The 72,089-nt window shown below is 40.7% G+C and overlaps 3 protein-coding genes and 1 long non-coding RNA gene across 8 annotated transcripts in view; 2 read left to right on the top strand and 2 right to left on the bottom strand.

Annotated features, from left to right (window-relative positions):
* Positions 1 to 9,978, bottom strand: part of LOC139165708 (uncharacterized) — a 23,353-nt gene extending 13,375 nt beyond the window's left edge. For both annotated transcript variants that reach the window (XM_070748935.1, XM_070748936.1), the window contains exon 1: positions 9,781 to 9,978. In XM_070748935.1, the coding sequence (XP_070605036.1) occupies positions 9,781 to 9,944 (164 nt within the window). In that variant the 5' untranslated portion in view covers positions 9,945 to 9,978. The remainder of the gene's footprint in view (positions 1 to 9,780) is intronic.
* Positions 9,979 to 12,094: 2,116 nt separating this feature from the next.
* TMEM9 (transmembrane protein 9) lies at positions 12,095 to 27,231 on the top strand. Its single transcript, XM_070745696.1, has 6 exons — positions 12,095 to 12,351; positions 20,615 to 20,709; positions 22,208 to 22,299; positions 22,629 to 22,737; positions 23,353 to 23,484; positions 25,150 to 27,231. Exons 2-6 carry the CDS (start codon positions 20,644 to 20,646, stop codon positions 25,303 to 25,305), a joined length of 555 nt encoding a protein of 184 aa, XP_070601797.1. The 5' UTR covers positions 12,095 to 12,351; positions 20,615 to 20,643; the 3' UTR covers positions 25,306 to 27,231.
* On the bottom strand, positions 24,628 to 30,270 carry LOC139164073 (uncharacterized). Its single transcript, XR_011558573.1, has 2 exons — positions 30,169 to 30,270; positions 24,628 to 25,532 (listed from the first exon to the last, which is right to left on the bottom strand). It is a non-coding gene; the product is annotated as an uncharacterized lncRNA (long non-coding RNA).
* Positions 30,271 to 30,272: 2 nt separating this feature from the next.
* Positions 30,273 to 45,661, top strand: LOC139164072 (proton-transporting V-type ATPase complex assembly regulator TMEM9-like). 4 transcript variants are annotated; one of them, XM_070745697.1, is made up of 6 exons: positions 30,273 to 30,460; positions 34,704 to 34,798; positions 37,767 to 37,858; positions 38,287 to 38,395; positions 40,371 to 40,502; positions 43,977 to 45,661. In XM_070745697.1, the coding sequence occupies exons 2-6, from the start codon at positions 34,733 to 34,735 to the stop codon at positions 43,989 to 43,991; spliced, it is 414 nt and encodes a 137-aa protein (XP_070601798.1). In that variant the 5' UTR covers positions 30,273 to 30,460; positions 34,704 to 34,732; the 3' UTR covers positions 43,992 to 45,661. The 4 variants fall into 4 exon arrangements, with proteins under 4 accessions (XP_070601798.1, XP_070601799.1, XP_070601800.1 ...); XM_070745698.1 differs by having other exon boundaries at positions 30,450 to 30,635; XM_070745699.1 differs by lacking the exon at positions 30,273 to 30,460 and adding an exon at positions 30,470 to 30,751.
* Positions 45,662 to 72,089: the final 26,428 nt, after the last annotated feature.

Here is a 72,089-nt window from a genome sequence, read left to right as displayed (position 1 = left end):
ACAGCTTGATAGGACAGTCCCCAAATAGAGTTCATTTATTACAATACACAATTTTAGCAGAGAAGTGGCTTTTCTAACATTTTTCAATTCTCTACCTAATGGCTGAACTACATGCTCCAGGGACAGGAATAGCGAGTGAGTACTCAAAGCCACAGTGTCCCTGAATTGCTAGAAGTTAGAACAAAGCATACTTAAGAACAGTAATTTATAAGTTTTAAATGAGGATTAGGAATTTCCAAGGTGGCATAAAAACTGACTAACATAAATCATAGTTGATGATATGGTCAAACACAAAATAAACACGAAAAGAGAAGGTAAACATAAATGCAATCTATAAGAAGACTGATTTAAACGAAGCACTAATTTCATACCCAAGGCTGGTCATCATTTTTAAAGTCGAGAGGATATTTGTTTCAAACTATTTTTAAGTAACAGATGTTATGAGATCACCACACATCCCAAAAGGAGAGGCAGGATGGCTATCAGTCTGCTGCTCTGAAAGGTTAGGATGGTATGAAAAAGTCACAAAGAGAGGTCAGCAAACTAAGGGGGTATTTGTAGATAGCTTCATGTGCTACTACAACCACATGCAGGCACGTCCCATGACAACACTGCCACCGAGTCTACAGAATTTCTGATGCATAACTAGCCCTCTATATTGGCTCTCAGACTTCATTCCTTCTTGTAATGTCTAAGGAGAGCAGCCCACTGAGTTAACACTGTCCAGTGAGAAAAAGATATGGAAATGACAAGACTCCTTCCATAATGTCATTACTCATAGATGCATACAGATCAGTAACACAAATTGAATTGCCTAAGGTGTTTTTTAACTCTCTACATGGCATTGGACCAGAGTACCTCCGTAACCGCCTGCTACCGCACGAATCCCAGCGGCCGATAAGGTCCCACAGAGTTGGCCTTCTCCAGGTCCCGTCGACTAAACAATGTCGTCTGGTGGGCCCCAGGGAAAGAGCCTTCTCTGTGGCGGCCCTGGCCCTCTGGAATCAACTCCCCCTGGAGATTAGAACTGCTCCCACCCTCCTTGTCTTCCGCAAACTATTTAAGACCCACCCACCTATACCGCCAGGCATGGGGGATTTGAGACACCCTTCCCCCAGGCTTATTAAAATTTATGTTTGGTATGTATGTGCTGTTTGGTTTTTAATTATGATAGGGTTTTTAGTTTTTTTTTTTAATATTAGATTTGTGCCAGTATAATATTGTTTTTATCGTTGTTGTGAGCCGCCCCGAGTCTTCGGAAAGGGGCGGCATACAAATCTAATAAATTATTATTATTATTATTATTATTATTATTATTATTATTATTATTATTTGAACCAACTGGCTAGTTAGATTAAACAGTAAAATCTACAGTAGTTGGTTGTTGTCACAAATTCTACAAAATCAACAATTCTATGTGTGGTCTATGTTTATATATAAAAGTGTGTGTGTGTACAGAAATAGAGGGGGGAAGGAGGGAGGAAGCGAGGAAGAGGGAGAAAATGAGACTACAAATATCATTGTTTCTTTGCGCAGCTCCATATCATGATGTGATCTACATGGCATTCTCATTAGCAACTAGATACACTAGCAACCAAAGTGAAGAGGAGACACATGAGCTAATGACAGATCCCAATGTGTGTTTCCAAATTCACAAATCTCTCTGGTATCCTTGCCTGGCACATAAGCATAGATATGCATCTTAGAAACATGCTTCTCGGTTAGGACATCATATAAAGAGAACCTTTGGACTTTACCGATATGCAAGCCAACTGACAAGAATTTTGTATTTGGAGAGAATTACTACATGAGAAAGTCTCATTCCTTAAAGAATAAAAAGAGAAAGGAAATCAGCATCTGTGTTAACATGGTTTCCCAATAATAAAGTAGCACCCTCCCCTTGCTTGAATCCTAGCAGTTAATATAAACATAATGAGTCATGCCCATTATCTTTTTTATGGGTGATATTTGCTCTGGACCCCATGCAAAGAAGGGATACTCCCCAAAGCATTTCATAATTTTAATTTTAGTATATGAAATAACTGAATGAATAAATGCTTTTATTCAGAATGTGATCCCCATATATTCTTATTTATGCATGGAGCCACTGATTTCAATGCACAAAGATCAACGAAAGAAAAATGCTTTAGGGTAGGTTGCAGTGGGAAAGAAAGATGATGGCGTAGGTATTTCACCATCGGGGCTCCCAGAAAAGACCTGGCTTTGCCTGTGACAACTACTTCAGGAGAATAAGATTCCACTCATATTTGAATACCGAAAAAGTACTCAGAAATGGGGAGAAGAATCAGATTTCCAGAATCATTAGATTTATAAAATTGCCATCATATCTCTCTTTTAAATCTCTTTAAATTACACATTCACCAGTCAAAAGGGTGTTGGGATTGAGGAATCATTCATTTCCTTCGAAACAAGACTTATAGAAATTGGAAAGCTAGACAGCTGTGGTTTTCTAACTCTCCATGATAACACATGAATAATAAGTCAATGACCCTTGTGAAATATCTGCAAAGGGTGACAGCATATGCAATGGTTCTTTACCTTCTGCACAAAACTGCCTATGGGAAAATTACACAAAAGGCAATGATATCATGTATACATTTCTATTATTAGATCAGGAATGGATTACAGCCGAAGTGGGAACCCTATAGCTCTTTAGATATAGATGACTGATATGTTCCATCAGGTCCAGCCAACTTCATCAATGATCTGTAGAGTCATGAATCTATTTTGATGAATTAGACATTTCTAAAGAAATGCAGAGGAGTGAACTTAGCCCTTTTACACTCATTTGTTAACTCTATATCCTTTCCTTCAGGATCTCAAGGTGGCATACACAGCGTTCATGTCTCCCCACCTCCCACAATAATCTTGAGAGTTAGGTTGGACTGAGTGACCGATGCAAAATCATACCATGAGACATGGATAAAAATGGAGTTGAATCTGAACCTTCAACGTCTTAAAACATCACACAAGGGATAGGAAGCAGATGACAAATGATGCTTAAGCCTTGAAAAAAATGGGAATATTGCCTGCTATCTTTGTCTTTAGTTTTATTTATTTTATTTATTTATTAGATTTGTATGCCGCCCCTGTCCGAGGACTCGGAGCAGCTCACAACAAGAAAACAGTACAAATCCAATATTTAAAACAGTTTAAAACCCTTAACATAAAAACAATCATAGATCTCATACATAAAGTGGAAACAGCCCAAGGGAATCAATTTCCCCATGCCTGACGACCGAGGTGGGTTTTGAGGAGTTTGTGAAAGGCAAGGAGGATGGGGAGTGGATTCCAGAGAGTCGGGGCTGCCATAGAGAAGGCTCTTCCCCTGGGTCCTGCCAGACAACGTTGTTTCATCGAGGGGACCTAGAGGCCAACTCTGTGGGACCTAACCGGTTGCTGGGATTCGACCCTCTGGAATCAACTCCCCCCCGGAAATCAGGACTGCCCCCACCCTCCTTGCCTTTCGCAAACTTCTTAAAACCCACCTCTGCGGTCAAGCATGGGGAAATTGATTCCCCCGGGCCGCTCCGTTTTATCCATGGTTTGTCTGAGATGTATGACTGTTTTATACTAAGGGTTTTTAAATGTTTTTTTTTTAACTATTGGATTTGTACTGTGTTCTGTTGTTGTGAGCCGCTCCGAGTCTCCCAAAATGGGCAGCATACAAATCTAATATATAATAATAATAATAATAATAATAATAATAATAATAATAATAATAATAATTTTAAAACCCCCACAAAGGGCTGGGTTTGTAAATGTCACTGTTTACAAATTTCAGTGTCTAAGTTTATACAACTAACTCAATCTCAGGCAAAACATAGCACAGCGGAGGAAGTCAGTTTTTGACTCGCTGTACCAATTGCACACTGTGCAGTTAGAAATAGCACATTATTTTGGTTCCGAAAACTTCCCAAATGCAGTAATGGAAAGATCTTGACGCCTGTATATGAGGCACGTTCTGAGAGTTGAGCTAAGCTCTTCTGCCTCAAAGCACATTTCTCTCAAGAGCTAACATGCGAGAAATCTTCTTGTTGGCTCCAGTTCAGATCCTCAAATGCTTCTATTCCAAGTGCTGATCTACCCGCTAAACAGTAACCCTTAGTGTAATCCAATCACAGCGGGCAGTGCTGTGCTGATTCCCTGCCACCCGCATGCCACTCATCACAGACCTTGCCATCTGGCTTTCTTCTTTCCAAAGCTAATCCATGCCAATCAGCAGCAAATGAGAAACAGCAGGATAGCGGGCACATCAAGCTGATACTGCATGCCACCAACAGGAAAAGAAACTTGCTTAAAAAAAAATCCCACCAACTCTAGAGTTTTGTTTTTCTCCTGTTTTTTAGCAGACGCTACTTAAAGTATTTTTCAGAGTATAAGACGCATCTTTTTCCTCCCTAAAAGAGGCTGAAAATTCAGGTGCATCTTATATTCTGAATGTAGCTTTTTTTGAAGCTTTTTCCCCCAGCCTTAGCTAAGTGCTAACAATCTTCCCAGCTCTTACCGTGCAGGTTCTTTCATTGTTACTCTTTGTGAAAAATGCTTTCCAAACCTTTGCAGGTTTTTTTTCATTGCTCTAACTTGCTTCAAATGTTTCTTTCTAGCCCTAACTAGGTGCTAACAATGTTCCCAGTTCTAAACACTTGCAAACTCTTTCATTGTTACTCTTTGCGAACAATGTTTTCCAAGGTCTAACCCTTTGCAGGGTTTTTTTCATTGGTTGCTCCAAATGTTTCTTTCCAGCCCTAACCAGGTGCTAATAATTTTCCCAGCTTTTACTGGCCTGCAAGCTCTTTCATTATTACTCTCTCTGAATAAGTTTTTTAAAGCCCTAACCAGGGTATAAAATAATGTGCTGATGCTGACTAGACTAAGGATGCTAGCCAGATGAATATCTGGTAAGAAGATTATTTTCCCTATTTTCCTCCCCAAAAACTAAGGCGCGTCTTATATTCCGTTGTGACTTATACTCCAAAAAATATGGTATATTTGGACCATAGCTACCAGAATCCATTGCCAGTGTAGCTGGTAACGTCTAGATGCTGCAGTTCCTACATACCTTTCAAAATTTCACGTATTAAAGCACATGATTTGGGGATACAGTGATACCTCGTCTTACGAACCCCTTGTCGTACGAACTTTTCGAGATACGAACCCAGGGTTTAAGATTTTTTTGCCTCTTCTTCCGAACTATTTTCACCTTACGAACCCACCGCCGCCGCTGGGATGCCCCGCCTCTGGACTTCCGTTGCCAGCCGAAGCGCCCATTTTCGCACTGGTGGGATTCCCCTGAGGCTCCCCTCCATGGGAAACCCCACCTCCGAATTTTGCAATGCTGCAGGGGAATCCCACCAGTGCGAAAACGGGCGCTTCGGCTGGCAACGGAAGTCTCGAGGTGGGGTTTCCCAGCGAGGGAAGCTTCAGCAAAATCGCAGCATGAGGCTCCCCTCACTGGGAAACCCGACCTCCAGATTTTCGTTGTCAGCAAAGCGCCCGTTTTTGTGATGCTGGGATTCCACTGCTGGGATTCCCCTGCAGCATTGCAAAATCCAGAGGTGGGGTTTTCCATGGAGGGGAGCCTCAGGGGAATCCCACCAGCGCAAAAATGGGCGCTTCAGCTGGCAAAAGGGGTGAATTTTGGGCTTGCATGCATTAATTGCCTTTCCATTGATTCCTATGGGAAACATTGTTTCGTCTTACGAACTTTTCCCCTTACGAACCTTGTCCTGGCACCAATTAAGTTCGTAAGACAAGATATCACTGTGTTCTCCAATCTGGATCAGTCAGAGTAATGGTAAATTTCAAACCGCCTTAATACAGTATCAGGCAAATGTGAATATTCTAATTCAATAATTCCATGAGTGATGATCAGAAAACTGCCAGAATCAAAGAGGAGTAAACAGAATCTACCCAACTTTTACAAAGTTTTAATCACCATCCTATCAGACTATGCCAACACTGCTTAGGTGGTATTTTATTCATGCTTATCTGGGAATAAACCCGCTGAACTACTTCTGACGTGCAGAGGACTGCATTGTCTGTGGATTCCTTTGGGTGTTTAGCCCTATTCATGCAGCCAGAGCATAAAACACCTGAACATTTCTATTAAGCCCCAATGCCCACCAATTCTAATTGCCTTGCAAAATTTGCATGCTTAAAGCAAACATGTACAGAAGGAAAACCCTATCTAATTATATGCACGCTGAATCATGCAGAGCTCAGAAGTCTGCAATATGAGGATCCTGGGTCACATCATACAGTTTCTACCCTGGTTTTATTAGGCTGACTGATGGAAAGGGAAGCAGTAGAGAAGTTATCTGAATTTCTCACTAGCAAGTATTCTGGGTTCATAATGCCCAAGCAGGGGTTTTGATAGTTATGTACCATCAAGTCATTTTCAACTCTTAGCAACCATTTATTTTTCCTTGCTGATCTATCCTTAACTTGGTCCTTCAGCTTTTCCAATGCTGCTTTCACCACTACTCTTTCCGAATCTATCCACTAGCTTATCTTCCATTTCTGCTAAAATAACAGCAATGTATTTTATCAAATATGACAACTGCTGCCACCTGCTGGAAATAAAACTTCACTCTTATGAAAACAAATGAAGTATCTTTAAGTCAGGGGTCGCCAACCTTAAACATGCAAAGAGCCATTTGGACTCATTTCCCACAGAAAAGAAAACACCGGGAGCCACAAAACCCTTTTGACATCTAAAATGAAGATAACCCTGCAGATATCCTTTTAAAAAAACTTTTATGATATGTATAAAAAGCTATAGTGTGTTGCATTTATGAACTCAATGACCTGCTATAGAGAAAATAATTTTTTATTTCTGCATGCAACAAAAACATTTTGAACTAAAAAAAAAAAAAGATGGGTCGAAAAGCTTAATAAATCACGTGCCAGCGGATTTTGCATATTGGTGGCTGTGATGGATATTTTGAGCGACAGGGAGCCGCAGCAGAGGGATGAAAGAGCCAAATGCGGCTCCAGAGCCACAGGTTGCAGACCTCTGCTTTAAATCAATACTCAATGATGGAGGCTAGCTATAAAAGGTCATGCCCTAATATAGAAGAAAAAGCTGGCTATTGCATAACTAACAAACATAATGATTTCTCTGGGAAATCTTATCCATATGCCCATTCTTTAAATTAGCAAAGGTGCATTCCAGAAAATTCAAGATTTTAAACTAGCAATTTCATACTTTACAATTATATTTCACCCTATTAAAAATATTTATAAATTTACCTAAGACTTTATCGGTCAATATCTCCATTTCACTTAAGTTTCAATTTATTGTCCCAAGTTCTGATCTAAACCTGCCTAAACTCCTGTAGTTTCAGATCTAACTGAGGAATGGAGTTGAATGTCATCAAAATCCTTGTTATGATCCTACCCAACTCAAGCTTGGAATGGCTACTTCAATTTGACATCATGACCTCCTCTTCTCACTTTCTATGTCAATTGATTCTGGGATTACAGGGCATAATTTGCAGTCTTCAATTTCTATAAAGGTCTCAAGTTAATTCTTTCTTTTATTTCAGAAGCTTTGCTGCTATTAATTCTGTGCCATAAAACAAGGAACAGAATGCAAGATAATCCATCACTTTGTATGGTTTATTCAAGAAGTAAATTTCAATAGGACGAAACTCAAGGTCAGTAAACAAACAGATCATGTGCTAAATATAAATTAAAATACCTGAAGCATCCATTTATTTCATTTAGTTGTGGAACCACACAATAACAAGCAGACTGCACTTATCATTTGATAGGATTATACATTTTAAAAATGTTAATTAACATTTTAAAAAATATTTTCACTACCACAGCCCGATAAAAAGACAAGAAGACATCATTTTTAATTTTAATGACTCAGAAAAAAAATTAGTTTGGGACATATCAGAGAAAAAAAACAATTCTGCAAAGGAACATTTTAAAAGAAAGTTGCTAAACTATAGTTGAAAACGTATATTAGGGAATCTTAAATTTCTGGCACAGAGGGGGCCCTCTGTCATCTTTTGCAGCCCATGTGTAACCAACAGGAGAATGAGACATAGATGTTGGTCAGCCCCTCTCCAGTAATCATGAAAACACATTATGAACCTTGGGTTAGTCAATAACATGAAGCTCTTGCATTGCAGCTTAAAAGTCAACTACATTCCTAGCCTTGCATCAAGGTGCAATCACAGCCACCACCACTGGAAAAAGAAACAATGATTTGTGGACTCCAAACTTGGACAGTGAAAACACCTTAGACGAGTGATGGCAAACCTATGGCACGGGTGCCACAGGTGGCACGCGAAGCCATATCTGCTGGCATCAAGCTGTTGCCCTGGCTCAGCTCCAATATGCATGTGTGTGCTGGCCAGCTGATTTTTGGCTTGCAGAGGCTCTGGGAGGGCACTTTTGGCTTCCAGAGAACCTCTGAGGGGGTGGAGAGAGTATTTTTACCCTCCCCTAGCTCCAGGGATGCCTTTAGGGTGAAACACAAGCCTACTGGGCCCACCAGAAGTTGGGAAACAGGCCGTTTCCTTACTCCAGGAGGCAGGGGAAGCTGTTTTTGCCCTCCCCAGGCATTGAATTATGGGTGTGGGCACTCGTGCATGCATGATAGCACATGCCAACAGTCTTTCAGCACCCAAGGGAAAAAGTTTCGCCATCACTGCCTTAGACCTTTGCCTGTTCTGTACAGGTTTATAGCTATACTCTGACCCTAAATCCATAGCAAGAACATGACACAGCCACTGATTCAGGTAGATACATATGTGACATCTTAATGGATGGTGAGGAGTGTAATTATCTGGGCATGGAGCTGTTGCCTCTGGGCCTTGGATCCATTATGCCTGACAAAATCTTTATGCTGTTGCCTAATTTCCAGCAGTCTTTCTCTTGCTGTCTCAGTAATACCAAAGTGACTTTCCTCTTCTTTTCTGGTTGCCCAGATTTGTAGAACTCTGAAAGTGAAGCTGACATGCCAAAGAACAAGATGGCAATGAAGAAGCATCTCAATTCTCTTTATGCAACTGCATCCTAAAGAAATATTTATCTCTTAGGAAATATCCACAAAATACTCCACTATGAGGTAACTGAAAGACCAAAACCAAAGTGCTTTCACTAAATTGTTCGCCATGATAAATATTTCCTTTCACTTCAATGGGTAAATGGGTTTATTAAATAAATAGGGTATCAGTCATTAGGAAGATGTGAAGCAAATATTGCATGTTTATTGCATATGATTATATATTGCATATGATCCACGTCATTAGGAAGATGTAGATCAAATATTGCATATGTTTATTTATAAAATATACCTTATTTCATATATATTAAATTAGAACTGGTGAGTTTAGTCGCAGGAAGTAGTTCATGGCTGTTGCAGCAATTTGACAAGAAAACAAAACTTCCAGCTACACAGTCACATAATTGTATTATTGAATGCTTGGATCTTGATTACGGTTGATAAGACTGGGCCAATTCAAAAATAAAATCTTCAGTTTTATTAATTTTAAATGATCAAACATTGGTATATTAATCTTCCCCATTAATTGTAATGATAAACTATTCAACAGCAATTGTTTTTTCCTCATATGACAATATTGGATATATCAATACAAGCTGACTAGGTAATTGTTTGTTTGGTAATTTGATTGTTTGGTTTGACATGCTCCACCCTGTGGGAATTGAGGTCCAATTTATCCCTTGGCACCCCGGCTCAAGGGCAGAAGCCTTCCGCTCCTTGGCCTGCGTTCCTACCCCGCGCCGTGCACGACGATGCACCGTCTCTCTCCGACCTTCCAGAGCTTGGAGACAAGAGCGGCCGCCCTCCGCAAGGACTCCATTTTCAGCGTCTCCAACTGGTTCTTCTGCGTCAAGGCGCTGCCTCCTAATTTCAGAATGCAATCCACCGCGGCAGCCATTCCGCCCAGATTTGCCGGCTCGCATTTTCCCGGGCTGCCTTTGCCGACGTCACATCCGGCCCAATTTCACCCATAGCGATTTTAGGAATGGGGCGTCGGTTGCAGCGGCTGGCGGCGGCGTGAAATTGAGGAGAATTTGGAAGAATAGCTGCCGGTTGCAGCTTCGAACAATTTATTGTTTTTGGGTTTTTTTGGTGGTGGGGGATATGCGAATATTTTTGTTTCAACTTTTCTTCCCCAATACTCCTTTAAGGGAGTATTGCATAAATCAGTGTTTCCCAACCTTGGCTACTTGAAGCTATTTGGACTTCAATTCCCAGAATTCCCTAGCCAGCGAATGCTGGCTGGGGAATTCTGGGAGTTGAAGTCCAGATAGCTTCAAGTTGCCAAGGTTGGGAAACACTGGCATAAGTGCATCGGAGTGCCTTCCGTCCCCTGTCCTAGTGTTTCTCTTTTACTAGTGTCATGTATATAAATATTAGTTTTAAAGTTTTGTTTATTGAGTTTTACAAAATAAAAAAGTGTATGCATCACAATATCTTTCTTTTTTACAAACCTTACCCATTTCATCATATTTCTTATCTTTCCATTTTTACACACTATATACAGTATTTACTATATTTCTTTATCAGTTTATATCAGAGGTCCTCAAACATGGCCACTTGAAGACTTGTGGACTTCAATTCCCAGAATTATCCAGCCAGCATAGCTGGCTGGAGAATTTTGGGAGTTGAAGTCCAAAAGTCTTCAGGTGACCAAGTTTGGGGATCCTGGCTTATATTTACCTTTACAAATTGTTTATTGCATTGTATGTGTTTATTGCACTGTATGTGCATGTATGTATGTATATAAATATTACATCTCTATACCACCAACACGTACTTGACAAAACAAAATTTAAAAAATTGGAATGCTGCTTTTTCTACCTTTTAATAATCAAAACTCACAAGACAGGTTAAGGCAAGTTGACTCCGGTTGAAGTAGAACTGCAGATGTTTCAAAGGCGCTCTTTGATGAGTTTTGTTTTTCGCAACTGGAACCAGGTTTATATATGCGTTTAGAAGATGAATCGACAAGAGGAAAAAAATTGCCCTAGGCAATGCAAATGCAATTGCAAACATTTCGTTTCCTTTTAGAATATAATTTTTTATGGGCGAAGTGTGATTGGACACACAAGGAATTTCTCTTGGTGCATATGCTCTCAGCGTACATAAAAGAAAAAGATACATTTGTCAAGAATCACGAGGTACAACACTTAATGATTGTCATAGGGGTCAAATATGCAATGAAGAAACAATCAAATTTTATTCTCCTGCCCCCCACACCCAAAAAAATTGCTGTACAATGTACTGTAAATCAGATGTAGGTCAGAAAATCCAGGAACGCTGATTATGTGCCAACATAGCGGCCTCATAGGTAGGAAGGATGGCTCCATGCTCAATGAAAAGGCCTATCTATCTATCTATCTATCTATCTATCTATCTATCTATCTATCTATCTATCTATCTATCTATCTATCTATCTATCTTAGTCCAATACAAAATGAAGGTTGGAGAGAATGAACATGTAGTAATATATATCAAGGAAAGGATAGAAGATATGAAAATAAAATATGTCAATGAAGAGGAGAAGATACATGAATGGAAGAAAAGATATAAAATACAGTATATAGGAGAGACAATTGGCTTATAGTGGGAAGTGCTGCACATATTCATTGGCACTGCTAAGAATGTCTCCTTTTTGCTGTGGCGATGGTCCTCAAAGATAGCAAGGCAAGGATGCATGTAAAGCAACCCCAAATTCTAAGCACTTCTTTTACAGGGAATGAAAGCTGGCACTGAAGTTATTTTCCAAATTGTTTGAGCCAAATGCACAGGATATATGAAATAAATGTATAGAATTAATCGGTAAACATTGCGTCTTAATAACTCCACATCCTATGGAACAGCTGCGCAAGCCTTTTCGCCTCTCCGACTTTTAATATTTTGCAGTCTACCCTGATACCCACAGAGCGCGGTCATATGACTTTCTTTTTTTCCTTCTTGTTAACCAAAGGCTTGAAAGTTATTAATAGTCCCTTAAATCGCGGCAGCGGCTTTTGGTTGGTTTCTAGCAACGTCCACCAGGGTGATGTCAGCAGGAAAATCACCGCGAAAGGCGGGCCCGGCCGTTTCTAGGAGCCTGTGCCGCTTAGGTGAGTCTCCCGTTCCGTCGCCCATATAGCATTAAAAACCCCGAGGTTGGTTGAGAGAAAACGGGGAGCGGTTTCCTAAGCTTGTGGTACTGCGGGTGCAGCGAAGCTTGGAAGAATCTGATCTCTGCCCGCGATCGGCGTGTTTCTCTGGTGGTTCGTGTCCTGAAAAATGAAAGGGAATTTAAAGCTGGATCAGGAGAAGCTGATCGGCAGGTAGGTAGTAGCTATGAACGGCTGCCGTTCCTTCAGGAGTTGCAACCAACGGCACCTTTATTTAATTAGGGATGGTTTTTTTATTCATACAATCTTTTCACCTTTTTATTTACATTAAAAAAATCCAAATTCTGGGTAATGAAGAAAAATTAAGTCACTGCAGAGGTATCACATGCACACTTTTGTAGGAGATGTTGGCCATCAAAATTGGACAGTCTCTGCCCATTGCGCAAGAGAGGTTCTTATTTCTTTCCCCTCTATACATCTCCCCCCCAGCAGTGGGGAATAATAACAATTATTACTAAATTATTATTATTATTATTATTATTATTATTATTATTATTATTATTATTAATTAGGTTTGTATGACGCCCTTCTCCAAAGACTCGGGGCGGCTCACAGAATACTAAAAACAGCACGACAACAAATCTAATTAATTAAAATTACTACTAAAAATCCCATATATATTAAAATCAGTCAGCCAACTCATTCACAACCTCACATTACATCTCATAGACAGAGGAAGGGGGCTTGATCTAATTGCCTCATGCCTAGCGACATAAATAAGTCTTGAGGCTCTTGTGAAAGGCGAGGAGGGTGGGGGCAATGCAAATCTCTGGGGTGAGCTGATTCCAGAGGGCCGGGGCCACCACAGAGAAGGCTCTTCCCCCAGGTCCCGCCAGATGGCATTGTCTGGCCGACAGGACCCGGAGAAGGCCAACTCTGTGGGACCTAACTGGTCTCTGGGCTTCATGCGGCAAAAAGGCGGTCCCATAAGTAATCTGGTGCCAATGCTTTATAGGTCATCACCAACTTTGAATTGTGTCTGGAAACCAATGGCAACCAATACAGAAATGCCTCCTCTTCATTTTCCTTCCCTTTAAATTTGGAATACTCTACACCAGTGGTCCCCAACGTTTTTTCCACCAGGGACCAGTTTCAGCAAGACAATTTTTCTATGGCCCAGTGGGGGCAGAAAGGGGCGTGGTTGGGGGCGGGATTAAGCATGGGGGTGCTGGTCCTCCCCGCCCCTCTTTCCCGCCATCGTCCTGTGGCCGGCAGAACCTGCCTCCCAAGCCCTCTTGCCCAGCGGGAGCTAAGCGCTGGAGAGAGGGGGTCAGGCTGGCCCTCCTGCCTCCCCCCAGCCAAAAACGCAAAAGCGCCCCGCGGCAGAAGCCAAAAGAGGCTTGAGCCTCTCGGTCCTTCCCGCCCCTCTGTCCCATCCATCGTCCTGTGGCTGGCAGAACCTGCCTCCCGAGGCCTCTTGCCCGGCGGGAGGCGAAGCGCTGGAGGGAGGGGGTGGCGGCATGAGGGCCGGCAGCTGCTGACTCCACGGACCGGTACAACATGGTCCGCGGCCCGGTACTGGTCCGCGGCCCGGTGGTTGGGGACCCCTGCTCTACACCACAAAAAGAAAAAAGACTAAACTTTAGCAGATGCTTAAGAAAATTGCTTTAGTGAAGAATGTAGGTGGAGATTTTAAGTCATCCAGGTCATGGTTGCCTCAAAGGTGCTTTTTCAAAAGGCAATTGGACCTCCTTTGTTTTTAATTTAATATAATTTATTTGATTCATAAGTCCCCCAACTCCTGGACTATGGGCGGCGCATAACATTTTAAAACAATACAATAACAATTTAAAAACCCCAAAAGTTTTTCCTTCACTATGTTTCCCTTCTCATCCAAGAAACTTCAAAACTGAAGAAGATTCTGGGTTGAGAAGCGAAATGTCTTCAGGGGAAAAAAAAAGAAAGTCCAGTTGCCTTTTGAAAAACCACCTTTGGAGTTTTAAGGAAATGTCTGTTAATGGGTACTCCATTCCCATCAGATGGTCACCCAGTTTCTCAAAACATCTCTACAGAAATGAGTGAAGTAGGTGTGTATCTCTGCACAGATCCCATCCCTCTTCAGTCTGAGTTTGACCTAAAATATATACTCAAACTGTAACTGTTTCATTTCCAAATCAATAACTGCAGATGAGATTCGGGAAAATTTTTCCAGTTAGAGGTTATGTGGCTGTACATAGTCCTTGACTTATATTCCTTGGTTTAGTGTCAGTTCAAAGTTATAACAGCATAAAAAATGTGAATTATGTCCAGTTTTCACAGTTATGATGGTTGAAGCATCCCCATAGTCAAATAATGAAAATTTAGGTGCTTGTATTTCAAGCATGTATTTCTGATAATTGCCCTGTTTCCAAGTTATGCGATCACCCTTGGTAACCTTCCCAGCCAGCTTCCAACAAATAAAGACAATGGGGAAAACCAGATTTGCTTAATGACTGTATAATTCATATAACTGTAGTGATTGGCTTTAACAACTGCTGCAAAAAGGTGGTAAAATGGGACAAAAATCATTTAACAGTTGCCTCACTTAACAATGAAAATTTTGCACTCAATTGTAGTTGTAAATCGAAAAACTATCATCTTAGACCAAAGGTAGGCAAAGTTGGCTCTTCTATGACATGTGGACTTCAACTCCCAGAATTCCTGATCTAGCATGATTGGCTCAATAATTCTGGGAGTTGAAGTCCACAGGTGATAGAAGAGCCAACCTTGCCTACCCCTGTCTTAGATCAAAGCTTTATGAATTAATGTAGATGTTTTTCACACACATTGGTAGCATTATCTTTCTTATCTTATTTTGACCCTTTATATATAATTGTATTTATATAATTCATATGTTGAGCTATAGCACATTGGAGTCAAAGACAAAAAGAATATCTGGTAGTAAAAACAGGGAATTTGTTCATAACTTTTAAAACTAAAGGGATTTTTGTCTGGGATTGTATGACCGCTGTGGAGTGACTCTGGATAATGAACAGAACATAAAATAACATAACAACAATTATCATTACAAAAATTAAAATACAAAGCACTCAAAAAGCAGGAAAGCCAAATCACTAATGCAATCATTTTACTGTATCCATTTTACTGTTGTTCGCCACCTTGAGTTTGCGAGAAGCATATAAGAGACTTCATTACCCAATAACTAATCCATTTTAGTTTTTTTCCAAGTTACAAGAGCAAATAACTTGAATAATACAGCTAGTGTCTATCTTGTATCTTCACATATCTTAAGTTGAGAGTAGCAAAGAGAGAGATGGGAGGAGGAGCTGAGAAACTCCTGAAGTCAGGCCTTTCGCATTCATGACATAGTGACCCAATTAGGTGGATGCATTCCATGCTGGTTGGGAGCACATGCTAGAAGGAGATGGCAGCAAAGTTGAGATTGGCAATGAGGACAGCAAGATTTATATTGTCATTCTATGCCAGCTCAAAAATGGCTTGGTAACATTCAATACGGTATTTAAGAAAGACAATATTACTGCGTTCTTTGGAAATGTGGACATACACGGTTTGTATAAGCATAGGTTTGTGTATCTTATTTTTGTATTGTTTTTTGCAAAAACCAACCACAAGCAGTTTATATGGCTGCATCTCAAATACATAAATGGGTAGTTACCAGTATTAAAAAGTGAATGAAATAAGTAAATTATAGTATACAAAAAAATTAAACACAGAGTAGCTAGATAAAAAAAACCCACAATATAATCAAACTTGATAATTCTTGCATCAGTTTCTATGAAATTTGATATACCTCATCTGTTCGTAATGATGTTTTCCTTTGAATTTCATTTCATTCTCATTCTGATGATCATAAGCAAAAAAACAATATGTGTCATTCCTCACTTATGCTTTTTCCAGATAGGGTAATTACAGTATGAGAGTAGAACTTTGGTTTTCATATTTACCCAATCAAATTGGGCACAAATTGCAAAGCATTCCCTGGACTGTTACAGGATAGAATGATGTCAAAATGGCTTAGCTAGAAAGTTGTGATGTCAGAATAGCTTGGTTAGACCTCATAGCGCTAGAAAGAATATAGCTGGAGACTTCTGAATTCTTCTAGACTTCTGGCAGCTTGTGCAACAAGTATTTTCCATAGCAGTGGGTTTGATAATTTGATTGCACTGACAATCAAGAGGCTACAGATTGCATAAGAAGTAGGGGTTCATTACTAGAGAGAATAGCAAAAAATATAAGAGATAAAAGAGATATAATAGATAGATGATGAATAGAAGAGATAGAAGAGAAGATATATGAGATATAGGAGAGACTATAGGACTCTGTCTTATGAAGAAGTCTAAACCAGGCATTGCATAGGAAGGGGAAGATTATTTTGGAATCTTTACATTTATTTTATTTTATTTAATCTAATTTATATGCCGCCCAACTCCCAAAGTAAAAACATCTAAAAAGCAGTTTAAAAGGACAATTTAAAACTCCTATAGCAACATTCATATTTTTGTGGCTGGATCTGAAAGGTGTTTCATTAGCTCAGCGGCTTTATATAAAATCTTATCCAAATTCTGTAGAAGGGTAATACTGTATATTGAGTATGTATGTATGCATTAGATACGCTTCAGAAGTTTGATCAAACTCAGTATGATCCCTTTTCAGAGCTTTTCAGGCATCTAGGAAAAACTTAGACATATCTACACAAGTACAATCTGCTCCAATAGGCTTTCTTAGCTTTCAAGAGCTAAGATTTATCAGATTTCCTGATAAATCTCGTGAAGTATGGTCTGGATCCCCCAGAGTATAAACTGAGAGCAATTTGAGATGTCACAAAACTGTCTGTTTTTAAACATAAGCTGGAAAACCATCTAAAACTCACAGAGCATTGGGGAGGAGCAGAGCAGCCCAATATAGTGAATAAATAAAACTACATTAACAGAACAGAGAATGAACCCACCCTTGGTGTAATCTAAGACTGAAATATTCAGTTCACATTCTTTGGAGATGACACAATTTTGTGGACTCTTTTATGTGACTGAACTGGCTTTTCTGGGTCCAGACTCCAGGTGTTTGTTTTCTGCCTAAAAGCTGGAACTTTCCAAAATATGTATGAATGTGAAGAGCCCCTAAGATAGATGTGGTAGATATGCATGTGTAAGATCAAGTGTCTTACTAAGAATGCTTTAGCTTTTCAATGTTTCAGTAAAATGGAACTTGGAAAAGGTTCATTTTTACACAACTTTTCTTAGTAAAAGATGATCTAATGCAAGGATCGACAAACCCAGGCGCCTGGTCGCCAGTGGCGCCTAGAAAATGTTGTCTGGCGCCTAGAAAATGTTGCCTGCTGTACTGTATGTATACAGCAGTGTTTTTCACGAGGTGGCTCCTGCAAGTGGGAGCTCCAGGGCTGAGGCTTCAGCCCTGGAGCTCCCACTTGCAGAAGCCGCCCCCCGGCTATTGCCCGCCGCCGCCGCTACCCGCGCACCCCAAAATACCCCCCCTGCGTGCCCTTTTCCATGGGCGCGCAGTCCCCATTCCCCTGCCTGCCTGGGGGGGGGGGGCGGGGAGGCGCCGGCAGTAGAAGGCGCAGCCCCCGCCCGCCCGATCCGCTCCCTCTCCTCCTCTTCCGCTGAAAGAAACACGCGGAAGCTGCCTGCTTGAGCCTCGCGTTGCTCCACCCCGCTTCATCCTGCTTGTCATCCTCCGTTGCCAGGAAAGCCGGGTTTGTTTTCCGTGAAAGCAGCGCGCCTTTTAACACGCTGCTTTCCTGCACCAGCGACGTTTGGCTGCCGGGGGGGCGGGGAGGAGAAAATCCTCCCCCCCCCAGGAGCAGCAAAAGCCTAAGCGGTGGGGTGCGCCGTTTGCCTTCCAGCTCAGTCGCAGAGGCTTTTGCTGCTTGTGGAGGGGGGGGTTGGCGGTGCCGATGCCAAATGCTTTCCCTCCGCGGTGGGGGGTGCAGGGCAGGCGCAGTCAGCCCCAGGAGACAAAGATGGAATGAGAGAAAGGAAAGAGAGAGAAAGGGAGGGAGAGAAAGAAAAAGTGAGAGATAGAAAGGATAGAGAGAAAGGGAATGAGAGAAAGGAAAGAGAGAGAAAGAGAGGGGGAGAAGGAAAGAGTGAGAGATAGAAAGGATAGAGAGAAAGAGGGAATGGAAAGAGAGAGAAAGGGAGGGAGAGAAGGAAAGAGTGAGAGATAGAAAGGATAGAGAGAAAGAGGGAATGAGAGAAAGGAAAGAGAGAGAGAGAGAGAAAATAAGAGAGAGAGAGCAACAGAGAGAGAAAGAACAAGAGAGAGAAAGCATGAGAGAGAGAAAGAACAAGAGAGAGAGAGAAAATAAGAGAACAAGAGAGAGAAAAAGATAGCAAGAGAGAGAGAAAGCAAGACAGATAGGGAGAGGAAAGGAGAGTGAGAGAAATGAGAACAAAAAGGGGAGAAAAAAGGAGAAATGAGAAAATGATTGAGGCAGAGAATGAGAGGAGAGTGAAACAAAAGAGAGAGAGAGGTGATTCTTGAAGCATATGGTAAAAAGCACCCAAATAATAAGAAAACCCCCCTAGCCCACACCTGTTTTTGAAAAGGATAAAAGAGAAAAAAACCCCAGCCCTCAACTGGTTTTGGAAATGGTTGGAGTGTGTATACATACACACACATAAGGGGGGGAGAGAGACAGGGATGGAAAAAGAGGAGAAGTGAGAGGGAGAAGGAATGAGGGAAAAAGGGAGGAAGAGAGAGAAATGAGAAACACGAGAGAGAAAAGGGGGAAAGACAGGAGAAGTACCCAGAAATGAGACAGTGGTATAAATTTCAGGAGGGATGATTGATGATTGACTGTATTTATAAGGGGATGTTACATGGGATTGTATATATGAGGGGGTTATTTATGTATGTATGTATGTATGTATGTATGTATGTATGTATGTATGTATGTATTTATTTATTTATTTATTATTTATTTATTTATTAGATTTGTGTCATTTTGGTTGGTGGTGTGCCCCAGGATTTTGTAAATGTAAAAAATGTGCCGCGGCTCAAAAAAGGTTGAAAATCACTGGTATACAGTATATTTTTCCCGCCTTGTGTTTACGCCCAGAAATGGTACATCTTGGCTTCCGTAGCTCCGCCCATCAACCTCGGAGCGAGCTGCTTTCCCAGCGTCCCCTGCGCTTGCGTGCGTCTCTCCCTCCCCCCCTTGCCTCCATTCCGCCTCCTACTCGAACCCCTTCACTCCCCCCCACCGCACACAGACGCTCCGATCTTGGCCGCTCACCCGCCTTCGGAGAGAAGCGGAAGCCCCTCCCCTCCCGGCGTGAGGTTTTGTTCATTCCTCCTCCGGCCGCGTGCGCGGTGACTTCCGACCAGTAACCCCTCCTCCCCCCTCCCCCCCTCACCCGCGTCCCCGGCCCGGTCTCCCTTTCCTTCTTCTCTGTTTCGGTTTCTGACTAACGGTCTCCCCTCGGATCCCGACGGGAGTACAGCAGAGCCGGCTCGGCGGAGCCAGGCCTGCGCCGGGGGGGAGGGGGTGAAAGCGATGTCAGGTGGAGACTCGGCAAAAAACCAAGTTTGCTTAAAAAAAATTCTGGCTCCTAAATTTTTTGGCTGGCTCCTAGATTCTGAACAACTTTGTCGACCCCTGATCTAATGTAACTTACCGTAATTGCTCTTTTTTATTTTTCATTTGCATATTGAGTGATGGCTGGTGGGATCTCAACCTTCAAGGCTACTACGTATTAACTTGGGTTCTACCATTCAGAGCATCTTTTTTGAAAAATAAATGCATATTTTTCCTGCTATTGTAATTTTCATTACTGTACTGTTAAAGCGATAAGATAGCTACGCTGAGAGGAGCGGCATAAAGTCCAATGAATAAATAGATAAAATAATAAATAAATAAATAAATAAATAAAGCTGCACCCAGTACAGCTGAAAAGTTTCATTCTTTGGTGAACATGGGAAATAAGTTAAACTGTGGACAGATTACTTAAAAGGATATGAAATTTTAAAGTGTGAAAATGTGATTCAAATGAATTCATCTTTCCTGTCTTTTTTTTATTACTGTTATTAGATTGTTGTGTATTCTGAAGTGAAACTGAATGTACATCTTTTGTAGAAAATGAATCTAGTTGCAGAAACGCAAAAGCTGTAAAATATGATAAAATGGTTATATGTAGTGAGCTATATTTAAAATCTAATGCAAGACTGATTCTACTGCCCAAGGAATAGGAAGGGGCTGATTTTCTTCTTCTCTTCTACATGTGTTACAAGTTCTTGTGCAACCTTCAAATCTGTTGTGAACTATTGGCTTTTGATACATGATTTTATTGCTTCAAGTTTTCAGCCCCTAAAGGGAGGAGGCACCGCCAAAATTATACATATGCTGTGAAAACCACTTGTCACATTTAGCAGATGAGATGTTTTCTCTAAATGTGTATATTGTTATTTCTGTTGTTTTCCCTCCACCCTGCAGGTAATGTTCATTTACACATCTGAGAAATTATGAAATCGGTGTCACTTGCAGCCATTTTTTGGTGTATTCTAATACCATCATTTGAGACCAGCAAGGTGAGGAAGAAAAATAGAGAAAAAATTACTTTATAATTGAATTAAATTTTTATTTATGTATTAATTTCTACACACAAACCCAAATTCATTTACTTGCTCTAATTTTTTTAAGATATCTGAATAGTCTGCAATCTTTCACTCTATTTTCTTTGATAAACACAATAATCTCAACATTCATAAATACTTTCAGATCCATTTTCTTCATTGTATCATATAGTCTATCAGCCAACAACACGATATTATTAAATACAAATGTGCATCTATGTTTGTGGCCCCAATCATCATATCTTTAATGTCACCACAAACTTTCCTTGTGCATTTATTTCCTAAATACATAAAGAGATGTCATACAAGGAGATCTCTAGTGTTATCTTATTCCGTTTGGTGTTTAACCATTCACTAAATATTCTATTTATTCTCAGACAGGTTTTAATTCCATTATATACCAATCTTATTTCCCTCAGTGATTAACATTCAACTTTATGTGATGGATGGTTCTTTGTTCCATGAAGAATTGCAGTCTCTGGTCTTGGAAGGGGTGGCACTGCCACAGATAGATCCAGTGTATAATCTGAACTCACAACTCCTACTTAAGGATCAGATAGCAGTCATGGCCAGGAAGGCCTTTATGCAGCTGTGGCTTGTGCATCAGTTATGTTCTTTCCTGGACCACACTCCATCCTCACAGTTAATCATGCCCTAGTAACCTCCTGCCTTGACTATTGTAATACCATGTACACGGGGCTGATCTTGAAAAGAATCTAGAGGCTCCAATTGTTTCCAAATTCAGTAGCCCATGTTGTTTTGTGCAGATGTAGATGTGCACAGGTGTCATCTCTCCTATGGGAACTTCATTGGCTACTGATCTGCTTCTGGGTAATTGAAGATTCTGGTTGTCACCTTCAAAACCCTCACATGGCTTGGTGATAGGTTATCAGAAGGACCGTCTCTTCCGGTTACATCCATCTCACCTACCAGAGCTGGGAGTCAGCAGTGTGGGTCTTCTCTCCTATCTGGTGGGGGTCAGAAGAATGGCCTTCTTCATTGTGGCACCCTTTTTAAAAAACACCGCTGTGGAGATTAGAGTAGCTTCCACTTTGGCATTCTTTTGCAAGGCCCTGAAGACCAGGTTTTTGCCAAAGGGTCTGGGGAACCCAGAGTAGGATGGAGCTTATCAAGTGGTTTATTTGATTGATTGTTGTTGCCGGGGGAGGATATTGTTTTTATTTTTTGTATACTGGATTTTTATTTTTGTAAGCTGCTCAGAGTCACTGAGAGTGAGTAGATAGCCATACAAATTTTCTTAAATAAATAAATGTTACTGAAGTTAACAGTTGTAACAACCAAGATGTAGTTCAAGAAAATGCAAAGGATCACAGGTTCTCCAGCACAATATGACTGAAAAGACTACTGTTAACTGCTTTACTTTGCAATGAGTCAAAACTATTGGTCACACATATTGTTTATTCTATACTGTACTTCCAATTTTCTTTTATAGACATTTGAAGATATCCGTTGCAAGTGTGTCTGCCCACCATATCGGAATATAACAGGACAGATTTATAAGAACAATGTATCGCAGAAAGACTGGTGAGACAAATTTCAGAAGAGATCCTCAAAGCTCATAGAACCTTTGCAAGATGTGATTGTTCTAAAAAGCTGGTTTAACAACTGGTCTCCAGTATGAGAAGACAGTGAAATGAACTAGTCTCATGCTTTCTGTCTGATCAATTAGATTCTTTCATCTTGTACATTTGATCTATTTATATCTGTCAAGGGAATTAACTTAGTGATGTAATAAGTCTCAAAATTATCCAGTTAAATGTAACATTAAACTCTGTATCCTTGAAAACAGGTGAACTTCCATATGATAAAAGGGTTTTGATGCCGTTGTTGTTTCTTGTTTCTCACAACTACAGTAACTGCCTGCATGTGGTGGACCCTATGCCAGTGCCAGGACATGACGTTGAGGCATATTGCCTGTTGTGTGAGTGCAAGTATGAAGAACGAAGCACCACAACCATCAAGGTAAAATACCAATCTGTCTGTTACGCCAGCTTTCTCTGTCTTCTGTCATCACCGCATAGAACTAAGATTTTTAGCTGTTGACATCCGTCAAGGAAATGAAAGAATCTGAAAATATACTCAGAAGGAAATTAGCATTGTGAGATTGAGGCAAGAGTGTCTACATTGGTAGTTGTCCTGGTTAGTGTTTCTCATATACTATAGATATTACCTTGTAGTGAAAGCTGCATTTGAGAATCATATCTTAAGATTTTTCCTTAAGAGAGCAAGGAAATAATTTTAGTCATGTTTTGGTAATGTACTATATATAAATGTTTGGTTTTGGACTGTTTTAACTTTGCTGGGAAAGATGTTATTTTCTTCATCCTTTCTTAAATCTGATGTCTTCAGACAATGCAGAATTTCAAATCTGCATAACTGCATATACTTCCAGCAGATTGAAAAGGCATCAAATTGGGGAAATCCAACCTTGGTATCTTCGTCCATATTTTGATCTTATCCTTTCTAGCACTGGTAATTTTTTTAGCTGATTTTCCCTATTACAATATAGGTGTTGATGCTTTGCTCAAAATATTCTTTTTTATCCAGGATCTTTGATGACATTTTGTGTTCATGCAGATTATCATAATCATTTATCTCTCAGTGATTGGAGCTCTTCTACTCTACATGATCTTTTTAATGGTAGTTGACCCTTTTATCCGCAAACCTGATGCCTATACTCAGCCCCTGCACAATGAAGAAGAGTCAGAGGTGAGTTTGATACTCTTTAAACAGGTTTTCTTTTTCCATTTGGACTACCTGATTCTGGTGTCTTCCATATATTGCTTCCCATATTCACATAACATTTTCTGTATGCACAGTGATGGAAGCCTTCCCACCCACAGAGGGTATCTTGTTCAGTATACAGCCCATTCCCTCTAGATACCCTTCTCCCCAGTGCAACATGCAGATGAAGCATAATGCCTGAAGAGTGTTTAAGATATGCCTCAAAATCTGTTTCTATAATCGGCACTTAGAACTAACATGTTAAAGATGAAACACTGCAGATAATACTAATAATACTACTAATAATAATAATACTAATAATACTAATAATAATAATAATATATTAGATTTGTATGCCGCCCCTCTCCGAAGACTCAGGGCGGCTCACAACAATAATAAAAACAATATTATAGCAAAACAAATTAATATTAAAAAAGAATAATATAAAACCCTATCATATTTAAAAACCAAACAACACATACATATCAAACATAAAATATAAAGAGCCTGAGGGAAAGGTGTCTCAACTCCCCCATGCCTGGCGGTATAGATGGGTCTTGAATAGTTTACGAAAGACAAGGAGGGTGGGGGCAGTTCTAATCTCCGGGGGGAGTTGATTCCAGAGGGCCGGAGCTGCCACAGAGAAGGCTCTTCCCCTGGGTCCCGCCAAACGACATTGTTTAGTCGACGGGACCCGGAGACCCTTATCGGTCACTGGGATTTGTGCGGTAGCAGGCGGTTCCAGAGGTACTCTGGTCCAATGCCATGTACTTATCAGCAGCCAATGCAGGCCACGGAGTGTTGTAGAAACATGGGCGAATCTGGGAAGCCCCACGATGGCTCTCTGCAGCTTTCTGAAGTCTGGAGGCGACTGGGTTAGAGAAGGCACCTTTAAACAATTAGTGACATAAAAGAATTGGACTTCTTTCTAGGATCTCATTTTAGATTATGGGTTGTATCTTTGAAGCTCGCGCATATTAAATACAAGCACATTTTGTTTTGAAGAAAATATTTTAACTATGTTTCCTAAGACAATACAATTCTACGGAGAGGGGCGGCATACAAATCCAATAAATTATTATTATTATTATTATTATTATTATTATTATTATTATTATTATGCCATAGTACAAAATCAAAGGATTTTATTTTGTATGTCATTCATTCATTTAAATTAGAACGCTGAAGCGGTGTCTAAAATAATGCTGTTAGATTTTTTTCTGAATTACAGCTCATTATGATCAAGAAAGGGAAAAAGCTGGGAATTGTATTTTGGAAATATCTCCTACTTTAAGAATACAGCAACATGCAATATAACATGATTGGGTTGATTATGGAAATGTATATTTTTGGTAAACAGGAAGTTACCCGGACATTTCATTGTAATTCCTTTGCATTTGTTTTTATAGAAAATAACTAACCATTCATAATAATCTGAAGCATACTGCAGTTATATTACTATCTGGGGATATTTTCTGTCGTTAGTGATGAGCAGTTAAATCTTGCTATTTTCAGTGTGCATGAATATAATATAGATATCCATTCTGCTTTAAAAACACTTTGATTTGTCTTTGTAGCCCAAGGTGGAGCGTTACTACCGCGCATCTGAAAAGCTTTTTCTTTGAGATGTTTCTCCTTCTGTTACTGCAGGATCCCTGTTCCTTGACAGCTATACGTCCCTCAGCCAATGCCTCAGCCAGAACAAATACAGTGCTGGAGAGAGTGGAAGGAGCCCAGGAAAGGTGGAAGCGTCAGGTGCAGGAACAGCGGAAGACTGTGTTTGATCGGCACAAGATGCTAAGCTAGACCTTTTATTTTAGGTGTGAGCTGCAGCTGCTGGTTAGCTAGGCAAAATTATGTTCGCCAATACAGACCCCAAATCTGTAGTTTAAATATCTTACACCTGCTGTTTCTGATTGGATTTGCTTGTTGTCCTCTTCCTACTCAGTCCACTCAAGAGAATATGCTGCATTTGAAGCAAGCTGCTGGCTGCACATTCCATCTATGAAGGCTGCCACTTGCTTTATTTGTTGCTGTAAGGAAAAAAAATAACTAGGATAACTATTTGACTTCAAAAGTGAGAAACAATTGCAACTTTGGGTTCTCTGATCTGCCAAGCATTGGTCTGGTATGGTGATTTAAAATGTGGCATGTATTTATTCGTTATTGCTTACTAGCCTGTGGCTTGGCTTTTAGTTCGAGTTGGATGTATTATTAATGGAATGATAACAGCAACATCCTTTTCAATCCATTGACTCTATGCCAATATATGATCCTTCACTGTTGCAAAATACCTACAGAGAAGTGGCTTGGATCTGTGTGTAACATGCTAGTTTATCTTTAGTTGGCACTAAAGATAGAAATGCAATAAGGGAAATTAACTCAGCAAAAAGGAGTTAGTGTATTTGGCTCATAAATTCTTACAGATTCTTCCTTCAATGATTTTTTTCGGGATAGTTAACTTTACACCAAAGAAATATGAACAGATTTTTTAAGGACCATAGTTAATGGTTTTTTTAGGACCACAGTTAATGGTAAGCCATGGCTAACCCATCACAAGCATGACTGGATGAGTCCTATGCTTCCCAGTCTCCTAACCAAGGATCAAACCAAGAAGCTTGTGAGTGCCTCTTTCACATGCAGATTTTTGAACAAGAGGTTATGCAGATTGTTGTATATCTTTTATTTATTTATTTATTTATTTATTTATTTATTTATTATTTAGATTTGTATGCCGCCCCTCTCCGAAGACTCGGGGCGGCTCACAACAAGATAGAACAGATCATCTTTGCTTTGGAGACAACTTAATTGCTGCTAGGAGACAACTTAATTGTTCAATGTACTGCTCAATTGTCACAGTACATTGAACAGATGAAGCCATTGCTGTTCATATAATTTCATATGCAAACAAAGAATGCTTTGCACATGTTAACTATTGAAATTTCTTTGCTTTCAAGAGTTATCTGCACAGGAAGGAAACTGGATTATTTAGCGCAAAGGAGATTGCCCTTGTACATGTGGCAGTTTATCCCAGTATGTAGAACTGGATTCTACTATCAAAGGACATTTATAGAAATATAGGCTTAGATTTTAATATCCGTTCAAAGAGTGACATACAACATGCAAAATAAAATTTAACTTGATTTAATGGAAACATTCCTCCATGCACTTGGATTTTTTTCCCCCTTAGCCTATGTGGCCATAATTATTTTATTGTAATTTTACAATACATCAACCAACCGCTTGCCCAGATATATGGGACATCACATTGAAATTTGTTTTTATGTTACTTGTAGAAGCCACATTTATGCCACCAGTTAATAGCATTTCAATAGCATTTAGACTTATATATCATTTCATAGTACTTTTACAGCCTCTAAGTGGTTTACAGAAACAGCATATTGTGCCCAACAAACTGGGTCCTCATTTTACCCACCTCAGAAGAATGGAAGGCTGAGTCAACCTTGAGCCAGTGGTGAAATTTGAACTGCTGAAATACAGCTAGCAGTTAGCTGAAGTAGTATTAATAATATGTAGTAGTGAAATGTAATGTTGTAATGGTTGCTCAGATGCAAAAGACACTACCAAGAAATGAAAGTTGGACAGTATTTTTTCTGCATGCAAAAATATTTATGTATTAAATTATTTACTTTATCTCTTAAAATATCTCTGACAGATTGGATCAGTCTTTGTTACTATGCAGTGTCTGTTCATTAAAGAAAGTATGTACAATATCACAGATGTCAGGCATGATTCAATAACTTTTTGGCAGAAAGAGATAATCACTCAAGGGTTAGGAGAATGCATAAAAAACAGAGGCTACATTCATAAAATAATGCTAGCCATACCATATGTGGGGGCTGCTGAAATCCAGTAAATATTGCAAGACATTAAGAGTTTTCTGTATCTCTTTGTTGTTTCTATAATCATCTATATTTTATGATCCGATTATATCGAGGATACATTATAATACATTTCAACAGCTGGTTACTAAGTACAGATCTGCAATATATATACGTACGTCTACTTAAGAACGCCTCTACTTAAGAAATTTTCTATATAAGAACTGGGTGTTCAAGATTTATTTGCCTCTATTTAAGAACCATTTTCTACTTTAGAACCCAAGCCCAGAAAAATTCCCCAGGAAATTTGAGAGCAGCACAAAGGCCCAGCCAGTTTCCTGCCATTCCCCCTGGGTTTCTCTCTCTTGCACAGTGTATGGGGGGCAGCCTCACGCCGGATGTATGGGAGGCCCATGCTCCTCCGCACCGCCTCAGACTGAATAAACAGTGTTCTAATATGTCAGAAATTATATCTGATAAAATAAGGCCTCTAAAATCATGATACTAACAATATTAATACAATAATAAGCCCTAGTGTGAACAAATAATGTGTTCTATAACATTTTTTTAAGCCTTAAAGTTTTGGATTTTTTTTATTCCCCTCACCTCACCTTCCTTCAGCAGCGACTGTCCTCCTCCTCTTCTTCCTCCTCCTCCTCCCACCCAAATTCCAAGCTTTTATTTCTTCCCTAATGGGTTTGCACACATTATTTGCTTTTACATTGATTCCTATGGGAAAAATTGCTTCTACTTAAGAACGTTTGTACTTAAGAATCTGGTCACGGAACGTATTAATTTCTTAAGTAGAGGTACCACTGTATATCCATTGTTTACATGGAAGTAGGTGGCAGGGGATTTGATGTTGTTTACTGAAAACATTTATAAGCCATTTTTATTCAAATATTCAACATGATGTACAAAATAAACCAGTAATAAAAAAGTAGACTGAATAAACAGTGTTCTAATATGTCAGAAATTATATCTGATAACATAAAACCTCTAAAATCATGTTACTAACAATACTAATACAATAATAAGCCCTACTGTGAACAAATAATGTGTTCTATAACATTTTTACATCCCATTTTAAAGGGGAGAAATTGTCTAAAGGAAATGTTGGAAAAAGAACAGAAGCTACCTTTAAAAAACTTTTCTACCTTCCTCATTTCTTTTAAGGTGTCACTTCTAAATATGACCTTGGTGTTGTATGCTTAAAGTGATTTTAAGCTAGCTAAAAAATTACTAATGGGGTTGACAAACCAAGTCAGATATTCTAAGTCAATATTACCTAAAGTTAGAAGACCTGAAAGGAAGTCTGACCCTTATTTCTTCAGTGTATGACTTAAAAATCAATAGCATCATTTAATGCTATTTGGGGATACAAGAACATAAGAAGAGTCATGCTGAACGAGGCCAAAGGCCAAACAAGTCCAGCATTCTGTGTCACACAGTGGCCCACCAATTGTCCTTGGGGATGTGGAGCAGAAAGAGAAGGCAAGGCTCTTCTGACCCCTAACAAATGGTACTCAAGATAATCCTGCCTGCCTCAATAACCACCGATACACTTGGCATCCATGAATCTGTCTAATCCTGCCTTGAAGCTATCAAGGCTGACAGCTGTCACAACTTCTTCTGGAAGTGAATTCCATAAACCAACAACCCTCTGAGTGAAGAAATATTTCCCTTGATTTGTCCTCACTTTCTTACCTATGAGCTTTAGGGAGTGCCCCCTTGTCCTAGTACTGTATTGTGTGATAGAGAAAATATATCTCTATCCATCTTTTCTATGTCAGAGCAGCGAACATAGTAATACCCCTTGGTAAGGAATATTCATATTACCCCAAATTCCAAGAAAATAAGAGTTTTTAAACAAGAATAAGAGGCTAGCACTGAAGTTAACTGCATTCACCGACTGTTTCAGTACTCTACAAAACGTTGCGCATTATTAAGCCTGCATTCGGCCAAATTGGATATAGCAATAGCATTTATACTTATATCTAAATAAGATATAATAAATCTAGGATATCGTGGCAGGAGCAGAATATCTGAAATAAGATCAGAATAACAGTTGGAATAGGATCCTATCCTATTGTCTTTTTTATCATTACTTTCTATACTGCTCAAAAAAAAGAGGAAACACTCAAATTACACATCCTAGATATGTATGAATGAAATATTCTCATTGAATACTTTGTTCTGTACGAAGTTGAATGTGCATAACAGCATGTGAAATTGATTGTCAATCAGTGTTGCTTCCTAAGTGGACAGTTTGATTTCACAGAAGTTTGATTTACTAGGAGTTATATTAGAAACATAGAAGATTGACAGCAGAAAAAGACCTCATGGTCCATCTAGTCTGCCCTTATGCTATTTCCTGTATTTTATCTTAGGATGGATATATGTTTACCCCAGGCATGTTTAAATTCAGTTACGGTAGATTTACTAACCACATCTGCTGGAAGTTTGTTCCAAGCATCTACTACTCTTTCAGTAAAATAATATTTTCTCACGTTGGTCTGATCTTTCTCCCAACTAACCTCAGATTGTGGCCCCTTGTTCTTGTGTTCACTTCCCTAATAAAAACACTTCCCTCCTGAACCTTATTTAACCCTTTAACATATTTAAATGTTTCAACCATGTCCCCCCTTTTTCTTCTGTCTTCCAGACTAATATTGTGTGGTTTGTGTTCCCTTTTTTTTTTTTTGAGCACTATATGTTATGTTTATATAAACTACTATCCTGTACTTGACTGACATACATGCATACATACATAAATAAAATAAAATAAAATAAATCCCACTGCTCGGGCAGGAGACCCATTTATTACCATTCCGTGACAAAAAAGCTATCCAATGCCTTCCTGGAAACCATCAATCAAGGCTACGCGGCCTTTTCGCCTCTTCTGCTTTAACATGTTCCGCCGTCCAACTTGGAATCCAAAGAGCGCAGCGGTTTTGACTGAACGTTGAAAATTTTGACTAAACTAAAAATTATTAACGGTCCCTTAAATCGCGGCAGCGGCTTTGGTTGGTTTCTAGCAACGTCCACCAGGGTGATGTCAGCAGAAAAATCACCGCGAAAGACGGGCCCGGCCGCTTCTAGGATCCTGCGCCGCTTAGGTGAGTCTCCCGTTCCGTCGCCCATATAGCATTAAAACCCCCGAGGTTGGTTGGGGGAAAACGGGGAGCGGTTTCCTAAGCTTGTGGTACTGTGGGTGAAGGGAAGTTTAGAAGAATCCGATCTCTGCCCGAGATCGGCGTGTTTCTCAGGTGGTTGTTCGTGTCTTGCAAAATGGTACGGTTTGAAACGGAATGTAAATCGCTAGGAGAAGCTAATGGGCAGGTAGGTGGTGGCTACGGACCGCTGCCGTTCCTTCAGGAGTTGCAACTACAGTACCCTTATTTAATTAGGTAATTTAATTTTTATCATGACGTCTGTACAACCTCTTCATCTTTTCATTTATATTTCAAAAAAACCACATTCTGCATAATAAAGAAAAGTTAAGAGGTATCACATGCACACGTTTATGGGAGATGGAAAGGAGGGGGGGACAAACTATACTGGCCATCAAAATTGGAAAGTCCTGGCCATTGCGCAAGAGAGCTTCCTGCCTCTTTCCCCTCTCTTTATACTTTTTAAAATACTTTCATATTTTATAGATTTTTTAAAATACTTGTTTTGTACTTTCTCTCTCTCTCTCTCTTCATCTTCCTCTCCCTTTAAATTCGGAGTACTCTACATCACAAAGAGGAAAAAATAATGTAAACTTTAGCAAATGATTCTGTAGTTTCTTCCCCAAACCCCAAAAACTTTAAACGGTAGATTGTCTAGTTTAAGACCTCTTCCCATTAGACCTCTCTCCATTTCTAAGAGGTGTGTAAATGGTGTGCATAAGCACACCACTGTGTCTATCATCCCTGTCCTATTGTCCTCTTTTATCCTTACTTTTTACTTATGTTTATACAAACTACTATTATCCTATACATGATTGACAAATGAAATAGGGAGGGAGGGAGAGAAGGAAGGAAAGAAAGAAAGAAAGAAAGAAAGAAAGAAAGAAAGAAAGAAAGAAAGAAAGATGCTTTAGTGGAGAAGTAATCCAGGAATAAGAATTGGGAAGAACACATAGAGAATGCATAGTCTTTCTTTACATTACAATTTTTTGGGATGGACGGTGGAAGAAATCATAACAGTGGCAAGAGATCTGTTCATGGATGGTACTGTTCATGGGTTCCACTGAAGTTCCATCACATGGTCACCCAGTTTCTCTTTAGCATCTCTAAGAAATGATAAAAATAGTTGTATCTCTTCAGTCTCTACACTGACCCATCTCTCCTCTTCAATCCAAGCTTGACCTCAAACAAATTCATGTTTTGGATGATGATGATGATGTCATTTCCAAATCAATAACTCCATGTAAAATTCAGGAAAGTTTTTGCAGCTTATGTTGTGTGGTTATTACATTATTAATTTCCAATTTGCTGGGTTGTTGAGTAGAAGTAGAAATTGAAATGCAATTAATATTATCTGCTTAAACTAAAGATCCATGGAATAACATGCTATCTATCCCACCAGCATTCCTTGAATCCCAAGAAAGTTTCCTTTTAAATCTATGGATGTTTGCCTTGGACCTCTAGAGCAGTGTTTCCCAACCTTGGCAACTTGAAGATATCTGGACTTCAACTCCCAGAATTCCCCAGCCTGGGGAATTCTGGGAGTTAAAGTCCAAATAACTTCAAGTTGCCAAGGTTGGGAAACACTGCTCTAGAGCAGGGGTCACCAACCTTTTGGATCTCAGGGGACACTAAATTCATAATTTTAGATTCTGTGGACCACTAATATGAAGGTTTTAAAAAAAAAAACAAAATATTTAGTGCAATATAAAAGTGGAAATAATTTTTCTGTGGACCACCAAAAATTTTCTTACAAATCACCAGTGGTTCATGGAGCACCAGTTGGAGACTGCTACTCTAGAGCAGTGTTTCCCAACCAGTGTGCCACGGCACACTAATGTGCCGCGAGACATGGTCAGGTGTGCCGCGAAGAAGGAAGCTCAGCTTCTGGTCTCGCAACTTTTTGCTGGGAGTGCGAAGAGCAAAAAGTTGTGAGACCGGAAACTGAGCTTCCTTCTTTGCGCCTTCCAAGTTTTCCAGCAGCTGCAGCACCCCGCCTGGCTGGAGCATCCCTGGCGGCGGCAGCAGGTGAGCTTTGGGGCCCGGCGGGAGGGCGGCACTAGTGGGAGGGTGGCGGCAGCAGTGGCACCGGGCAGTAGCCGCTGGGCGGTGGCAGAGTGGTCGGCTGCGAGCCAGAACTCCAGGACAGAGGCACCGACGGTAGCGGCTGGACATGTTGCTGTACACCGTACATGCTGGCATTGCATAGCTGGCACTTGACTGCTGACTGGGCCGGGACGGAGGCTCCAGCCCCACGCCCATGCCCAGCGCAACGCCAACATGTACGGCGTCTAGCAACACGCCCAGCCGCCGCCGTCGGTGCCTCCATTCCGGAGCTCCACCTCACAGCTGACCACCCTGCCGCCACCCCACGGTTACTGCCCAATGCCGCTGCTGCAGCGTGGTGTACGAGAGAGAAAGAGAGAGAGAGATAGCAAGAGAGAAAGAGATAGCAAGAGAGGGAGAGAGAGGGGGGAGGAAGAGAGAGAAAGCAAACACGAGAGAAAGAGAGAGATAGCAAGAGAAAGATAGCAAGAGAGGGAGAGAGAGAAAGAGAGAGGGAGAGAGGGGGGGAGAGAGAAAGAGAGAGAAAGCAAAAGAGAGAGAGAGAACGAAAGAGAGATAGCAAGAAAGAGAGAGAAAGAGAGAGGGGGAGAGAGAAAGACAGCAAGAGAGAGAGAGAGAAAGAGGGGGGAAGGAGGGTGAGGGAAAGACATAGATGGAGGGAAGGAGGGAGAGAGAAAGAGAGCAAAAAAGAGAGGAAGGAAGGGAGAAACAAAGAGGGATGGAGAGAGAGAGGGAAAGAAAGAGGAAGGAAGGGAGAGAAAGAGGGAGAGAGAGAGAAAAATAGAGCAAAAGGGAGGAAGAGAGAGATTTTTTTGGTTCAAACGTTTTTTAGGCCCCCCCCTCCCCCCCGTTCCCCAGGATTTCGTAAATGTGAATAATGTGCCGCGGCTCAAAAAAGGTTGGGAAACACTGCTCTAGAGCATAAACAGCAAGCAACCTGATATGTCACAAAACTGTTTGTTTTTAAACATACTGAGAAAACATCTAAAGCCCAAAGAGGATTGAAAGGTTGTACAGCAGTCCCCCAAAAGTAAAGAAATTAGGCTTCATTAATAGAGCAGGCAAAGAACCCATGCTTGGAGTGGTCTAATAGTTGAAATATTCAATTCACATTCCTTTCAGATGACGGAAGAGTGTCATGGTCTTTTTTATGTGACTTAACTGACATTTCTATGTCCAGCTGTTTGATTATTTGCTGCCTAAAAGCTGAAATTTTCCAAAATATATGTACTGTAAAAGTGAAGAGCATCTAAGATAGAAGTGGTAGATAGCATATGTAAGATTGAGTATCTTACTAAGAATACTTTTGTTTTCAATGTTTCCATAAAATGGAACTTGAAGGCTCATTTTTATACAAACTTCTTCATAAATGATGATGTAATCGGATTAATAGCTCTTTTATTTACATTCAGCTAGACAGCTGCAGGGATTTTGAACTTGCTTTTTAATTAAAATGGACCACTAATTAACTTTAATTCTACCAATAAAAGCAGCTATGTTGAAGAACAAATGCATATTTTGTTTCCTATAATTGTTATTTGCATTGTTACACAGTTCATAGTGCTATTCAAGTCATAAGATAAAGAGTCATTTTAACCAGTGTAGTTGTAATGTTTTGTAAACATGGAGAAGTAAGTTACAAAGTGGCTTCCATTTTAATTAAAAGAACATGAAATTTGAAATAATAAAATTGTGATCTTTCCTGATTTTTTCTTAATGTTATTACCATAGATTATTTGCTGTATCTGAAAGCCACTGTAGATCTTTTGCAGACAAACCCAAAATTTAATCTAGTTGAAGAATAGTACAAGGTGTAATATCTGGTAAGATGACAATATTCAATGAGCTATAAAATCGAACTCAAGATTGTTTCTAGTCAAACTGTCTCCTCTGCCAAAGGAATTAGAAAAGACTGATTTTGTCTTTTCTTCCAAGCATACTGCAAGTTCTTAGCTTTTGATCCATGTTGCTTTCAGGCCCTAAAAGGGGGAGATATTGTCAAAATTACACTTATGCGGAGGAAACCAGCTTATCATATTATAGCAGATGAGTTGTGATCTCTAAATGTCTATAATATTATAAAGAATTGGCTGATTTCTGTTGTTTTCCCTTCACCCTCCAGGTAATATTCATTTACACATCTAAGAAATCATGAAATCGGTGTCACTTGCAGCCATTTTTTGGTGCATCCTAATACCATCATTTGAGGCCAGAAAGGTGAGGAAGGACAATAGGAAGAAAAACTGATTATGTTCATGTTTATTATTTGCTTTTGGATTAATGTAATGGTCATGTCTACCTATGTCTCCATAGCATTATATGAAGCCAAGCCAACATAGCTCAGTTCGAGCATTTCACTTCGCTTATTTTTAGTATAATTTGTTGATAGCAATACCATTTAGACTTCTGCTGCTACATGCAATTCAGTTATAACAGATGTGCAGAAATGCCCATTATACTGTACTATTCCTTTTTTGGGCAACAGTGTTATATAGAGTAACGAAAAAGTAACAAACAGCAAGCCAAAGAAAGTAAAGGTTAAGAAAGGGAAAAGAAGTCATAGCTAAAATTAGTTTATACTTCTTCATATATTTCTATTTTTTGCAAGCTATCCTTTGTTCCACCATATCTATGCACCATCTCATACAGCCCTTTTTTATTCCATAAACTTTTCATCTCTTTCTTTTTGAGAATGTCATCAAACCCATCCAGCATTATTTCTTTATCTCCCCTTTCTCTCAATCTGTTCAATGATCACCCCCTCTCATCATGCTTAAATTGATTTCATGTCTGTAATTCTCTTTTGTGTTTAGTTCATATTCATTTATCAGCCATTCACTTTTTCTCCCATCTCTTCTTGCTTTACCACATACACTTCTTTAGTGTTTCGCTCCCACTGTATCTAATTTACTATTATACCATTTACTAATTTACTATTATACCGAGTCTGCGGAGAGGGGCAGCATACAAATCCAATAAATAAATAAATAAATAAAATCTGGCTCAGGAGGTGTAGGGTTTCCTGCTTGAGCAAGGGTTTGGACTTGATGACCTGCAAGGTCCCTTTCAACTCAACTCAACTCAACTCAACTCAACTCAACAAATAAACAAACAAACAAACAAACAAACAGTTTCTCCCAACATATCCAATTCTCTTATAATAAAGTATGTACAAACACTGTTTTATACAGCCCTTTTTGGGTTTTTTTAAAACAACATTCCTTTCCTACCACAGACTTCAAAGCGTCACTGTATTTGATCAGCATTAATGTTTATCAGTTCATTTTGTCATCTTTAGTAAAAGTTTTACAGAGGCACCCAAATTCATTAGTTGCTCTTAATATTTTGCTACCATGTTTTCCCCAAAATAAAACCCAACCAGAAAATAAGCCCAGCATGATTTTTCAGGATGCTTGCCATATACCCCCAAAATAAATCCATGTATTTACCCCCAAAATAAGTCCATGCAATAAGTCCAAAATAAACTTGCAATATACCCCCAAAATAAGTCCAGGTTAAGATGTCAGCCCTTGGGGGGCATGGCCAGCACATGAGGCGGCATGCATGTGTGGTCTGATTATATCAGGAAGCTGCCTCAGTCAGCTGATCCCCTGGCCGGCGCACTCTGGGGCTGCACAGCCCACACAGCACAGGTGAGTCCGAGTACTGTGAACACCAGCCCAGTCCTCCAAGCAGCAGGCAGAGGCAGAGACATGGGGGAGGCATGCGATCCAGCCCACCACATGCGCCACACGGCCACCTGCCCCGTTGTGGTTGGGGGCAAGCAAACACAGACTGTGGGACAAAGTGGTTGGACCGCCCTGTGGCTGATATACTTTGGGTCTGTGCAACCTGTGCATCACACGTACGTCCAAGCATTGTGACCGCTGAACCAGTCCTCCAAGCAGTAGATAGAAGCAGAAATGCAGGAGAGGCACTCAATCCATCCCACCATCTGTCTTTCCTTGCCTGCAGCCTCAATGGGTTATGTGACCAGTGGACCAGTTTGCATGCTTTCCCCCAAGTGCCTGCTCCTTTGAGGCCAGCCTGGCAATCACAGCCTTTCATATACAGTGGTATCTCTACTTACGAACTTAATTTGTTCCGTGACCAGGTTCATAAGTAGAAAAGTTTGTAAATAGAAGCAATTTTCCCCATAAGGATCAATGTAAAAGCAAATAATGCATGAAAACCCATCCCAAAAGTCACCCCTTTTTCCATGCGCCACTGGAAATCTCCGCCTCCGGACTTCCGTTGCCATCTGAAACACCCGTTCTTGCGCTGCTGAGATTCCCCTGAGCCTCCCCTCACTGGGAATCCCCACCTCTGGACTTCGGTTGCCACCGGCTGCTGGTATTCCCCTGAGCCTCCCCCCACTGGGATTCAAAGCGGTGTCAGCAAAAACGAAGGGAATCCCAGCGAGGGGAGGCTCAGGGGAATCCCAGCAGTGCAAGGACAGGCACTTCGGCTGGCAACGGAAGTCCGGAGGTGGGGCATCCCAGCAGCGGCGGCTCGGATTTGTAAGTGGAAAGTGGTAAGTTTAAAAAATCTTAAACACCAGGTTCGTATTTCGAAAAGTTTGTCAGTAGAGGCGTTCGAAGTAGAGGTACCACTGTATATCATTTCAGATATACAAGTGGAAAATGGTTAAGAAGTAAAGGTTAAAAAATCTTAAACACCAGGTTCGTATTTCAAAAAGTTTGTCAGTAGAGGCGTTCGAAGTAGAGGTACCACTGTACAGTATATCATTTCAGATTCAAGCTCTTTAGCCAACCACATCCATACAAAAGTGCACATGTATTCATGGCCCCAATCATCATTCCTCTAACAATAACAAACTTTCCTTATCCATTCTTCGATACCTATATTAAACAATTAGGAGATTTCCTTGTCCATGTATCCTTTTCTTATTATCTCTTCAGTGTTCAGTCATTCACCAAAAGCATTCTATTTATTCTCCCATAGGGTATATGTCAGTCTTATCATCCGCAGCAATTAATATTTAATTTTATATATTATTAAAGTAAAACTTGCAGCTGCAATAGCCAAAATGTTGATCAATAAGACCTTAAGATTTACAGGTTCTCCAGCAGAGTGTGAAGTGATTGGGGAGAATTTTGTTAATTACTTTGCAATGGGGCAAAAAAATGGGTCACATACTGCGTCTCTTATTTTTTTTCAATAGCAATTTGTGCCCAATGGCTGCTACTGTGTCTGCCCACCATATCAGAATCTAAGTGAAATAATTTACTGGAAACAACAATTTCAGGATGACTGGTGAGACAAATTTCAAATGTCATAGAATGTCATATTCACCACATGCAACAATTAAATGCAGAATTTTTCAATTAACTATGTTTTATGTTTTATTGAAACTTAGAAGCTAGTTATAATTTGGAACAAATTAGTCTCTTAAATCAACTTGAGACCATGCGTTAAGACCATAATTTGATATGAGCCGATTAATAAAAATTTTCCAGATTTGATCAAGTATGTTTAATTGATGTTAATGAGTGGAGAAAATAAAGGTGAATGCTTGGATAAAGGGTTCATGTGTGTCTTGGCATATTAAACCAATACATGATTATCCATAGTCAATATATCCAGTTAAATGTTACATTAAACACAATACCCTCTGGAATGGGTGGACCTCCTTGGGATAGATTTTTGATTCTTGTTGTTGCTTCTGGTTCTCACAATTGCAGTAATTGCCTATATACAGTGGATCCAAAGCCAGTGCCACAACATGAAGTTGAAGCATATTGTTTACAGTGTGACTGCAAGTTTGTGGAAAGAAATAAGACCACCACTAAGGTAATACATCAGACTATCTCTTACACCAGCTTTCTCTGTCTTCTTTCCTCGTTGTATAGAACTAGGAATTTTTGATTCCAACTATCAAGGAAACTAAGAGACTCTGAAAATATAGTCACATGGAAATTAGCACTATGACATCAAGACGAGAGTGTCTACTGTGGTATTTCTCGTGTAGATCTTGTAGTTAAAACTACAGATGTTGGTGCGTGAGAGTTAATTTCTCTAGAGAAGCAAGTACAGTAGCACCTCGTCTTACGAACTTAATTCGTTCCGTGATGAGGTTTGTAAATAGAAAAGTTCATAAGATGAAACAATGTTTCCTATAGGAATCAACGTAAAAGCGAATAATGCGTGCAATCCCAAAACTCACCCCTTTTGCCCTGCGCCGCTAGGAATCCCCGCCTCCGGACTTCCATTGCCAGCCAAAACGCCCATTTTTGCGCTGCTGGGGTTCCCCTGAGGCTTCCCACGCTGGGATTCAAAGCAGTGCCAGCAAAAATGAAGGGAATCGCAGCAAGGGGAGCCTCAGGGAAATCCCAGCAGCGCAAGAACGGGCGCTTTGGTTGGCAATGGAAGTCCGGAGCTGGGGTTTCCCAGCAAGGGGAGCCTCAGGGGAATCCCAGCAGCGCAAGTACGGGCACTTCAGCTTGCAATGGAAGTCCGGAGGCAGGGATTCCCAACGAAAGGAGGCCCAGGGGAATCCCAGCACTTTGGCTGGCAACGGAAGTCCAGAGGCGGGGCATCCCAGGGGCGGCGGGTTGGATTCATAAGGTGAAAATAGTTTGGAAGAAGAGGCAAAAAAATCTTAAACACCGGATTCGTATCTCAAAAAGTTCGTTAGAAGAGGCGTTCGTAAGACGAGGTCCCACTGTATATGCATTTTCATGTTTTGAATTGTTTAACTCTGCTAGGAAAACTCATTTTCTTCATCCTTTCCTAATCTGATGCCCTTGAACAGTGCAGAATGTTGAGCCTGCAGATTGTTCCAAAGTTTGCAAAGGCATCAAATTGGGGAAATCCAGCCTGATACTTTTGTCCATACCTTGATCTTCCCTTTCTAGCAGTGCTGATTTCCGTTTTTGCAATGTACCATATTTTTTGCACTGTAAGATGCTCTGGACGATAAGATTAGCTTTTGGGGAGGAAAACAAGAAAAAAAATCTGCCTCTGCCTCCCAGCAATTTGCCTCCTTACAGCAAACAGCCTGGTAAACTTCAGCACAACCTCATTTAGCATGAACAGTCGACTGACAGTTGAATCAGCCTCATGGAATACTACGATTAGCAGTTCTAGGCTGCAGGGATCGGCACCACCCGTCACCAATGATTGCTGCTGCCTATTGCCACCTCCGTACATCGCATTTGTGGCCTCTGCATGCCCCATTTTTGCCCCCCCCCCCCACACACACACACATGTCCTGGTTTTGGCCACTCCAAGGGGCACATAGAGGCCAAAAACAGGCCATGTGGAGGCCAAAAATGGGACACATGCAGGCAGCAATAGATGGCGGCGGCAGTGGCTGTGGCAATCCTCATAGACTGGAACATTGATTCAACTGCCAATAAGCTACTGGTGCTAAATCAGGCTCTTTGCTCTTTGCTGCAAGGAGGCAAATTGCTGAGAGGCAGAGGCCAAAGAGTGGGGACTGGCAGGTGGGCGGGGCTTTGGCAGCATTTGCTCTATAACAGTGTTTCCCAACCTTGACCACTTGAAGATATCTGGACTTCAACTCCCAGAATTCCCCAGTCAGCATTCACTGGCTGGAGAATTCTGGGAGTTGAAGTCCAGATATCTTCAAGTGGCCAAGGTTGGGAAACACTGCTCTATAAGACACACAGATATTTCCATCCACTTTGGGAGTGGGAAAGTACATCTTATAGACTGAGAAATAAAGTAGATGTTGACGCCTTGCTTAAAACATGTTTTTTTTATCCAGTATGTTTGATGATACTTTGCTTCTCTATTCATGCAGATCATCCTCATCGTTTTCTTCTCAGTGTTTGGAGCTATTTTACTATTCACAGTCTTTTCAATGATAGTTAAGCATTTCATCCATAAACCTGATGCCTATACCAAGCCCCTGCATAATGAAAAAGAGTCGGAAGTGAGTTTGATGCTTTTAAAACAGGTTTTGTTTTCATTCAGATTGTCTGAATCTGGTGTCCTTCATACGTTTATTCCTATACACCTCATTCAATTGATTGTGGAATTAAAAGACAGTAAATTTGAAAAACCTCAGAAATCTGTAGAGGGTTCATATTGTCAGCAATCAGGCCGTTAAATGTATGCATTCAGGAAAGGAATTGGTATTTAGAAATCTGCATGTATCCTTATTCACATAAAGTTTTCTGTATGCATAAAAACCTTCCCACCAACGGTGGGTCTTACTTATCTTCCTTGCTGATTCACATCGCGATGGAAGTGCACATTTTGTGCACTTCCCTCTCTGGAAAATGACCCTCTGTATATGCACAGGCCTTTGTGCATGTACAGAGGGGTTTTTGGAAATCTGTGGCGAACGGAGGATCAGTTCGGAAGCGTGGACCGTCGGTCATCGTTGCCAGTTCAGTGAGCAGTGCGAAATTTCTGCTACCGCAGCAACTCACCTCTGCTTCTCACCCATAGAGGACGTCTTGTTCAGTGTGCAACTCTTTTCCTCTAGATACTCTTCAACCCAATGCATGCACAAATTCATCCTTTCCAGACAGGATGAATGTCTAAAGACGATTTAGAATAGAATAGAATAGAATTTTATTGGCCAAGTGTGATTGGACACACAAGGAATTTGTCTTGGTGCATATGCTCTCAGCTTACATAAAATAAAATATACATTTGTCAAGAATCATATGGTACGACACTTAATGATTGTCATAGGGGTCAAATAAGCAATGAAGAAGCAATATTAATAAAAATCTTAGGATATAAGCAACAAGTTACAGTCATACAGTCAAAATGGGAGGAAATGGGTGATAGGAATGATGAGAAAAACTAGTAGAATAGAAGTGCAGACTTAGTAGAAAGTCTGACAGTGTTGAGGGAATTATTTGTTTAGTAGAGTGATGGCGTTCGGGGAAAAAACTGTTCTTGTGTCTAGTTGTCTTGGTGTGCAGTGCTCTGTAGCGATGTTTTGAGGGTAGGAGTTGAAACAGTTTGTGTCCAGGATGTGAGGGGTCAGTAGATATTTTCCCCACCATCTTTTTGATTCGTGCAGTATACAGGTCCTCAATGGAAGGCAGGTTGGCAGCAATTGCTTTTTCTGCAGTTGTGATTATCCTCTGAAGTCTGTGTCGGTCCTGTTGGGTTGCAGCACCAAACCAGACAGTTATAGAGGTGCAGATGACAGACTTTACCTTACCTTACTTTACTTTACTGTCATTGCACCTTGTACAATGAAATTAAATGCCATTTTCAGTGTACATTATAACTATAAAAATAAAACACAAACATCTTTCACATTCTATACAGTTGAATTGAAAACCTGACATTGCATTAATATTGCACAATACAGTAGAATTCAATAGAATTGCTGTCCTGGGATAGAAGAAGTTGTCCTTGTTTTTAATATCCAGTACTGTCCGCCAGATGGTAATAGTTCAAAAAAAGAGTGCCCAGGATGAGATGGATATTTAAGAATGTTTTGAACTTTCCTATGGCTCTTCAAAAAAGGTGAGAGGTAGGGGCTGGCTCCTCTTACTTGCTACCGGTGCGCTGGTGCACGCATCGATATGTTTCCCCACGTTTGCACACCCTCTCGTGATTTTGCTTCCTGTGCATGCATGAAAGCAGAATCTCCCAAGGGGACGCTCACGTGCATGAGATTTCGGCAATTTTTTGCTTCTGCCGATGCACAGGAAGCAAAAAAAAAAGGAAAAATATCAGAAAAAAAGATGGTGTGCGCAACGGCCCAGCAAAGATGGGGCTTGAACTGTCGTGTGCAAATTACACAATCGGTGGGCTGCTACCAGAACCCCAGAATAGGAACCCAACACAAGTGAGAAAGCAATCAATGATCCTCTGGACAATGAGTGGAATGCTGTCCTATCTGCCACTATGCAATTGGGAAACCACACACAGGTGCAGTAAGTTAAAATACTTTTTATGGTGCAGTGTTAGAAAGTTACCAGCAGTTTTTCATTCATTTGTTGTTTCCTAAGAAGTCTCATGTAATATAATCTCTGCTGGGCCCTTTTGACCAGTGCTGCAATGTGAGTACCCCAGGTCAGGTCCTCACCTATAAACCTAAAACTGGTCACTTGCTCCAGTTGGTCTCCATTGATAAGTAAGAGCTGGATGTCTGATCTATTCCTTCTATAGTCCACTATTAACCTCCTTGGTCTTATTGGTATTGAAGGACCAAGTTATTGTCTCTACACCACGAAAACAACTGGTCCACCTCATCTCAACAGGCAGACTCACATACACACACCGAGATGAGTCCCACTAATGTTGTATCATGTTTAAGATATGCCTTAAAATTTGTGTCTCTAATCAGCACTCCAAACCAATATTTTCAAGCTGAAACACTGCAGATAAGTTGGGACTGCAGTTTTGTGAAGTTTGGAGGTGACTAGGTTAGAGAAGACAGTTTTAAACAATTAGTGAATGCAAGATTTCATTTTAGATTGTGGATTACATCTTTGAAATTCACACATACCCTGTTTCCCCGATAGTAAGACACCCCCGATTGTAAGACGTATCGGGGGTTTCAGGGGGGTCGGCTAATATAAGCCGTACCCCGAAAGTAAGACATATGTCTTACTTTCGGGGAAAGACGGGGGTATTGCCGGGGGGGAGCCCGATGACGTCGCTTCCAAGCTCCCTGCGCGCCCCTCACCTTCGCCGCGGCGCCACCGCCTCTTCCCCGGCTTGGCAAAGCGAAGGACGGCGCTGGTCCGAAGCGAGCCGAGCGAAGGCGGCTTGCAGCGAAGGCGCTCGTCCCAGCAACCAAGTCCTGCGAGGCTCGGCTGCAAGCGGCCAGCGAGGCCGACCAGCTCCGAGGCGAGCGGCCGGAGCTGCGCCCTCCTTCGCCCGCCTCCTTTCCAGCAGGCAGGTGGGGCTGCCCAACTGCGCAGAGCGGCTCCTCCCCTCCAGACACACGCTTCCCCGACACGCGTCTGTGGCTCCACGCGTGCACGCCGCTTGGAGCCCTGAGGTTGAACTTGGAAAAGAGCTCATGAGGCTCCTGTCCCGCGGCTGCCCTTCTGGACTCTGGGGAGATGCCTTCGGGAACGCGACCCTTTCAATTTTTTTCCAATGTAAGACATACCCCGAAAGTAAGACGTAGTGGGGCTTTTGGGGGTAAAAAGAAAGTAAGACACTGTCTTACTTTCGGGGAAACACGGTATTAAATATGAGCACCTTTTGCTTGTGAAGAATGCTGCACTATTATGACTGCTTAAAAATGTTTTGTTTTGTTAATGATCAGTAACTTAATTTAATCTTTGTATCCATAGTGTGCATATGCTGTTCCTTCTGTTTTATGAGTAATTGACGTGTCTCTGTATTCCAATGTGGAGCATTATTACTATGCATGTGAAATGTGCTTTTTTAGTGATGTTTCTTCTTCTATTTACTTCAGGATTCTAACCCTTGATCTCTTCCCCAATCCACCTAAGAGGACATGCTACATTTGAAGCAAGCTACTAGTTGCACATTCCATTGATGAGGACTGCCGTTTGCTTTATTTATTGCTGTCAGGCAAATAATAACTGTCAGGATAATTGTTTGATTTCCAAAGTGGGAAACAATTGCAACTTAATTTGGGCTCTATAATCTGCCAAGCATTGGTCTGGTTTGGTGATAAAAATGTGGCATGCATTTAGTCATTATTGTTTACAAACCTGTGGCTTTGCTTTTAGCTTGAGCCGGATGTCTTATTAATGGAATAAAAACACTAATATCCTTTTCATTTTATTGACTGCCAATATAGGATGTTTCACTTTTGCAAGGTACTTAAGAGCAATGGTTTGGATTCTGTCTTTAAAACACTGGTTTGAAAAGTTGGCACCAAAGACAAAAATGTAATAAGGGAAATTAATTTAGCAAAAAGGAGTTACTGCGTTGGGCTCATAAATTCTTACAGATTCTCCCTCCAAAGACTTCTTTCAGGATAGTTAATTTTACACCAAAGAAATATGGACAGATCTTCTAGCACTGTCATAGTTAAGATGCTTAACCCCTTACAAAAATGACTCTGGATGAGCTCCATGTTTTTCAATCTCTAAGGGATCAAAACCAAGAGACTTGTGGATGTCTCTTCCATATGAAGATTTTTAAACAGTCAAGTTGTTATACAGAAAACAGATTCTTGTATTTTTTGCTGGATTCACTGGATTATTTAGTGCAAAGAAAATTGCCCTTCTACATGTGGCAGTCTATCCCAGTATGCAAAACTGAATTCCACTATCAAAGGACATTTAGAGAAATATAGCCTGATATTTTATTATCGTCCCAAGAATGCCATGCAACATACATCTTTTAAAATAAAATTTAAGTTGGCTTAATAGAAAATTTACTGTATGGTATTGGATTTTTCCCCTTTGGTCAATCAACATGTTGCAATTACTTATTTTATTCTTATTTTACAATAATCTTACCCAGATGTATGGAACCTGTAACAATCAGGTCTAGGTGAACAATTATGGGGAAGTAACATTAGCAGTTTGTAACTCTGAAATTTAATGTTGTAATGGTCTCTTAGTACCTACTGCCAAAAGATCTTGGAGGATGGACAGTATTTTTTCTGCATGTTTAAATATTTCAGTATTAAGCAAACCAGTTTATCTTTCTTGAAGTAGCTCTGGCAGAGTGGTCAATCTTTGTTGCTATGCAGCATCTTTTCATTAAACACAGAAAGCTAATATAACATAGGTATCAGGTATAATTCAATAGTTTTTGTTCAGAAGGAGATATCATGCAAAGGTTTGAAAAATATGTAGAAGTGGGAGGGTAAAATCCTAAAATATATGTGGGCTATAAAAATCCAAATGATCACTTATGCACAAATGGCCATTTATGGGCATCCATATGGTCCAGCCATGTCTAAAATACACTATGCACGTTGTATCAGCTGGTTATTAAGCATGGATCTGCAAAAAAATGTTATGTATTTTTTATATGGAAGTATGTGGTGAAGCATTTGATTTTATGTGCTGAAAATATTTACAAGCTATTTTTTCATTCAAATATTCAGTGTAATGTACAAAAAGAAGTAATCAGGGAAAAATTTCTAAGATGTCAACAATAAAATATGATAAAACAAAATCAGTAAAATGAATCATGTTGTTAATATTATTAATACAGTACTGGCAATAACTCTGCATATTTCTAGTACATTTTATAAACTATTGGGTTTTGATTAGCCATTTATATGGCAGAAATATAGGAAGCCATCAAAACATATCATTGGGGGATTAACTTAACACTGTCTGGCTAGAGCTGAAACTCAGCAATAATAATAATGGCCATGTTAGCGTGATCTGAACAAAAGTGCCATCTGGAGGAAAGCAGATGGGGAAAAAAATTATAACAGTGATTAGTCTTGAATTGTCAGTATTTCAGGCAAGAATTTCCACAATCTTTCCTAGACATTTGGGGGATTGAACCTGAGACATGTTTATGGATGAATAATGTTTAACACCCCATTGCTAATGAAGATAAATTAATATCTTAACATGTTTGGGAAAGATTTTCCATAAAATGCTTACTGTTTTCATTCCTAGCTTCAATTATTGACCCTTCAGTCTTGATAATTTTCTCTCTCTCTCTCTCTCTTTCTTTCTTTCTTTCTTTCTCTCTCTCTCGCCTTCCTTCCTCCTTTCCTTCCTTCCCTCCTTTCTTTCTACACACTTTTGCTGAAGAAGAATAACTGGCTTTCTAATTTTTCCATCTTTCCTGATTTTTTAAAATCATTTCTTTTAGAAGATCGTGGCCTTTTTGTGTTCTTAATTACTGTTGAGTTGTTTTAAACTGTAGCTTTCCTGACACTATCCCTGCAATTCAAGGCTACCTGTATATATTCTTCTCTGAAACCCTGTTCTCATTTTAAGTATTTACCTTCTCTTCCTAATCTCTGTGATTAAACAGTACATTATTGTAAATCAGTATACAGATACATTAAAATTCTATGCAAATTCGCCAAAAGCAAATAAAAATATAAACATTAGAGCTCTTTTTCATTTGTCCCCATTGTGTCTCATCTCACCTCATCTCGATAGGCAGACTCATTCCTCCTCCCGCAGGTGTGTGTAGCACACACTACCGGTGTGCTACATACACAGCTGCTCTTTTGAGAAAAGCACATGCATTCCAGTGTGTTTGTCAGGCCCAAAGTTATTATGTGAAGTTAGAGGTTTTGCCTGACACAGTTAGTAGCGATAGAGAAATGGGAGGAATGAGAGAGAGAGAGAGATTTATACCACCACACATTCCACCCCGAGTCCACGGAGAGGGGCGGCATATAAGTCAAATAAATAAATTCTTTTACGCAGAGTCCAAGGTTAACTGAACAAAGAAAGGAACCCTAAATCCCTGCACCGGATTGGTCCACATGATTACACTTGTGGGTGTGGGGATGTGGTATGAACTTTAACCTGGATGGAATATGAAGGGCATTTTAGAATTGGAACAACCATGCTGAATCCAGAATGGCTTTGTTAATAAATCGAACCGTGTGTGAATGCACAGGAGAGGAAATTGATTTATTTCTCAGATGCTATTTGGTTCGCTGACAGACAATTTCAACTCTAAAATTCCCTTCAGAAAAATCTCACGAGGGGATCAGTCTACGGAGAGGGGCGGCATACAAATCAAATAAATAAACAAATAAATAAATAAAATAAATCAGAGAAACTTTTGCTATCTGTGTGTCATCCTCAACCATACTGGTAACAATCCACTACTGCTGCATCCCCCCACCCTCAAGATGAGTCCCACCATTGTTGTATCATGTTTAAGATATGCCTTAAAATCTGTGTCTATAATCAGCACTCCAAATTAATATTTTCAAGCTGAAACATTGCAGATAGGTTGGGACTGCAGCTTTCTGAAGTTTGGAGGTGACTAGGTTAGAGAAGACAGCTTTAAACAATCAGTGAATACAGGAATGAAACCCTGTTCTCATCTTAAGTATTAACCTTCTCTTCCCAACCTCTGCGATTAAACAGTACATTATTGTAAATCAGTATACAGATATATTAAAATTCTATGCAAATTTCCCCAAAGCAAATAAAAATATAAACATCAGTGCTCTTTTTCATTTCTCCCTATTGTGTCTCTGTAAAGTTGTGTGTGAGAGAGAGTATTTGTGTGTGTGTGTGTCCCTAAAGTTATCCTGCATCAGCAAAATTGTCTTCACTTCTATTACAGCCTCATAATTAAAGCTTTAGATTTTAGGAATGTACAAACTTTCATTTCTTCATGGTAGATCATTTGTCATCAATTATAACCAATCATTTTAACAGGTCCAATAGAATAATAGAAATAATCCATCGGGAGATTATTCTGTAGATGTGGAACAAATCATAAAAGAACAGTTTATGTTGAACTAGTTAACTTAAGTGAATTTTAATTAAATGAGTAGTAGGGCTTTTAAAACAGCCTCTGTTATCCTCTTAGCTTTACAGCACTTAATCCAAACTCCATGTCCATACTGTGAAGTCAAGAAATTAGATTCTGCAGTTTCAGCATTCAAGACATATAAATATATAACCAATGATACATAATGTTCATATTCTCTTTGCTTTTTGTCCATGTTGCATCTGCATCTTATATATTTGATGCAACTTTCAAATCACTAGAAAGAGATGAATTGAAAAGTATACTCCTTCCGATAAACCACATCATAACATTCATATCCTTCAGTTTACCAACCTTCTGTTTAAAAGAGGATTAATAATCTTCTATTATCTAACTTTTGAGAGAAGGTATGATAGCGGAACACTATCTTGCACCTTCACAAGAATGCTGAAATAAACAGTAATGGAAATATTAAGTGGATAAGAACTGTTGGGATTCGTTGTCAAATGTAGAATGTTGAAGGCTCCAAGGAGGACTGCATTTTAGAGGGGAATTGTATCACTGCCATAGTATTTCCTCTCATCCTACTGAACTAAGATGGAGCTAGTTCCTGAAACTGGATCCAAGACCTATGAAGAACTCAATGGCATATAAAGGACCCTTCAGTTCTTGAGAATATTTGGAGACAAACTGTTTTAACAGCCTGAGACAAATTTATCATCTTGGTTGTGGTCCCAGGTTTGGCCACTGGAGGACAGTAGAACCTTAGATGGTGTCGTCATGCCCCCCCCTCCCCCCCAGGCTTTGGTAGCTCAGTTCTGAGGTATGTTGCTGTCTCCAACACCATACCATCTTGATTTTCTTCCATCTGCCTCTTTCCTAAGCTCTTCCATGTTCTCCAGTTTAGCTTCTCTTTTCACATTGCTGTTACTTGAACACTTTCAACAGCTTTGTGCTGCTGCCTTTTTTGTAGCTCTTGTCAATCAATAATAACTGGTTCTCTAGTTCTTATTCTTTCCTTTTCTCTTCGCAGTCCTTTCTTTTGCACACTTTTGTCCTTTTCCTGGTGTCTATAATCTGATCATTCTAAAAGCCGACTGCAAAAATAAATCTGTTTATTCAAAAAATTCTGCACTTACTTTGGACCCCCCCCCCTTTGTTTCCTTAGCTGTATAAATTTCTGCTCTCTCTCTCTCTCGCTCTCTCTCTCTCTCTTATTTTTATTTATTTATTTGTTTGTTTGTTTGTTTGTTTTGTCCAATACACAATGAAGGTTATAGAGGATATACTCATAGTAAAATATATCAGAGAAAGAATAGAAGAGAAGATATAGGAATAAAATATATCAATGAAAGAATAGAGAAAGGCTATAGGAATGGAAGAAAAGATATATGAAATGTAGGTGAGGCAATAGGACAGGGGACGGAAGGCACTCTTGTGCACTTATGCATGCCCCTTACTCACCTCTTAGGAATCTGGAGAGGTCAACCATGGATAGTCTAAGGGTAAAATGTTGGGCAGTGATGATACAAGGGAACCTACTGTGTAACAGAGAGACTTATGGCCATTTTTTCAGTTATGATCTTTGCAACATCCCCATGATCATGTGATTAAAATTCAGATGCTTGGTTCATATTTATAATCATGCTGTGTCTCAAAGTCATGTGATCACCTTTTGTGACCTTCTCACAAGCAAAGGGCATTTCAAAGCTGGATTTTAAACTCCCTAATAGATTTGTGAGTGGCACCTGCTTGCCTACTTTTTATTTACTTACTGACTTCATCAAGTAACTCCATTTTTCCCTTTACTGAAATTGTTTGTAATAATGGTTTTTTAGTTGTTGTTGTTGTTGTTTTGCACACATCTTGAGACCTTTTCCCATTAAGAGCTGAGCTGGTGCAGTGGTTAGAGTGCAACACCTTAGGCTACTTCAGCTAACTGCTAGCTGTAGTTCAGCAGTTCAAATCTCACCACCGGCTCAAGATTGACTCAGCCTTCCATCCTTCTGAGTGGATAAAATGAGGACCCAGATTGTTGGGGGCAATATGCTGATTCTGTAAACCACTTAGAGAGGGCTGCAAAAGTGCTATATAAGTCTAAATGCTATTGCTATTAGGTTCTTATAATTGAATCCTTTGTTTTAAGTTTATTAAAATCATAGAATTTTCAAATACTTTATATGAAGTTATGTATCTGTTATATACAAGTCTTGAAGATGTTTGATGTCTAAGAACTAAATGTCCCCCTGTGGATAGATAGTTTGGTTCACATCATCCTTTTATATGCTTTCAATCTTTTGATGATGGTAGTTGTTTTCATTTAAGAACGATTAGATTTCATTTAAGAATGAGTAGATTTCCAAATGTTACCTATAGTGAATTTGGGCCAAACCACTTTCAAGAGCATTCCTTTGGACAATGAGGTTTCTACAGCTGGATCCAGTCCTGGCAATCACCACCATTAAGAGAATACCCTAGAGGAACATAAGGCTTAACCCTTCCATAATGGAAAATCTTACGTGCATAACAGTTAAATGCAAACAATCAAGATGCTGTCCTTTATATGTAAACATATTTATGTGCATAAAGAGAAAGCCAGGGGCTGCAGTCCAGAGGCTATGGTTAGGTCTCAGTTACAGCTTAAATTGCTAAGAGTTAAACATTTTGTAGTTTGAGGCTTACCGGTGTCTTTACTTTTGGGTGGGGGAGGCGGAGTGATTTACGTTTCTAGTATTTGTCATAATGAAATAAATGTTTGTTTTACAAATGATATGATAGATTATGGAATAACTTAAAACTAGCATTAATTGAAAGCTATGGCATGGATGTGTGTCAGGGGTGGGTTCTAACTTAACTCACTCCACAAACATTTGTGTGGCTGTGCCTTCTGGGTGCAAAGATGGTTTGCACGCACGCATATACTCAATGCCAAAAAATTCACCCCAAATGAAAATAATATGGTGATGCATGCGCAGAGCCAGAAATTCAGCTTCTGCACAGGCGCAGAAGAATTTATAGTTATAGAAGTGACAGATCAGATCGAGGTCTTCAGATGGCAACTTGTGGCATGTTTTGTTTCCCTGGAACTGCACTTGGAACTTTTATATTAACTGTGAATGGGATTTAGTCACTGTAAGACTAGAGAGGCTCCAGTTGAAGCCCCTTCACAGGCATCCAGCCTTTTTGTGATGTTAAAATCACAAAATGAAAAACTGCATATGTCAGCTTGAATTCTGAGGAAAGAGATGGGGAAGAAAAATAACAACAATTACCATATTTTGGGGAGTATAAGACACACCTTCCCCCACTCCCAAATGTGGTTGGAAACTTTGGTGTGTCTTATTTATTTATTTATTTATTTATTTATTTATTTATTTATTTATTTGTTTGTTTGTTTGTTTATTTATTTGTTTATTTATTTATTTATTTATTTGAATGCCGCGCCTCTTCGCAGACTCGGGGTGGCTAACAACAGCAATAAAACAGTATATAACAAAGTCCAATACTAAAAACAGTTAAAAACCCATTATATAAAAACCAATCATACATACCGACATACCATGCATAAAATTGTAAAGGCCTAGGGGGAAAGTGTATCTCAGTTCCCCCATGCCTGATGGCAGAGGTGGGTTTTAAGCAGCTTACGAAAGGCAAGAAGGGTGGGGCCAATTCTAATCTCTGGGGGGAGTTGGTTCCAGAGGTCCGGGGCCGCCATAGAGAAGGCTCTTCCTCTGGGTCCCGCCAAGTGACATTGTTCGGTTGACGGGACCCGGAGAAGACCCACTCTGTGAGACCTAACTGGTCGCTGGGATTCCTGCAGTAGAAGGCGGTCCCTGAGGTAATCTGGTCCGGTGCCATGAAGGGCTTTATAGGTCATAACCAAAACTTTGAATTGTGACCGGAAACTGATCGGCAACCAATGCAGACTGCGGAGTGTTGGTGTAACATGTGCATATTTGGAAAAGCCCATGATTGCTCTCGCAGCTGCATTCTGCACGATCTGAAGTTTCCGAACACTTTTCAAAGGTAGCCCCATGTAGAGAGTGTTACAGTAGTCGAGCCTCGAGGTGATGAGGGCATGCGTGACTGTGAGCAGTGACTCCTGGTCCAAATAGGGTCGCAACTGGTGCACCAGGCGAACCTGGGCGAACGCCCCCCTCACCACAGCTGAAAGGTGTTTCTCTAATGTCAGCTGTACATTGAATACACCCATTTTTGGCCTTCCAAAGCCCCACCACTGTTTTTCACAAAATTGGGGTGTGCAGAGGGTTTGGGAGGCTGATCATGTGCTCCTGGGGACTGAGGAATGGGAAAAGCACCCCACTTTAAAAAAAAATGGGGCGATTTTTGCAAAAACAGGATGTGTAGAGGGTTTGGGATACTTGCAGAGAGCAGCCGGGGAGGACAACAAATTTTTTCTTACTTACATCTTGGCATCTTGGTGTGTCTTATATACAGAGGCATCTTATAGTCTGAAAAATATGATACGACAAATGAAGACATGAAGGTTTTTTAAAAAGGAGTGGTTGCAGTTGTAGTAGAAACTATTATAGCTACATTATGAATGCACTCTTGAATATAATGTCATGCCAGCAAAATACTGGATATCAGTTATCATTAATAACATATTTCAGTAGGGAAATGTTTTCCCTATTTTTTTTTCAATCTCCAGATATAATAAAGCACAAGACAGATATTGTAAGAGAAGCAAAAGAAAAAGAAAAACCAAATCATGACTGGACAATATAAATATAAGACAAAGGATAATGACAGCACCATGAATTTTCCAAAGGACTTTCCCTTCAAAATACAATTACTTCATTTTTCATCAGGCCCTGACATCAGTCATCAGCACTTTTTGCCTAACCAGGATTTTGGGGGGTTATTTTATGGCTGCTGATAAAGCTTGCAGTGTTAGACGATTAATGCTTACCATTGGATTCATGCCTTGCCCTTACAATTTAATCTGCAAAATTAGTTCCAACAATTAGAAGACAATGAGCAGAATGATGTCATTCAGTGGCTTTTTCCTCTAGATGGACTAACAAAACAGAATAAAACACTATGAGGAGGCGCCTGTTAGAGCCTTAAAAATTGTCTCAGTTTTGCAGCTTAGGGAGGCTTCACACATTGAATAATTAAGAAAATAAAATTTAAAAAACCTTGGGTTGGCCAGCAACCATGTACTTGCCCTACTCCCTTATTAGAAATTGTCAACCCTCGGATGGAAGCCAAAAGGCAGGGATGTCAACAACTACTTCAGCTTCAACTGCAATAACACAAGAGCACGCAACAGGTTTAAACTTAATATCAACCGCTCCAAACTTGACTGTAAAAAATATGACTTTAGCAATCGAGTTGTTGAAAGCGTGGAACTCATTACCGGACTCCGTAATATCATCCCCTAACCCCCAACATTTTTCCCTTAGACTTTCCACGGTTGACCTCTCCAGATTCCTTAGAGGTCAGTAAGGGGCGAACATAAGTACACTAGTGTGCCTTCCGTCCCCTGTCCAATTCTCTCTCCTATATTTTATATATCTTTTGTCCCATTCATATATCCTTTCCTCTACTCTTCATTGATTTATTCTATTCTCATATCTCTTCTTTTATCCCTTCCCTGATATTTACTACTACATGTTTTTATTCTCTTTAATTTTCAATTTGTATTGGAGAAAATAAATAAATTAAAAAGTAAAAATAAATGACTACAAGTAAACAGTGTTTTATTGTATTGCTGTTGTTTTACAATATAAAATAAGAATTAATGAAATGAAATGAACTTTGATGAATGAAGTCTGGGTTGTGATCAAGAGAATCTATGCTTGTCCTCTTGGGTGGTTCATTATGTAGAACTTAAGTAGAACCTACATGTTGACAACTAGACTAAGAAGCATTGCAGAGGTCTGGATTAAATGATTCAGGAGTTTTCCTGGTCAGCGTAGACACATTTGATGATAACTAAATGAAGTTTTAATACAAGAAATTCTTCTCACCATTGATGCTTGAATCAATGGAGACAGATCTATATTCGCAGAATTCGCCATACTCAAGATACATTTCAGAAAAGTAGATTGTACCTGTATGAGAGCATTTATATAACCCCACAGTTTGGCACCATAAGTGATCATTGGGACTATTTTGCTTATATAACTTTACGATTGGAATTAGAGAATTTGGGTAACTAAGATTAGTAAGCTCCTTATGGCATTGACACAGGCCAGTGATGGTGAACCTTTTTCCCCTCGGGTGCTAAAAGAACATGTGCGTGCACTATCGTGCATGTGAGAGCGCACACACCCATAACCCAATACCTGTGGAGAGCAATAACAGCTTCCTCTGCCCGTCGAAAGCCCTCTGGAGGCCAGAAACAGACTATTTCCCAACTTCTGTGGGGCCCATTAGGCTTGCGTTTCATCCTCCCCAGGCTCCAAATGCTTCCCTGGAGCCAGGGGAGGGTAAAAACGCCCTCCCCCATCCCCCCAGAGGCTCTTTGGAGACTGAAAATAGACTGTTCCCCAACTTCTGGAGGGTCCAGTAGGCTCACGTTTCACCTTCCCCAGGCTCCAAAGGAGCCAGGGGAGGGTAAAAAACCCTCCCCTGTCCCCCGGAGGTTCTCTGGAAGCCAACAATGCCCTCCCAGAGCTTCTGTGCAAGGCAAAAATCAGCTGGTCAGCACACACATGCACATTGGAGCTGAGCTAGGGCAATGGCTTGCATGCCAGCAAATATGGCTCCACGTGCACCCGTGCCATAGCTTCACCATCACTGACATAGGCTATAGCCAAAGGGGGGTCTTCCCAGTTCAAACCGGTTCTATAGAACTGGTAGCAAACCTCTGGTGACTTCATGGCGATGTCAGAGAACTGGTTCTGTTGGTGTCAGTCCTTGGATGCTGCCGTCTTTTTGGGGGAGGATTTGGGGGGAGGATTTTTTCCAGTTTTTGTTCTTCTGCACATGCACCGCCATCTTGTTTTCAGCTTTTTTGGGGGTGTGGATTTTTTGGCACTGTGGCACCGGAGCAAGTGAACCGGCAGCCAAGTAAATTAGAACCCACCCATGGTGGTAGCCCTTGGAGAACTCCTCTAAAAAGTGGTAGCCAGGAACATTGGCGTAGACGAAATTGTCATTGGTCCTGTAACGCATGAGACGTTGTTCCTGAGCTATAATCAAGATGGTGATCATTTCTCCTAAACATACCCCAGAAAGTCAAAATACTTATGGAGGAAAAGTTCCCTTTTTTTGTCAAAGAAATGATTTCATAACTTTCATAGCTACATAGTTTTGTGTGTGTGTGAGTGTGTGAATTTGTTTTTCCTGATAGGTGGGGGAGTGTTGTGAGATAATCCTGCTTTACACTTAATCTACTCCAATAAGAATTCTCTCTCTCTGCTTGTAATAACTGAAGAGAAAAATTGAGACATCGCTGCATGTTACATATTTGCTGTAGTGTGTAGTTTGGCTGAAAGTCACAGCAACATTCGGGGGAAGGAGAGTTTAGCTTGTAGCCTTGGCCTCCATCAGTTCCAGAACTGCAGAATATTTATGTATTTTTCTTTCTGCAGCTGTTAGGTGTTGCTGTGTTGCTTATTTTACCAAGGCAGAGGTGACTTCAAGTCTAGCTCCCACTCCAGCAAATCTATGAACAAGGATGCTAATGCACTTTTGGCTCAAATTGAAAGCGACATTATCTACATGTTAAAGAAATAAATGTTAACTTGCAAAATGGAGATTATTTGTTTCATCTGTCTGTCTGAGGGGCTGGCAGATAAAAATCTATAAAGATAGCAAGCTAATAATTTTTTTTCCTGGTGTGACATGAACCATATAGGAATATTCTCCATATGCTTAATATCAGTTATGTTAAAATGGGGATGTGTCAGCTCTGTTTTATGTCTCAGAACCTGCCAAGGTATCTCTCCCATTTTTTAATTTTATTTTAATGTTTCACTCAAAATCCAAAGCTTGCCACTTCTTATCTCTCTCATTTATACCATTGAATAAAAGACCAAAAATGCAATGTCTGAATATTTGGGGCTTTTGTAGAATAGAATAGAATTCTTTATTGGCCAAGTGTGATTGGACACACAAGGAATTTGTCTTTGGTGCATATGCTCTCAGTGTACATAAAGAAAAAGATACGTTTGTCAAGAATCATGTGGTATAACACTTAATGATTGTCATAGGGGTCAAATAAGCAATGAAGAAACAATCAATATTAATAAAAATCTTAGGATACAAGCAACAAATTGTATCAACAGTCATATAATCCCAAGTGGGAGGAATGATGAGAAAAAACTAGTAGAAATAGAAGTGGAGACTTAGTAAAAAGTTGAGGGAATTATTTGTTTAGTAGAGTGATGGCGTTCGGAAAAAACCTGTTCTTATGTCTAGTTGTCTTGGTGTGCAGTGCTCTGTAGTGATGTTTTGAGGGTAGGAGTTGAAACAGTTTGTGTCCAGGATGTGAGGGGTCAGTAAATATTTTCACCACCCTCTTTTTGACTCGTGCAGTATACAGGTCCTCAATGGAAGGCAGGTTGGCAGCAATTGTTTTTTCTGCAGTTGTGATTATCCTCTGAAATTTGTGTCGGTCTTGTTGGGTTGCAGAACCAAACCAGACAGTTATAGAGGTGCAGATGACATATATTTAAAATATTATGTATCAGATATATTAGTCTGAATAATAAGAATGTCCCAAATAGGAAGTGAGTTTTAACAGTTTACCAAAGTACCCAAGCCTTTCTAATAGAGGACAGTTCACCAAACAATCCCAGCTAATTAAAAATATACTTTGGAAAGCATGAATAAATGAAGAACATTTATTCCCACAGGGAATATTTTACATGATGCATGACTAAGGAAAAAAATAACACCCAGGGCTGATGATGCAATTCTGTAGCTATCACTTCTGCATCTTTGGCCTTATATGGCAAAATGTAATTGTATATGTACAATGAGCATAATAGCCAAATTTCTTTAGATTTTATTGGAAGTAAAATACTGTTAACATTTGCTGAAGCTAAAAGATTTAAGTGGGATAGAAATTAGATGAAATAAATAAAAATAAAATAGTACATGCCCATTTTAAATATAGATTCTAAGTACCAGAGATTTGGGTTATTTATATAACGGAGGGATGAATGAACACAATATATTGTTTAAATTCTTAAGCTGACCATGCTGAAAATGAAAAGAAGTTCTCCATAAAGTATAATACCAGTCCCAAACAATTTCATGGATAATTTCTTGAGTCTTTTCTAAGTACTTTTTTATATATGGTTAATGGAGTAATTCCTGATTTTGAAGTAGCTACTTCCAAGTCATAGGCAAGGCAGCGCACTTTCCAAACATGACTAGCAAATTAAAGTTTATAATCAGTGCAAACTGTGTTTATATCTCAGTGTTGATATCATGTTTGTTTGTTCTTTCTTATCTATAATTAAAACTCTCTGCAATAATACCTTTGGGTATTTGTCAAGTCATGTTGCTTTATTTATTTTTATTTATTTATTTTGTCAAGTATGTATTGGTAGTACACAAAGATATAACACTGTTTATGAAATGATATTGGTACTAATAAGAGAAAAATATTAGGACAGGGAAGGCTGGTGCACCTATGCAGCTTAAGCAAGCTTCAATATCAACAAGGAAGATTCTCCTAAGGCCTAGAAATCAAATGAATGAATGAATGAATGAACGAACGAACGAATGAACGAATGAACAAATAAACAAACAAAGAAACAAAGAAACGAATAAAATGAATTTGAGATTGACTTAACAATCTAAGCGTCTATTCTATTGCAAGTACAGATGTTTTAAAAAAACAGAAGGTAAAACATCTAGTTTTGAAGGTCAAGCTTCTGCTCTGGCAATCTCACATTACTGACTAGAGCCTACAAAACTTATGCCAGACCCATCCTCGAATACAGCTCATCTGTCTGGAACCCACACTACATTTCAGACATCAACACTATCGAAAACGTCCAAAGATACTTCACCAGAAGAGCCCTTCACTCCTCCACTCGAAACAGAATTCCTTACGAAAACAGACTAACTATCCTAGGTCTTGAAAGCTTAGAATTGCGGCGCCTAAAACACGATTTAAGTATTGCCCACAAGATCATATGCTGCAATGTCCTTCCGGTCAACGACTACTTCACCTTCAACCGCAACAACACAAGAGCATGCAACAGATTCAAACTTAATATTAACCGCTCCAAACTTGACTGTAAAAAATATGACTTTAACAATCGAGTCGTCGACGCGTGGAACTCATTACCGGACTCTATAGTGTCTACTCCCAACCCCCAACAGTTCTCCCTTAGACTCTCCACGATTGACCTCTCCAGGTTCCTAAGAGGCCAGTAAGGGGCGTACATAAGTGCACCGATGTGCCTAATGTCCCCTGTCCAATTACCTTTCCTTTTCTCATATATCCTATATATTCTCTCCCTCTCATCCACTCCTCTTCTTTTTTACTTACTATCCCTATATATACTACTTAATGTCTATTTCATTTCATATGTATTGTATATTGGACAAAGAATAAATAAATAAATAAGCAGATAAAAAAGGAGTCCTTTGAGGAGCTGTAGGGTCTCTTGTTTACTAATGAAAGTGAATATACGTGTCCCAGGATGATGTTGCAGAATCCTATCTGTGTTGGTCACCAGACCAGAGACTTAGTCTTTTCAGCTTTTGGATTCATGTTGGAGCCCATCTTCAGGTAACCTCCCTCTAGCAGAGTGTGTCTCTTATCTGGTTATTAACCATACTGCTTTTTTCCTCAAGCTAGCTTACCTATTTCTTTGATCTCATCACAGTGCTTTGAGTAAGTTGAACTAAGAAAAAATGACTAGCTCAAAATTACCCATCTAGGAAATTCCCACTGCTGAATGTCAATTTGAGCATTGATTATTCCACTCCTAATCCAAAACCTAAGTACTGTACAAGTATTATAAAAGACTACAGTATCATGTCTGCTACCAAGTTTCTACTATTTGAGTATCAGGGGAGAAAATCTTTTTATTTTATTTGACAAGGCATTTCTAATTGTATCAGCTTTTTCTACTTTCTACTTTTACCTCTTAATTCAAACAAGAAAGTGAAGGCATTCTGTTTTTATATTCTGACTTACATTCTTGTATTCTAACTACCTAGACCTGGGGTTCGGAGCACCTTTGGGGGTCAAACAACCTTTTCACAGGGGTCACCTAAGACCACGGGAAAAGCTTTTAGATTTAGAGCATGCATGTAGAAGTTGACAGGTAGCCCTTAGGTAAGCTAACAGAGCACTTTTAAGAGTTCCTATCAAACTGAAATTTATAATATGATAGAATATGTAAGATTATTAAATACATGGGAAGTAAATAAAAGCATATTTAATTAAATTAAATCTAATACAATTAGTACAGTTTAAGCATCACTATGTCCCACCTATTTTTTTACCCTAGATTGAATCCTTTTTGGGCAGAAAAAATGTACATCGCATATCAAAGAATAATTGCTCTTCAGGTTTTTGAAAATAGGATAAAAGCAGTCTTCCACTAAACCAATACTAAAAGGGTAGTTTGCATTTTTGATGTTTTCCAGACAGAACCACATTCCTGTAACTTTGGGATGAATGTGACTCATTATTTAGGTATTCATTTTGTTTAATAATTGAGATTTATTCTGACTGTTAGCATTGTCTCATGACTCATAATTTATTGATGTTTTTAAAAATGCTGCAAAGAATTCTCATAACTGGGCACATGGCGTGCTGTAAAATTTGAGCATGAGCATCACTGAAGATAAATTTGCATTGCTTATTGGAAATGGAAGTCATGAGGACATTGGTGCCTGGTAATCATGTGATGGTAACTGCCAAACTTTTGATATGTCCCATTTGTAATTTCCTTTCATGGCATTTCCGAACGCCATCACTCTGCTAAACAAATAATTCCTTCACCACCGTCAAACTGTTCACTAAGACTGCATTACTATTACTATTAGTCTTCTCATTGTTTCTATCACCCACCTTTTCCCACTTATGACTGTATGACTGTAACTTGTTGCTTGTATCCTTACAATTTATATTAATATTGATTGCTTCCTGATTGCTTATTTGTACCCTATGACTATCATTAAGTGTTGTACTCATGATTCTTGACAAATGTATATTTTCTTTTATGTATACTTGAGAGCAAAGACAAATTCCTTGCGTGTCCAATCACACTTGGCCAATAAAGAATTCTATTCTATTCTATTCTATTCTATTCTATCCTATGCTATTCATTTTTATGTCAGGGTTTCTTTTTTGATTGAAATTATCTTATGAAATTATCTTATGATAATTCCAACAATTATATGATATTTTTGCTCTGTTGTTCCAACTTTTCATTGTATATGCTATTCTGGATCTTTGCCTAATGCTATTTTAAGTCTTTTGAATTATGTTACAAGAGATTGCTTTCCAGATCAAATCATCTTATGTCTCCTTAGATTTTAATTATTTTAGCAAGATTTAGCCTCGCTTGAGATTGGGATGAAGAAAATACATTAATCTTTTTACAGCATTTGTTACAAGAAAAAATACACAAAAGCTGAAATGATTTATTCCACTATTAATTTACCATAACTGAAAAGGCTAATTTATCTGTTCATTTTGGGTCCATTAATTTATGTAAACATTTGTTTGGTTTATTTTATCATACAGTCATACATTTTTTCTTAACCCTGCTGTTCTGTTTAAGAAAAGTAACAAATCTTCTGTTCCCGGGTCACCCTGACCCGGACCGAAAACTCTTCATTTGCAGTGCTTATGTTTGGTCTTTTTGAAAGCTTTTTTCACTTGGAAAGTAGTCTGAACATTTCTGCACACAATGATATGAAAATTGAAATGAAAAAAGTAAATCTTATTGGTTTATTTTGCGGATATAATGCACGCCCCCCCCATTTTTGTGAAATGTTTTTCAATTTATGGATAGTTTTGCTTGCAAAATGCATTCTATTTTACTAAAGTTGGTATGGGATTGGTAGCTTGAACATTTCTGAACATAATGATATGAAAATTGAACTTGAAAAATTGATGCATATTGGTTTATTTTGTTGATGAAATGCATGCCCCCCCGTTTTTTTTAAATAGTCTTCACTTTATGGATAGTTTTGCTAGCAAAATACATTCTATTTTACTAAAGTTTGTGTGGGATTGGTAGCTTGAACATTTCTGAACATAATGATATGAAAATTGAACTGGAAAAATTGATGCATATTGGTTTATTTTGCACATAAATGTATGCCTCCCCCCGTGTTCAATTATTTCAATTTATATAAAAATTATGCTGTTAATTTCAAACTTACATACTTTTTTTTAGTAAAATGGATTTGTTTCATAAAATTAGTCCTCTGGCTACAATGTGGTTGATTTTCAAAAGGATATTCCAAATATTTCTAGACAAATATGTATAAACAGTGACAATAATGGCACATAGCAAGGCCGGGGGTGGGGGGTGGCCTTTTTGTGGCAAAAATAAACCAATAAGAACCATTTTTTTCAGTTCATTTATATTTTTCTTATATTCAGAAATGTTCAATTTAGTATATCAAACCTTTTGGGGGGAAATTCCTTAGGGATTTGTAGCCTTAAAAAAATAGAAATTGACACGAAATTAAAAAAGGATGGGGGGGGAGGGGCTTTTTGATCAAAATAAAAATATAAGTCTCAATTTTTCCAGTTCAATTTTCATATCATTATGTTCATAAATGTTCAAACTAGTTTTCCAGTTGAAAAAGTTTTCAAAAAGATCAAATTCAAGTACCTAAAAAAATTATTTTTGGTCCGGTCATATACGAACAGAAACAGACTCGAAGTTATGATTTTTTTTTGCCCAGAAAACAATTAGCCACCACCCCAAAAATATTTTTTGATGATCAGCATTGTTAAATTGAGTAAATGAATGCCTAAGATTTTAAAGAATATTTCGGATTTGGAGGATAAAAAAATAAAAAGTGAAAATGGTTGCAAGCAGCCGAGGGGGGGGGAGGCCTTATTTCTGATATTAAAAAACCAATAAGAATCATTTTTTTCAGTTCCTTTATATTTTTCTTATATTCAGAAATGTTCAAGCTACCAATCCCACACCAACTTTAGTAAAATAGAATGCATTTTGCAAGCAAAACTATCCATAAATTGAAAAAAAAATCACAAAAACGGGGGGGCGTGCATTATATCCGCAAAATAAACCAATAAGATTTACTTTTTTCATTTCAATTTTCATATCATTGTGTGCAGAAATGTTCAGACTACTTTCCAAGTGAAAAAAGTTTTCAAATTGACCAAACATAAGCACTTCAAATGAAGAGTTTTCGGTCCGGGTCGTATGTGACCCGAACAGAAGATTTGTAACTTTTTTTGCCCAGCAAAAACTAAGCCCCCCACCCCCCAAAAAAAATTCTCATAGAGAGAACCCCTGAAGTGATGGATAGTCATGAAATTTCAAGTTTCAGATATGCAGGGAAAATTTTTTACAGGGACTCAAACTTGGCTTCGGGTCACATACGACCCGAACAGAACAGCAGGGTTTTAAAAAGCGACCTAACGGGCAGAGGGTGACTCTCTGTGCAGTGATTACATTAATTGTTGTTGGTTTTTGTTCCTTAGGTTCTAATAGTGCTTATATGGTTTTTAAAATTATTTTTATATATTATTTCTTGTTTTTTATAATTTTTTATAATTGCTTTTTAATTGTTGACAGCTGCCTGGAGACCCAAGATGGGCAAATATATTCAAAATAATGCATACAAGTATATAAACACATATATTCTACGTGGGGCTTCCCCTTGCTATCTAGGGATTTCAGTTTATGAAAATTGAGGTGGCAATGGCAGTATAGTGTCCATAAAAACTTCCCTAAATATGCCCATGTTACACCAACACTCCGCAGTCTGCATTGGTTGCCGATCAGTTTCCGGTCACAATTCAAAGTGTTGGTTATGACCTATAAATCCCTTCATGGCATCGGACCAGAATATCTACGGTACCGCCTTCTGCCACACGAATCCCAGCGACCAGTTAGGTCCCACAGAGTTGGCCTTCTCCGGGTCCCGTCAACTGAACAATGTCGTTTGGTGGGACCCAGGGGAAGAGCCTTCTCTGTGGCGGCCCCAGCCCTCTGGAACCAGCTCCCCCCAGAGATCAGAATTGCCCCCACCCTCCTCGCCTTTCGTAAGCTCCTTAAAACCCACTTCTGTCGTCAGGCACGGGGGAATTGAATATTCCTTCCCCCTAGGCCTATACAATTTATGCATGGTATGTTTGTGTGTACGTTTGGTTTTTAATAAGGGTTTTTAGTTATTTTAAATATTAGATTTGTTATATGTTGTTTTTATTGTTGTTGTTAGCCGCCCCAAGTCTACGGAGAGGGGTGGCATACAAATCTAATAAATGAATGAATGAATGAATGAATGAAAGAATGAAAGAAAGAAAGAAAGAAAGAAAGAAAGAAAGAAAGAAAGAAAGAATGATATCTTTGGAGAGGTGCATTGATTGCCAGTTTGTTTGCCGGTACCATTCAATACACTGCTTTTTAACCTTTAAAACCCTACATGGCATGGTATTAGATGATCTGAAGGACCACTTCTCTCCACTTACCTCTACCTGTCCCATCAAGTTCATTGGGAGAGGTATGTAGCAAGTCTTGTCTGCTAATGAGTTCCATCTGACAAGATGGAAAAGATGGGCCTTTTCCACGATGATGTCCACTCTCTGGAGCATCCTCTCCTTTGAGGTGAGGTTAACCCCAATCCAGGTGCCCTTTCAGAGAGTCCTCAAAACATGATTCCCACGCAGCAGCATGTCCATGCATTCATTGCACCATTTAACTTAACAGATTAACAGAGTTGGAAGGGACCTTTCAGGTCATATAGTCCAACCCCCTTCCCAGGCGGGAGACCCTATATCTGCCTCTACCTATGATCGAACTCACAACCTCCTGATTGTGAGGCAAGAGCTCCACCTCTAGCCACAGCAGCTGGGATCCACGATTAACTTCTTAATTAAACTTCCTGCCATTTTATTTTCACATACTGTATGTTATTTGTTTCAAAGAATTTTAATATGATTTTCTTATATAAACTATTAAAGAAATAAAGAATTCAACATGGATGGATAATTGGTCACACATATTTTCCCCAAGCTTTATTTTGTAGACAGGCAAATGTATACATATTTATAGGACTTATCAGGTCCTCAACATAGCTGATTCTGAGCAGAGTACAGCTCTCTAAATATCCAGTTTAGGATAAAAACAAGTACATAATCTAATTTATAGTGATGGGACAGATTTAAATTTCAAGTTTGGTCCTGACAATGAAACTCTAGATGTACAGTACAATTTCCATTAAACAGGTTCAGAAACTGATTTCCTTCCAGATATAAGGCAATCAAAGATCTGAAAGTAACCTTTTCAGGTGTATCCCTGGCATAAACAATGAATAGCCTCAATCTTTGCATTTTGAACAGTTCTTTAAATCAAACCATCCTTCAGGTGTTGGAATGGGTCCAAGGGTAGCCTTATAGACTGTGTAATTGTATAATCCAATTGAAAATCAAATCACACTTAGCAATTAAATATATAACACCAGGAATCATACTCATCACAATAAAAATCAATTCATCACGTAATGAGACAAGTCATTGAACAACTCACCTCCATTTACTACTATATTTTATACAGAATTGTTAGTAATACTGCTGAGCTTAGGTAAATTTAAATACTGCTAATATAATGTAAGTCACATTTGGTTTGGTAAACTTTGGCATGCAAATATATTTGCATTTGTTTGCATATAATTGTTTCTGTCAGGGTGTGTTTTATAATGCAAATATACTGCTTTGCTCTTGCTTGTTGAAGTTTGACGCATGAGTGTATTCTGCTATATGCGTTCATGTTATTACAAATAAAATTAAACAGCATAAAACATCATTTTTACCTACTGCCTGACAAGCAACCCCTAAATGCAAAGAAAACCATGAGAAAAGATCAGCATAGTTGCTTTTGCTATGTTTGTGTCTGACAGGGGTTCCCCAGTTGTTCCACCTGGCTAAGAAGTAGGTGTCGTTATTCTGATTGAAAGTCATAACCTGCTGATTGCACGACTCAAATAATTGGTTTGTGAAAATGGGTTTTGTTTTATATTTTTGTTCTGACTAGTGATGGGCGAACCCAACGGTGTTGGGGTTCGGCAAGTTTGGCCGAACTTTACGCAAAATTCAACCGAACCTGAACTCAAACCCGAACGGGGAATCCCTCCCATGAAGAGATTTTGGGGGCGGAGCTTTGACATCACCAGCAGGTTGCTAAGGACACCAAGGTGATCACTTCCTGGATGTCAAAGCTCCGAAGGCCGAACACGACCCCAAACTTTGCCCGAAGTTTGAAAACATTTCAGGTTCGGGTTCGGCATACCAAACACCGCAGAATTCGGTACGGACCCGAATTGTGCAGGTTCGGTTCGCCCATCACTAGTTCTGACTGAATATGGAGCATTGAAGCCATTTTGACATCCAACACACACACACATACACACAACTAGGACTGTTTTGTTCATAACGCCAGATAGATCAGTTTCCATTTTGCTTCCTTTGCATATCAGGCTTAATATGTGTCTTCATACTGGTCAGATTTGTTAGATACATTTTCTTTTTTTACTATATTACATTTTGCTGTCTTTTATTCTTGATATTGTAACATCCCTTTTTTCCTGTGTTTTACTTGTGGCCATCTTAGGTTTCAGAAAAGGAAAGAGGGTGTCAAACCTGCAGCATCATGGCATCATCACTAGTGTTGAGCAAACTTCAGGAAGTTTGGGTTCGGCGAACTCACCTGAACTTTGCCATGAAGTTCGGGTGAGTTCACCGAACCCGAACGTTCCCCCAACCCGAACCCGAACAACAGCAGCACTTTTAAAAACTTTTTTAAAAGTTCAGGTAAAGATCGGGTTTGGCGTGAAGTTCGGGCAAAGTTCGGGTCTGGCGTTCGGCCGAACACTACGAAACTCTGCCACCCATGAGGAGAGTGGGGAATCCCATCGTGGGATTTCCCACCTCCTTTTGCTTGCAGCGCCACAAGCAAAAGGAGGTGGGAAATCCCACGATGGGATTCCCCACTCTCCCCCTGGGTGGTGGCATTTTGTGGTGTTCAGCCAAACACAAACACGAACCCAAACTTTACCCGAACTTTTTAAAAAGTTTGGTTTCGTGTTCGGCATGCCGAACTTTGCAAGTTCGGTTCGCCCAACACTAATAATCACATGACACATCGTGACTTTTTCCCCCTTCACTAAACTGGACATGGGCATGCCCAGCACATGACACATCTGGTCCACAGCGGCGAGTTTGACAGTCCTGCTCTATATTTTCTTTCCTCATGACTTTCTATTCTTTATGTGTCCTGAGGAATTGACATTTTCACAAAAATTAAACATTTTCTGCAGTGATACAGAAATACTTTCTTCCAAGATACGTTTCCAATTTCCAAATTTTACTTAAAACATGTTTAGAAGAGAAAAATTCAAGGTCAAGGTACAAACAATTGAAGCTGGCTTCATTCTATGTAGTTTCGCCATTCAAAGGGAATAAGAAGGAACTGGTTTGAAAGTTACCCCTTTACCAGGAAAATAATCTGACAAATCTCTTGGGTACACAATATTCCATCCCCACTATAACACTGCTTGGCTGGACTTTCGGAGACAAAACAATGTATACATTGAAGTGAAAGAGAGGTTTCCATTCATAAAGCAGGAGCCAGGGAGCTTTCATGACCTTTAGCAATTATCCAGTTCCCATTTCACTGGAAGTTGGAGAATTTATTTCAGATGAACTCGCAAACAAAAATGTTTTCATGAAACTTTCTTCTAATATATCTTATAGCTATTGATGCGATCTTGGTGTAATCCATTACCATATACCATATGCTAAATATCAAATATTATCTGTAGTGATGCATTTTCAAGTGCAGCAGTTGTGACATGTGGGATAACAGGCATCCCTCCAGAAAGATCCATAATCATAAAAGTCATCTTAAATGACAAGCATACAAAGCATACACATTATTAATAAGCCTTTAAAATTAGGTTTATAGAGAATAAGGCATAGTAAACTAGGAATATGCTCTAATAAAATTTGATGGTGCTTCCACACTGATAGTATCTTTATTCTAAAAAATAGGAAAAACAATATTGCTAGCAAAAATATCACCAGGAAAGGAGATACAAAATAAAACTTTTATTATGTCATCTATTCCCCATTTAATCAGGCATCTATGCATTTCTGTAGATGGCACTAATACTTCTTTCCTAGAGGGGGTGGAAAATCCATTTTCATCTTATCAAAATAAACAAAGCCAAAGGGTTTAAATAAAAAATAGTCACTCTGAAAGGGACATATAGTCAAAATATACATTTCTACATGACATTTCTGGTACACATCTAGTTTAGAATTTAATCAAGTCTGCTGGGTTTTGTATTTGCTGGAGAGACGGAGTAACGACACGGACACCAGAGCTGGATTTAAAATTGGGTCATTTTTATTAACATAAATTTGCATAATTTATTCAAATACTTTGCATAAATTAGCATAAACAACTATGACCCGGAAATGGACCTGCAGGGTCAAACAAATACTTCCGGGGCGGAAATGACGTTATGCCAACAAACATTCCTGGGCAACTCATGGGCGTATCTCGATGCAAGGTCCAGGTGAGGGCCAGGCCGTCACCTGTGACCTTTTTCTGCCATGCTGTGCATGAGGGGGGGTCCCACCGGCTAACCCGAATCGGGGAATTAAAGGTGCAGGACCCAAAGACAGGTTCCCCCCAGCTGCTCAGGCAGAAACTCCCTCCATGAGCTTGCGGAGAACCTGTCAATCATCCCCAAAGATGCCCAAGGGAGAACGCGCGGTTGCTAAACCACCCAGTTTTCCGCCCCTAACCTGCCTACCCAAATGACCAAAGGTAAGCCAATTAACCTAATTAATGCAAGCACCCCCTAACCGCACATCCAGCACCTCAGTGTGGAATGGGCGAAAAAACAGCCCAGCTAAGAGGCAGAACTGCAAAAAATTCCCATTCGGCCCCCTAAGGGCGACCCCTAAGCACACTGCAAAATAGTGGAGGGCGGGCGGGTGTCTGCTCTTGTCCTGCAGTCCGGGCGAAAAGGGAGAGCCCCGGGCCTGCCCGCCCTTATATAGGGCAGGCAGGCCCCGCCCGGACCAATCAGGGACCTGACCAATCAGGTCCGGATCTCCCGAGCGAAGTCTCGCATCGCGAGACTTCGCCCGGGATCCAAGATGGCAGCCGCCATGAGGGACCGTGTCTCCCGGGCCCTCCAGCAAAGCCTGCCAGCCGGGTAAGTCCGGCGCTGCCCTTGCTGGAGAGACGGAGTAACGACACGGACACCAGAGCTGGATTTAAAATTGGGTCATTTTTATTAACATAAATTTGCATAATTTATTCAAATACTTTGCATAAATTAGCATAAACAACTATGACCCGGAAATGGACCTGCAGGGTCAAACAAATACTTCCGGGGCGGAAATGACGTTATGCCAACAAACATTCCTGGGCAACTCATGGGCGTATCTCGATGCAAGGTCCAGGTGAGGGCCAGGCCGTCACCTGTGACCTTTTTCTGCCATGCTGTGCATGAGGGGGGTCCCACCGGCTAACCCGAATCGGGGAATTAAAGGTGCAGGACCCAAAGACAGGTTCCCCCCAGCTGCTCAGGCAGAAACTCCCTCCATGAGCTTGCGGAGAACCTGTCAATCATCCCCAAAGATGCCCAAGGGAGAACGCGCGGTTGCTAAACCACCCAGTTTTCCGCCCCTAACCTGCCACAGGAGCGGGGGTCAGATCTCTATCTTGGCCCCCCGACTCCCCCCTCTAGCTGCGCCCGGGGCCCCCGCTTGCTCCCTAAGCCAGCCTTCCAGCATCTTCCGGATGCGAAAGTCACCCGAAAGATCTGCAAACCCCCCCGCCTTGGACAGAAAGGCGAGGCCGGCTAACCGGGACCGGATCGTCCTAACTGACAGGCCACGCTGCCTAAGTTGGACGCAAAACTCGGCCAAATGCTCTACAGGGACAGGCCAACTAAGCTGGTAACCCCTGCCCTGCCTAAACTCCCCAAACTCCTTACCTGCACGCTGGTATGCCCTGAGGGTGCCGGGCGCTACAGACAAGGAGATTGCCCGGGATGCCTCGTCTCTCCACCACTCTGGATCCCCCCCAGACTCCAGAGGTGGCTGGGGAACGCTTCTGGCAACTCTCGGGCCCACGGGGCCAGGGTCCGAAACCTGGACAACTGACCACGGGACAAGGCATCAGCAACCCCGTTATCTAACCCGGGGACATGCTTAGCCAAAAACAATGCGTTTAGAGACAAGGACCTGTGCACAAAATGGCGGACAAGCCGCATGACCCTGTCGCTCTTCGAGGACAGGGCATTCACCACATGGACAACCGCTAGGTTGTCACACCAAAAGTGCACGGTCTTGTCCCTAAACTGCTCCCCCCAAAGCTCTAAGGCCACAATTAAGGGGAAGAGCTCCAGGAACGTCAGGTCCTTAACCAACGAAGAGGCACTCCATTCCGGAGGCCATGCCGACCAGCACCACTGGTCACCTAACACCACCCCGAAACCACAAGTCCCCGCGGCGTCAGAGCAGAGCTGCAACCCAGCTTCCAAAAGAAGCTCGTGCCTCCAGAAAGACAAACCATTAAACCTGTCCAAAAAATCCCGCCACACGCCGAGGTCAGCCCTGACCCCAGCGCAAAGGCGGGTACGATGATGGGGCAAACGGAGCCCCTTCATCGCATCATACAACCTCCTGGAAAAAGCCCTTCCAGGAACAACTACCCGACAGGCAAAATTAAGAATGCCTGCCAATTCCTGGAGCTGCCGTAGGGTCACCTTCCGGCAGCCCAGGACCTCATCAAGCTTCCGCTTAATCTTAACCAACTTCTCTAGGGGCAATCTAGAAGATTGCTCCTCTGAGTCCAATTCAATACCCAGAAAGGTAATCCTGGTGGCGGGACCTTCGGTCTTCTCAGAGGCTAAAGGCACCCCTAATTGAGCACAAAGGGCTTCGAAGTCCCGCATCAAAGCAAAACATTGCTCTGAATGCACAGGCCCCGCCAACAGGAAATCATCAAGGTAGTGAACGACCGTACCCAGACCACTTTGCCTCCTGAGCGCCCACTCCAAGAAGGTGCTAAAACTCTCGAAAAGCGAGCACGAGACAGAGCACCCCATGGGCAAAGCTCTGTCCACGTAATAACCCCCCTCAAAATGGAAGCCCAACAGCTCAAAGTCGTCTGGGTGTATGGGGAGGAGCCGGAATGCCGACTTAATGTCGCATTTACCCATAAGGGCTCCCACCCCACACTTCCTAACCATAGTCACGGCTGCATCAAAGGATGCATACCGGACTGAACACAACTCATCAGGAATGAAGTCATTCACTGACTCCCCTTTTGGAAAAGACAAATGGTGAATCAACCTAAATTCACCACTCGCCTTTTTGGGGACCACACCTAAGGGAGACACACGAAGATTCGGGAAGGGTGGTTCCGGGAAGGGCCCGAGGACCCTACCCTCGGCCACCTCCTTCCGAATCTTCTCCCTAACAATGTCTTCATGTCCAACAACTGACCTAAGGTTGTCAGACATGAAAGCCTTCCTAACACCCATGTAAGGGATCCTAAATCCCTCCGAAAAACCTAGCAAGAGAGCGGCCGCTCTCGAGCGAGGGTGGTAGTCACCCAACCAACCCTCAAGCACATTAAATTAATTGGGCTGGGCCCCTTTTCCCCCAGCAGGCGGGGGGGCTTTGGGAGACCCGAGCCTTTCTTTTCAACCCCCTTCTTGGGGCGGGGGCATACTGCTGCGGAATGGTTCCCCCCACAACTTCCGCAGGCGTGACGAAACCTGCAAATGGGACGGAAACACGCCCCCTTTGCAGCGAACTCGTGACACACTAAAGAGGCCCCTTTTCCAACGGCACCCGCCACGACCTTGGCCGGCGCGGGCGTCGCGGGCTCCTCTTCCATAAAGTGACCGCTATCGGTCCTATCGCAGCCCTCCTTCCCTGACATATGCGTGGCCTGGAACCACAGGTCCGGAACCACCATATCCCAAGGCAAGTAGGGGTCATGGGCAATACGCATCCTGAACCCCTTGTCGTAATGCCTCCATATGGTGCCCCCATATTCAAAATGGGCCCTCGCTATAAGGTCGATGTACTTCAGCAAGGCAGCGGCCCTACCCGGCTGCCTCTGAATTACCACCGACGCAAAGGTCAGAAAGGCATACAGCCACGAGCTGAAGCATTTCGTGACCTTTGTCTTTTTAACCTTCTCCCCAGGGACCACCTCCTTGTCCTGTTTAGGGACCTCCCTGTTTAAAATGGAGAACAGATCAACATACTCCCCCCGCCAGATTGCCTCCTTAACTGACGGGTGAAGATGGTACCCCAAAGGCGTCGCGGGCAACCCACAAGGGATGGCCCCAGGTTTGATGCTGGCGAACGGGTCCCACACCGTGGTGGCCCCCGAGCCCAGCACCCCAAGCCCCGGTGGGTACATAAACGGGACCGGTGGCATAATGGCCGGTGGAGGAGGGAGCCAACCCCCCACCCCCGCCCCGTGTGGGACAGGTACCCCTGGCGCTCCTAATGGCGGAGCTGGTGGAGACCAGACCTGTCCACAGGTACCTGCAGCAGTCCCCAGAAAACTGTTGCCCCCCCCCTACTGCGGGCGGGATGAAACCAGGACCCTGTACGGGCAGGAGCGGTGATGTGCCTACATGTGGTGCAACCTCACCTGCCCCGTAAGGGGTAGAAGCCATCCACGGTGGGCCCATCCTGGCTGGGCCCTGGAACGCTGACCACTGCCCCGACTGGACCGTCTGCCCGGCGTGGGCCGTCTGCCCGGTGTGGGCCGCCTGCCCGGTCCCGGCCATCTGCACGCTGTGGGCCACTTGCCCCTCTGGGGCGGACTCCTCTTCGGGGTCTGCACCCCATGCTGCGGTGGCAGCCGAGGAAAGCCCCTCCGGGCCTGCCCCCGACCGCCACCTCTCCAAGTCGTCAAGCCGCTCCAAGACCCTGGCCCAGGAGAGAGAAGGCGACATCTCGGGTTGAGGG

The sequence above is a fragment of the Erythrolamprus reginae genome, chromosome 3 (genome assembly GCF_031021105.1).
Source record: "Erythrolamprus reginae isolate rEryReg1 chromosome 3, rEryReg1.hap1, whole genome shotgun sequence".
Classification (NCBI taxonomy): Eukaryota; Metazoa; Chordata; class Lepidosauria; order Squamata; family Dipsadidae; genus Erythrolamprus; species Erythrolamprus reginae.
Note: the sequence above shows the minus strand (reverse complement) of the source record. Positions and strands in the feature narration are given on the sequence as shown.

What these genes read in the sequence shown, in the direction of transcription:
- LOC139164072 (XM_070745697.1), top strand. Translation starts at nt 34,733, where the DNA reads ATGAAATCGGTGTCACTTGCAGCCATTTTTTGGTGCATCCTAATACCA. An exon ending in CATCATTTGAGGCCAGAAAG is followed by an intron (nt 34,799 to 37,766) that starts GTGAGGAAGGAC and finishes TTTTTTCAATAG; the next exon opens with CAATTTGTGCCCAATGGCTG. An exon ending in GAAATAAGACCACCACTAAG is followed by an intron (nt 38,396 to 40,370) that starts GTAATACATCAG and finishes CTATTCATGCAG; the next exon opens with ATCATCCTCATCGTTTTCTT.
- TMEM9 (XM_070745696.1), top strand. Translation starts at nt 20,644, where the DNA reads ATGAAATCGGTGTCACTTGCAGCCATTTTTTGGTGTATTCTAATACCA. An exon ending in CATCATTTGAGACCAGCAAG is followed by an intron (nt 20,710 to 22,207) that starts GTGAGGAAGAAA and finishes TTTCTTTTATAG; the next exon opens with ACATTTGAAGATATCCGTTG. An exon ending in GAAGCACCACAACCATCAAG is followed by an intron (nt 22,738 to 23,352) that starts GTAAAATACCAA and finishes GTGTTCATGCAG; the next exon opens with ATTATCATAATCATTTATCT.